Source organism: Lactuca saligna, chromosome 9 (assembly GCF_052625555.1).
Source record: "Lactuca saligna cultivar CGN05327 chromosome 9, ASM5262555v1, whole genome shotgun sequence".
NCBI lineage: Eukaryota > Viridiplantae > Streptophyta > Magnoliopsida > Asterales > Asteraceae > Lactuca > Lactuca saligna.
In genome coordinates this window covers 4,141,896-4,213,984 of record NC_136425.1, presented here as the reverse complement: position 1 = coordinate 4,213,984, position 72,089 = coordinate 4,141,896, and the positions used below count along the sequence as shown (strand labels likewise).

General features: G+C 36.7%; 2 protein-coding genes across 3 annotated transcripts; both read right to left on the bottom strand.

The window, feature by feature from the left end:
• Positions 1-25,886: 25,886 nt before the first annotated feature.
• Positions 25,887-30,114, bottom strand: LOC145014849 (sodium/hydrogen exchanger 3-like). 2 transcript variants are annotated; one of them, XM_078973283.1, is made up of 15 exons: positions 29,997-30,102; positions 29,849-29,918; positions 29,135-29,310; positions 28,931-29,049; positions 28,600-28,697; positions 28,272-28,331; positions 28,055-28,101; positions 27,769-27,963; positions 27,640-27,686; positions 27,484-27,550; positions 27,300-27,400; positions 27,122-27,223; positions 26,843-27,044; positions 26,685-26,768; positions 25,887-26,603 (listed from the first exon to the last, which is right to left on the bottom strand). In XM_078973283.1, exons 3-15 carry the CDS (start codon positions 29,300-29,302, stop codon positions 26,307-26,309), a joined length of 1,587 nt encoding a protein of 528 aa, XP_078829409.1. In that variant the 5' UTR covers positions 29,303-29,310; positions 29,849-29,918; positions 29,997-30,102; the 3' UTR covers positions 25,887-26,306. The 2 variants fall into 2 exon arrangements, with proteins under 2 accessions (XP_078829409.1, XP_078829408.1); XM_078973282.1 differs by having other exon boundaries at positions 29,849-30,114.
• Positions 30,115-43,306: 13,192 nt separating this feature from the next.
• Positions 43,307-51,752, bottom strand: LOC145014180 (uncharacterized). The gene is made up of 3 exons (XM_078972551.1): positions 50,989-51,752; positions 43,646-44,252; positions 43,307-43,558 (listed from the first exon to the last, which is right to left on the bottom strand). Exons 2-3 carry the CDS (start codon positions 44,250-44,252, stop codon positions 43,533-43,535), a joined length of 633 nt encoding a protein of 210 aa, XP_078828677.1. The 5' UTR covers positions 50,989-51,752; the 3' UTR covers positions 43,307-43,532.
• Positions 51,753-72,089: the final 20,337 nt, after the last annotated feature.

The following is a 72,089-nucleotide window of genomic DNA, read 5'->3' as shown; positions in this document are numbered from 1 at the left end:
TACTATGAATTTCGTTTAGATCGATAAGGCTAAAAAGTATTTTATCGTAAATTCATTTTTTACGATTCCCGGTGTCGTGCCAGTTTGGCCGTAAAACTTCGATGAGTCATAACTTTTTTGTTATAACTCGGATTTCAGCGTTTTTTATATGTACATAACCCTTGTGACATATACTATAACTTGGTCAAGATTATTTATTCTAAATTATCTTATATCAAAAATTTCATTTTTGATGCTCATTATCTTTAAATTGACTAGTCCGAATCTGCGAGTGTTACAAGCAGTGCCCGAGGTCGTTGGTCAGATGAGGTTGGATGAGTTGGACGCTAGGATTCCAGAGATCCTACATGATGAGGTTGCTACTATATTCCGGGCACAGTTGTCAGACATGTTTGGGTCTATCAAGACCATTATGGTGAAATATTTTGATGAGCGTTATGTGGCTCTTACTGAGACGACTGCCGCTACAGCCTCCATAGTTGTAGTAACCACTACTAGTGGGACCAGTCGGGATTTTCAGTATCGGGACTTCGATAACACGAAGCCCCCAACTTTTGATGGGATTCAGGACCCGATCATAACCATGAGGTGGCTATCTGATGTGGAGGGATGCTTCTTCACATGCTCATCTCCTGCTTACCAGAAGGTCAGGTGTGGTCTGAATCTGCTAAGGTCCAGAGCCAAGGGCTGGTGGAAGTTCATGACAGGGTCGTATACAGATGATCAAAGAGCTGTGGATACTTAGGAGCAGTTCAGGGAGATGTTTTGCGCTCGCTACATTCTATGGGTTGAGCACGAGTGGCTAGCACAGGTGTTCTTGCAGTTGAGACTTGGTGTGGATTCGGTGACGGAGATCACTCGTTTGCTCATTGAGAGGGTGTGACAACCCAAGTTGCCCCGTTACATTTCTCCGTTACCGTTAACAGAATATTCCACTGTTCAAAAGTTCCGTTAATGAGAAGTCGTCAAGTTTAATAAACATTTCAATTGTGTATGTTTATATGTCGTTAAGTCGTGATAAAAGCAAATAAAAATACATAACACATATTTCCATTTACTTGGAAAATATTAGTTTATTATCACGACCACTAGATCGGGTGCGATCAAAAGCCCCGTTTAACGGCAGTATCGGGTAAAATCCCACTGAGCCCTGACTCAAAACCCTATATAAGGGTGAGTGGAGTCTATTGGAGACTTTTTACACCCTCTCTTTATACTCTCTCTTTAGACCCCTTTTCGCCCCGAAACCGCAACCAAACGCTTCCAAATTGTAAGTCCGCTTACCCTAGCTTATCCTAAACATATTGATTCATGTTTATAGCCCAAAAACCATCCAAGAAGGCATGGAATAAGGAGTTTACAGCCCAAGAACACTCTAGGGCCGTAAACCCCTAAAATGGTGCCAAACATGCCTTTAAACTTGCCCTTAAGCTTGGAAACTAATTAGGGATCTAGCCTAGGAGTGTTTAAACGTCAAAACTCAATGAATTGGGGCATAAAAGTGAGTTTACGGCCCAAGCACATGCTTAGGCCGTAAACCCCTCAAAACCTTGCCTAAATGCTTCCAAAACACTCCCAAACCACACTAGGGCTTAACACATAAATTAAGGGCTTATTCCTTTGGGTTTAGATCACTTAAACACATCAAAATGAAGGATAAAAATGAGTTTACGGCCCAAGTCTATACCAAGGCCGTAAACTCCCCAAACCAAGCCAAAATGTTGGTTTTTGTCCCCCAAATGACCTTAGACATTTAACATAAAATACTAGGAAGGATTTAAGGGCTTAAACACAAGAAATGGAGGGATTAAAAGGAGTTTACGGCCCAAGCATTTGTCTAGGCCGTAAACTCCCCAAAACACATCCAAATGATAGATTTAATCCTCCAAAATAGCATCACACTTCATTAGAAATCACTAGAAAGGCATTAGGGGGCTTTAAACTTCACAAAACTCTAAGGATGAGAGTTTACGGCCGTAAAATCCCTTAGGAGTGGTTCCTTGGCCGTAAACTCATAGAAAATACCCTTAGAAGCCTCAAACCCACTCATGCCTTTGAGGAAAAGTGCTTAGAATAATTCAATGAACAAGTAGAAGCCTTAAAACACCCTAGAACCCATCACCATGAGTTTACGGCCGTAAACTCATGGTGAGAAGTCCCTGGGCCGTAAACTATGTAGTAAGGGGGTATTCTTGGGTAGTAAACTCCATTCCTTAGCCATTCACACCCTTAAACGCTACCCGGGACACCCAAACACTTAGCCAAAGTGTTTTCCGCTCCTGTGAGCGCGTATATTTATTTAATTAGTATTAAATGTGCTAATTACATGTAAACATATGTTATCATATGTTAAATAGGTCATTGTGTGTGTTCAAGTCCTTGCGTGACACCGAACGCCCAAACGACACCTTCGTCGGACCTACTTACACCAGGTGAGTTTATACCCCTGAATGAACCTTTTAATGTTTTTAAATGTTTTATAGGGGGGAATACAAGTTAAACATGCCAGTTATCATGTCTGTCACATGTGATTGATAACCCGCATGCACAAGATTTTACCACTTTACACTGTTTTACCGAGTGGGACACTATAATGATTTTTACTTATTTCATACCTTTTACTTATACTGATTTATCCAAATTCATTCTAAATTGGTTTATGAAAGATCCTCTAAGGTTTTTAAACATATTTTACAAAAGAATAAAATTTGTGAATTTCTCTGTACATAAAGGCTTTTCATTAAAGATTTCCCTTTTAGACGTATACTTTTACTTGTTAAATACTGCTGCTTCACTTATACTTATTTTATACTCCGACTCGGTAACGCTTTCACTTATACTTGTAGTCGCGTAGACCTGATGATGCTTATACTTATTCACGCTCTTACTTAGTGATACGATTCTTCTTCACTTATACTTGATAACGACTTTACTTCACTTATACTTGATAGACGTTCTTACTTCACTTATTGTCGTCTCTGCTTCGTGATACACTTATACTTGGTACACTTATACTTCACGATTCGATTATCCCACCCTATACACTTATACTTCACGACTCGGATGTTCCACTGTACACTTATACTTCACGACTTGGATGTTCCACTGTACACTTATACTTCACAACTCGGATGTTCCACTGTACACTTATACTTCACAACTCGGATGTTCCACTGTACACTTATACTTCCCCGTATGATACCACTTGATACACACTAAAGCGTAGTTAGATGTATGTTTATGCTTGTATAGATGCATATAAATAATGATTGAAGGACTTAGGAAGGCTTGTCCGCCCTATTTCCTTTTCTTCGTTGAGATGTGGTCTGGTGGGATCGGATGTCCATCTGAAGGTCGTTCGATTCATTAGTTATATATTATGTACACGAGCATAGACATACGAGTTTTCTTCAGTCAATTCAGTTAAGAGTCTATACCTCTAGATTATCACTTACATTAGAAACCCACTACCCATTATTTTGAAAGTCATTACCCACTATTTGGGATGCATCTTCGGGACACGGCCTTTTCCGTCGTCTAGTTGGTAACCAGAGTCTCCTGTAGGGAGAGCGGACATTGTGTGTATAGATCTATACGGGATTGACACCCCCGCACCCTGACTGCTAGCTACAGTCCACGGCACACCAAGCCAAGGGGTGACAAATGTCACATTATATAGACGCTTGTAGGGCGTCTGGTACTTTAGTGTCGGTTAGTATGGTTACGAGTATCCTTGGTTACCTTATAATTCATGGCCTTAAGGTAACAGTATTTCATCAGAAATCTACACTGTATGCTGGTAATTCATTTTCAGAGTCACACTGTTATCTCTGTTTGACCTTACAAGATGTATCTTTCATTTGATGCTGTCTGGGGTCTGTACCCATTGTATTCACAGAATCCACTGTATTCACGGTATTCACTGCGTTCACCGTTCTAGACCTTGCTAGACGTATCTTTCATTAGATATTATCTACGGTCTGTATTCACTATTTAGACCCTACTAGTTGTACCCTTCATTTGGTACCTTCTGGGGTCTGTGTCTCCACTTGTTAGACTGAACCAGGCGTGTCGTTTGTTTGATACTTTCCTGGAGTCTATGGTTCTTTGCCTTAGTCAGCAGTCCTCACTGTTGAGGCATATGATATTCCCTGATGTCGTTGCTTTCCTCAATAATCAAATTCAGTATTTTGATAATGATAGCAATTTAGGGAAAACTACTTTTTACCCCACATCACTGACCAGTCTTGGTAGAAGGCTGCTTTTATTAAAGAAAATATAGGATTTTCTGGAAAGGACTCTAATACACTGAAGTCTCTTAAACTATTACTTTCTTAAGTTATTTGAATGAAATGTCACTAAATGCTTATGAACTCACCAGCATTTGTAAAAATGTTGATACTCGCTTTTCAAATAACTTGTATTCTCAGGTTAGCATTAGACAGGTACATCCCCAGAGCTGTTGATGAAGATAGCTTAGTACCACGCTGTATTTATTTTATTACTTGTATTACTTTAAATTGTTGTAATGTAACCTTGTAAAACTATTACTATTAATGCAATGTTTTGTTGTACTTTGATTACTATAATGCATGTGTTGTGATACTTGACATGACGTCATCCACCGCAGAACGTTTCCGCCGTTCCGGTTTTGGGGTGTGACAGAGGGCGATGTTTTGCCCGAAGTTTACTTCTGAGCAGGCTCAGATGACACATTATATGAGCATGCTCAAGACCGACATCCGTCAGTTTGTTGCCATCCAGCGTTGTGATCAATTTTTGGAATTACAGGAAGCCGCTAGGCGGCGTGAGCTGGAGATTGAGTTACAGCTGCGGGAGTAGAGGCAGTCCCCGACACAGTCGCAGCCTGTGCCAAAGTGGTTCAAGATCGCTGATTCTAGGTCTGGGGGCCAGCGTGGCCACACTTGTGGGAAGTTCGGGAAGGGTCATTCGGGAGTTTATAGATCTGGTAGTGCGTGCTGTAAATGCGGAAAGGAGGGTCACTTTGCGAGGGATTATCGCCAGCCAGGCCTAGTTCAGGATATGAGGATCTACTATCATTGCGATTAGGTTGGTCACGTGAAGACCAACTGTCCATTGCTCGCTGCCAAGCCGACGTAGGCTCCAACGGAAGCTACACTGAGGATTACTCACGGGAGTCAGGGTAGAGCAGAGCCTCCGAAGACTCGGGGACATGCCTTTCAACTTACAGTTGAGGAGGCCATGACAGCACCATAAGTGGTTGTTGGTATATTTCTATCCCTGATCTTGTTGATTTTATTTGTTTCATGCTTATATGTTTGTACACATGATTAGGTACATTTTTAGTGAACTCCTTACCTGCTTTGGTATTATTTGACTTGGGGACAAGTCGGTCGTTTGTCTCTTGGTCGTTCAGTAGGGAGTTTAGTTTGCCTATAGGATAGCTAGAGTGTCTGTTGCGAGTTTCTATCGCTAAAGAACACAAGATTTCTGCTTCTTCAGTCTATCGGGGTTGCATTCTGGAGATCGTAGGGGTATCCTTCCAAATAGACTTGATTCCGATTCCCATAGGGGATGTATGTGTGATTGTAGGTATGGACTGGTTGAGTCGCTTCGGTTCCATGATCGACTGCGAGGATCAACGGGTGGTAGTTCAAACTCCAACTAGGGGGTAACTTGTTATCTACGGCGAGGGCACCAGATTGGGTTTAGGTTTTTACTCAATTGCCAGGGTTCGGCAGTTTATTCAGCACGGGTGTGCAGGTTACTTAGCGTATGTGGTGGATACGCCCGTCAGGGATTAGGTTTCGGTTTCGGATGTTCCGGTTGTTAGAGAGTTCGTTGATGTGTTTCCGGAGGAGTTATCCGGAGTACCTCTGGAAAGGCAGGTCGAGTTCAGGATCGACCTAGTGCCAGGTGCAGCCCCTATCGCCAAGGCATCGTATCGATTGGCACCACCCAAGATATATGAGCTATCATATAACCTATAGGAACTGCTGGGAGAGCAGTTCATTTGTCCGAGTAGTTTTCCGTGGGGAGCGCTGATACTCTTCGTCAGGAAGAAGGATGGTTCACACCGGATGTGCATTGACTACCGGGAGTTGAACAAGTTAACGGGGAAGAACCGTTATCCACTCCCAAGGATAGATGATCTTTTCGATCAGTTGCAGGGAGCATCTTGGTTGTCCAAGATAGACTTGAGGTCCGAATACAATCATGTCAGGGTTAGGGAGGAGGACGTGGAGAAGACCGTGTTCCAGACTCGTTATGGGTAGTACGAGTTCATGGTGATGCCGTTTGGGCTCACCAACGTGCCAACAGTGTTTATTAACCTGATGAATCAGGTGTGCAGTTCGATGCTCGACCCCTCGGTCATTGTATTTATAGACGACATCTTGGTGTACTCCAAGACCAGAGAGCAGGACAAAGAGCACCTCCATGAGCTATTGGGAGTTTCGAGACTAGAACGGCTGTATGCCAAGTTCTTAAAGTGCGAGTTTCGGTTATGAGAGGTTTAGTTCCTTGGACACCTCGTTAATCAGGAGGGGATTTTGGTCAACCCGACCAAGATTGAGGCGGTTATGCAGTGGGAGGTTCCGAAATCTCCCTTGGATATTAGGAGCTTTTTGGGATTAGCAGGATACTACTGGAGATTCATACATGATTTTTCCAAGATTATGGTACCCCTCACTCTTCTGACGAGGAAGAGGGTGTTTTCTAGTGGGTCCCTGAGCAGCAGGCTGCATTCGAGACTTTGAGATAGCCATTCTGCGAGGCGCCACTGTTGACACTCCCTGAGGGAGTCGAGGATTTTGTGGTGTTTTGTGATGCATTGATCAGCAGATTGGGAACAATCCTCATGCAGAGGGGACAGTTGATAGCCTATGCTTTGCAGCAGTTGAAGTCGCACGAGATCTGGGAGCGGTGGTATTCGCTCTCAAGAATTGGAGATATTATCTCTATGGGTTCGCTGTACCATACACACGAACCACAAGATTATGAGAAACATCATGGATCAGTCAAACCTGAACATGAGACAGCGCAGGTGGCTGGACATAGTCAAGGATTATGACTACGAGATCCTTTACCATCCTGGTAAAGCGAATGTGGTTGTGAACGCCCTGAGCCACAAGTAGTTGGGTCTTCTGTTCCAGCTGCATGTATGAGGATATCTATGGATTCTCCACTCATGAGCTCTATTAGGGAAGCTTAGGCTGAGGGTATACGACAGGAGAATTGGAATCTTGAGAGGATCAAGGGTGAGGACACCTGATTTGTGCAGGATAGTCGTGAATTGTTAACCCGTTGGGGTCGGGTCTGGGTTCCGATGTCTAGTGGGGTCAGACAGATTGTTTTTGATGAGGCTCATAAGTCTTGTTTCTCTATTCACATGGGGGCCACCAAGATGTACCAGGATTTGCACCTGAATTACTGGTGGTCATGCATGAGAGGGACATCGCATGGTACGTTGAGAGGTTCTTGACCTGTCGGATCGTAAAGGCCGAGCATTAGAGGCCGCATGGCAAGCTGCAGCCTATGGAGATCCCCATGTATAAATGGGAGCATATCACGATGGATTTTATCACAAAGCTACCAAAGACGGAAAGGGGTTCGACGCTATTTGGGTTATCGTGGATCAATTGACCAAGAGCGCCCATTTTCTAGCGATACAGGAGAGTTCGTTGGCCGAGAAGTTGGTCGGCATATATATCCACAAGATTGTTGCTCGTCACGGGGTACCGATCTCTATTGTCTCAAAATGTGATGTTCGATTCACCTCCTGTTTCTGGTAGAAGTGCCACGAGGAATTGGGAACGCGTCTACATTTCAGTATAGCTTATCATCCGCAGACAGACGACCAAAGTGAACAAGCCATACAGACCCTCGAGGATATGTTGAGAGCCTGCGTTATTGATTTTGGTGGGAGTTGGGACTCCTACTTACCGCTTGCAGAGTTCTCCTACAACAGCTTTCATTCCAGTATTGGTGCTCCACCATTTGAGCTGTTGTATGGACGGAGATGTTTGTGACATCCCCAAAATCTCGACCAGAAAAGACCGATTTTCATTTATGCTTTTAAAATAATTTCAGAGTAAATCCTTTTGATTTTAAAGAGTTGCGGAATTTGTTCCCAAAAACAAAACATGATAAAACAATGTTTACCAAAGCATTTCATAAAAAAAATGTATTTTCATTATATAATCAAAACTCGGGGTGTCATGTTCCGATACAGACCAATAAGCATAAACGATAACATTACAAGTCATTCAAAAAATATATACATATACAGACTTATAAACAAAACAACTTGATGGTTCATCCATCTTATGCCCTTGCGCCACTTCCTGTAATACAAATAAAACTGAGTGGGTCAGGCTTGGGAGCCTGGTGAGCATATAGGATTTTCAACCCACAATAAATAATCACATTTAATTTTCACCAACCAAAAATAGCCCAATTACCCATTCCCGTTATTCTCACTTTATGTCCCTAAGACAACTAACAGAAGGGACCAAGTCTAAGAATATTTCATCGGGGCGACAACACATGCTTCGGGGGTACCTCAGCAATATAAGTCAAATAAGGCAACCATGAGGGGGATGGAATACAGCGAATGAACACCCAAGTTCATTAACACCTACAGGTTATGAGCCTGCTAGCGTTCCACCAGACTGTCTAGAAAATTATGTGGTCGTCATCTAAATTCCGCTAGATGACTGGATCAAAACAACATTGAGGCCTCTCATCTGTTTATTACACACCAACTATCTACCCATGTTCTACCCAACATATTAGTAGATAAAACATACATGTTTATACATAGTTTCAAAACCCGTATAGCATGCTCAATCAATACATTTTCCACATAACAGATGAGGCACACACACATAACACTAATTTCATATGGAAATAATCAGATCTGTAAGATAGAAGAAAGTGAATATACATTCACACATATAACAACAAAATATACACATAACACGTATCTCGTATAAAATACTTCATAATTATGCGTTAGAAGAAAGTAACAACACACTCACACATATAAACAACAATATACTTAATACACTCAAACCATACTTGTATTATTATTGTGTTTATGAAAGGTAGTATACACTCACACATATAAACAACAATATATTTAATACACTCAAACCATACTTGTATTATTATCGTGTTTATGAAAGGTAGTATACACTCACTTGATCAGAAGATGATGGAACAACACTACGACTTGCAAAAGTAGTAATCCTCAACAGATCTGGAAGATCTTCACAAAAATCGAACTTCTCGCGAGCAGAGCTTCGGCTCGGGAACCGCACTTCTTGGGATCTTCGAGATCTCGGGACTTGCTTCGGGACTCGGGAATATTACCGGGGCTTTGGGGTACTTCTGGCACGCAAATCGATGCAAAACGGGAGAGAGAAGGGAGAAAAATAGCAAAAGAGTCGGCTGCGCTCGCATCCTATTTATAGGAGGCTAAGGCCTCGCAGTACGCGGGGCGTACTGCTCCGAAACGTAAGCGCATGCATCATCCGAAGTCCTTGAGTGCGAGTGTCGACATACCTTGGGTACGCAGGGCGTACTTCGGATGAGTCCGGTGACTCCTCTTCGGATAAGGCCGGAATTAAAGATTAAATTTAAATACAAATTATTTAATAAACTTCGGAAATTCATATCTTCCTCATACGAACTCCGTTTTCGACATTCTTTATATCCACGCGAAGGTGAGACTATGGTCTACAACTTTCGTTTAGACTCCGTCGGCTAGTTTTGACTTTATTTTTATTATTTATTTTTAATAGGTCGGGACAGAAAATTTCGTTATAAATTCATAACTTCTTCGTTTGACATCCGTTCTCGCCTAACTTTTTATCGCTTTGATACCAACAACGAGATCGTCTATTCTTGTTTAGATCACTAAGGCTAAATATCGCTCTAACGTAAATTTCACTTTTTACGTCATTCAGTGTTGCCGGTTCTATCGCGAAACTTCGACAGGTTATAACTTCTTCGTTATAACTCGGATTTCGGCATTCTTTATATCTTCGGAAACCTCGTTTCAACTACTACAACATTATCCAAAGATATCAAGTTTATTTTACACTTAAATTTTTACGCTTAATTGTTATTCTTAATTAATCAAACCACATAATTAAGCAATTAAGCACAAAACACATAATACTCAAACAATACACTCTTATTATTTCAAAACGGGTTACAAAGGTTAACCTTGACTATTTCATTACTAAAAATGGCAAGCCCGAAAACACAGGCGTTACAATGTCGTACCCCAGTCTGTTAGGGTGAGGTCGGTCACAGGATGGTGGGCCGGACTGAGGTAGTTCTACAGACTACCGAGAAGATTCAGCAGATCAGACAGTGGTTGTAGACCGCTCAGAGTCGGCAGAAGAGTTACGTCGATCGACGTCGATGTGAGTTGGAGTTTCACGTTGGTGACATGGTACTACTGAAGGTCTCACCTTGGAAGGGTGTGATTCATTTCAGGAAGAGGGGGAATTTGGGTCCCTAATACATTGGACCCTTTAGGGTTATTTCCAGGCTTGGCAAGGTGGCATATAGACTGGACCTCCCTGAGGAGCTCAGTCAAATTTACAACACTTTTCACGTCTCGCAATTGCAGAAGTGCATACTAGATGAGGAGGCAGTAGTGTCATTAGATGGCATTCAGGTCGATGAGCGCCTGAATTACGTGGAGAGGCCAGTGGCCGTTCTAGAGAGGAAAGTGAAGCTTCTACGGAACAAGGAGGTACCTTTGGTAAAAGTACAATTGGATCAACAGAGAGGATCAGAGTGGACTTGGGAGCCAGAAGCTGAGATGCGGGAGCATTACCCGGATCTATTTGCTACAGTAGACTTCGTGGACGAAGTCTAGTTCAAGTGGAGGATAATTGTAACATCCCGAATCCCATGTATAAATTTTAAAGATTTTATATTCATAATTATAGACCTACTTGACAAGTTGGCTTCCCCAACTTGTCGTGTAGAGACTGATCAGGCCGCGTAGTTTATGAAACCTACTCGATGAGTTGGAGGACCCCAACTCGACGAGTAGAGGTTGTGCATGAAAACCCTAATTTTTAGGGTTTTCACCCTATTTAAAGGACCTTAAGTCCTTCTTACCAGCTTTTCATGTCCAGAAGCAAACCCTAATCGAGCTAACCCCTATTTTGAGTGTGTATGAGGCTAAAAGTGTATGTTTGGTGCATTTCTTGAAAAGACTTGAAGATTTAGAAGCTTGGAATGAGAAGGGGATTGTAGATCTAGCATCTACATGGTTTTGGCATTCATTTGAAGGTAAAAAGTCATTACCTTGATCATTTTCTTGTTAGATCTCTTCATCCAAAAGTTTAGGGTCATTTCTAGCTTATTCTTGAAGTATTTCTGGTTTTGAGCTTGATTTGAAGCTGTAACTTCAGATCTGGACTCCTCTAGGCCCTCATGGACATAAACCCTCAAGCTTTATGAATCTTTGGCACTTCTCTATGCCCTAAACCTCTTCCTAAGGCTAGTTTTAGTGTTTTACTTCCTTTGAAGCCTTGCATGCACGTAAAGTTGGCAACTTTACATGCTAACTACACCCTAGGAGGTTACATCTACAGTTTGGAGCCTTGGTTTCGCTTAAAAAGTGTTTGAATGAAAAAAGGACTGGAGGAACTCGACAAGTTAGATGAGGGTTTCCTGCTTTCTGGATTCTGCATGAACTCGGCGAGTTAGTGAGATAACTCGACGAGTTGGTTAGGGTTTTTTTCCTGATATATTGGATGTTGCATGGACTTGATGAGTTACTTGGTAACTCGGCAAGTTGACTGGGGTTTTCGTGATTTTCTGAGTGTTGAAGGAACTCGATGAGTCTGTAAGTTGCACTCGACGGGTTGGGTCAACATGGACTGTTGACCTTGTCCGTTGACTTTGACTTTGACCAAGAGTTGACTTCTGAGGGTATTTTGAATTTTTGGAATTGGATCAATGATGGTTGTAAGTGTTGGTGTTTGGACCCGTGTTTCGAGAGTTTGATCTTTTCAGTTTCGTTCGACATCGTGAGGTGAGTTTTCATCACTATACTGACAGGGTCGAAGTCACCAATGTCGACCCTTTTTGGATTGTTATCCCGGTTATTGCATGATGATACGCTTAGTGACCGGTTAGGTCGATATCTTGGTATATAAGATGATGTTATGTTAGTGACCTGTTAGGTCGGTATCCTGGTATATAGGATGATACTATGATTAGTGATATGTTAGATCAGTTTGACTGTTTGTATATGTTATCAATTGATATATATATATATATATATATATATGTATGTATATATGTGCGAGTGTGTGTGCGTGTGTGTGTGTGTGTTGATTGTATGTTGGGGTTTGGTTGAGGTGGACCTGCTTTGTGTTGTAAGCCAACATACCTAGGGCGGCCCAGATAGACTGCAAGCCCAATGGGGCATATTAGTCAGTCTGAAGGCCCGGAGAACAGTCCAAACAGGATGAAGGCCCGGTAGGGTGGACCAGACATGTTGAAAGTTCTGAGAGTGGGCCGGATAGACTGAAGGCCCGGTGAGGTCGGTCCAGTGATACTGTAGACTCTATATGCATATTGTTTGTTATGATATGGTTATGGTTTGTATGACGTTGGTATTTTGGGGGAACTCACTAAACTTCGGGCATACAGTTTTGGATTTTGTTTCAGGTACTTCGGATGATCGCGGGAAGGCGAATGTGTGATCGTGCACTTCCTCACGTTTTATGATTTTGATTTTTGGGATACTCTGAAATGAAATTATTTTGAAAACATTTTGAAATAATTAATGATTTTTTGATGTTGAAATTTTTTAAAAGTTTTATGAAATTTATGGATGTTACAACAGAAGTACATACCCTTAAAATGAAAATAATAATAATAATAATAATAATAATAAATAAATAAATAAATAAAATAAATAAATAAACTCACGATTAAACCACTATACATAAGTTTGCTGGGCTATAATGACAATAACTCATTTTTCTTTTGAATGTATAGATCTAATATATTATTAAATTATTCTTAATTTTAGAAAATCTAATTATATAGATGAGGGTATTTAGATTATTAGGTTAAAATAAGGTTAAATCATATTTTGTCATTTAACTTTTGAATTTATGTTTATTCGGTCACTTAATGTATTTTAAGTTTAAAAAATGTCACTTAACTCATTTTATGTTTTAAAATGTCGTCTAATTTATAAATTTATGCCAAAACGGTCGTAAAACATTTTTTATCACTTAACTTTTAGATTTGTGTTCATTTTGTCACATTTTTTCTTTAACTTTTTTTTTATAATGGCCAGCTAATTCATTTTAAATTTTAAAAGGTCACCGAACTTATAAATTTATGCCAAAAAATGGTCATGAAATATTTTTTGGTCACTTAATTTTTAGATTTGTGCTCGTTTGGTCATTTTTCTATTTTAAAAGTTTTTTTTTATAATTTGTTTGTATAACTTTATTTTAAAACTTTAGTAACTAAATAAGTACAATTTCTAAATTTTGTTATGTTTGATATAAATCTATATTTATGTGGTAATATAATTATACAAGTATTGAGTGTTTTGCTATGACATTTTTATTTTCGTTTGAAACATGTTTTTTGCTCATTGTTATGATTTTTTTGACCGAACACACAACTATTAAATGTTTTGTTAACTTTTAGTTATTAGTTGTTAATGTAACACTTTTAAAATTGGTTATATTTGATATAAATCTATATTTATATGGTAAAATAACTATAAATTAATATAAAATTGTCGCCTTACATCATGCCTTGAAAAACGTCATGACTCTTAAAGCTTGAGTTTTGTCTTGCCGCCACGACACGCCTTATGTCTTTTAGAACCTTGACAATTATACCCTCTTTTAACTATTGTATGTTATAACCACAAATCTTACGCACACAAATCCGTAGATACCCAATGTCCAACGAGCCTATTCTATAAATATATTTTCAAGGGTAATTATGGAAATTGATTTCAAAAGCTTAGTAGCGTTTTGTTAAACGCTACATGAAGTAGCTTTTAGATTTGGAATGTTTTATTTAAACTAAAAGTTAAACACCCGTACTACCAAACGAAACTTAAGTGATAGGAACCTATATTTTGTATTTTAAACCACAAAATCAAATGTATAAAAGTATAGAACTATAGATATTGTATAATTCATAGAGGAGGGTGTAACAAATTAGATTGGAATCAACCGATTACTTCACCCTTTCTTTGTAATTGAAACAATATAAAAATTACCTGTAATAGCCTCTTGTTTGTTAGGTGAATATGATATTAAATAAAGTTTCTTTTCCCGGTTCAAAAAAAAGATATTGGGTAAATTACATGGATGGTGCCTGTGGTTTGGGGTAACCTGCGCGCCTAGTCCCTGAGCAAGATTTTTAACTCGGGTGATCCCTAATGTTAAAATTCGTAACCCGCCTAGTCCCTCATTTAACATTCCGTCTGTTTTGTGGTTAGAAACCCCCCACGTGAAAAGCACGTTGGGGGTATTTTTGTCTTTTCATATCACCCAGTCTTTAAATATGGTTTATTCGTCTTCCTCCCTCATTTCTTTCTCAATCGTAGTGTTCTCCTCCCACCTTTCTTCTCACAGCCGATTAAAAATGGTGAAATGCAATTGTGGTGCGATAGGCGTTATACGAACTTCAACTAAGAAAAGAAACCCAGGTAGGGCATTTTATGCTTGCCCGTTAGAGGTATGATCTTGTATTGTTTTGGGGGATTTTCTATTTTAACCCTAGTATGTATATCTGCTAATCGAAGCCATTGACAGTACAGAGACCAAGGTCTGGCTTTATTAAGTGGGTAGATGATGAAAAGCATGGTGATGAGGCGGAGATAAAAAATGAGGGGCTTGAAGTCTGAATTCAAGAACTTGAGGTCCAAAATCGGAATATGAAAACATTGTTAATAATCAGTTGGGTTTTGTTTTTTGGGATAATTGTTTACGAGTTGTAGTGTTAGGTTTAAGATCAATTGATGTAGTTGTTTTTGTTTATAATGCTTTGTAATGAATGTTATTTGTATCAATGGTACCCTTTTATCAATGCATTGTAATGAATCTTATTGGTATACCCTTTTATCAATGAAAATGATATTTTGTTGAACTTCATTGTATTTTACAATTTGTGAGGTATACTGGGACCATCTGTGTAAAACTACAATGTTAAAAGCAATCACAAGATTACATTGTTTTTCAAAAAATGAGCAAAATAGGTGACCAAAATAAAAGCAATGCCGAAAGCAATCAAAAGATTACATTGTTTGTCAAAGGCAAAGTACATTGCTAAAACTAGATTACTATAATTACAACATTGTTTTTCAATAGCAATCAACACAATCATGACAACATATAACCTAGTTCAAATTAAGACTATGTTTGTCAACATCAACCAAAACAATACATAAGCACCTAAAAACCACATGTATGGGACACCTTTCCCTTTTTTGCTAACAACTGCCTTCACTTTTGCACTTCCATCCTTCACTTTTGCACTTACAGCACCACCAACCTTCACTTTTGCAATTCCATCCTTCACTTTTGCACTTCTAGCACCACCAACATTCCTTAAAGTTTGTGATCCACCAGCCTTCACTTTAGCACTTCCAGCACCACCAGCCTTCTGTCCCTTGCAAGTCCTTGCATCATGACCAATTTTGTTACATTTAGAACATGTCACTGACTTTTGTGCTCTTGACAATTGGTTACCTTTCACCAAATCCTCAACCTCCATGGCAGATCTCCTTCTTTTTTTCTTTGGTCTTCCAATGGGCACATGGTGTTTTGAAGGGAGTAATGTTGTAGGGCATGTAGACTTCTCCCACATGTTCCTTCCATTGATTGGTTGAATTGTAAAAGAGTACATATTCTTCCATGTTTCTAACCAATATGTTCGATTCACCCAATGTTCTGGTATCTTATCAATCTCTTTGTTCTTCAACATCTCCCACATAGTTGCTATTGCATGTGCACATGGTATCCCTATTAGTTCCCACCTTCTACATGAACATGTCTGTTGGCCCATATCTACCACTAACTATTCCATAAGATTTTTACTTACTTGATATTTCCCATTACCACAGAAAACATACCTTAATTGTGTAGCCTCTTTCTTCAATTTTCCAACCCATATGGTAGCTGTGGGAGTCAAGGGGTCTGTAGCTTTATCAATTTCCTTTTGAACAGTTACAACTTTCTTCATTAAGTACTCTCTAATGTACTCCAAACATTTAATGATTGGTACATCACGACCTTCAACAATCTTGCTATTCAGAGATTCACACATATTGTTAAGCATAGCATCTGTATGAGCTCTACCTGATAAATCAATAATAATGCATCAGTCTTTGTTACAAACTAATGATCTAACATTAAAATCTACCTGTAAAGTGTGAACGAGACCAATGTTGAGGAGGAATGTTTTTAAACCACTCATACGCATCATTATTAAGTTTTCTTACTTCATCCATTTATCGTTGAAACTGTTGAACAGTAGATGCTTTTGCACAATCCCATAGTAGGTCTTTGAATTGCTTTCCCCTCCAACTAGCTTTCATGTTTTCATGGATATGATGAAGAAAATAACGATGCTCAGCGCATGGAAACAACTTTGCTATAGCAGGTAACACTCCCTATACATGGAAAATATGTATTAAAAGTATACCATATATAATGTATTAAATGTAAATGTAAACAACTTCGAATTAATACCTTTTGCCTGTCTGTCATAAATGTAAAATTCGAGTTGGTTCCTAAACCCAAATCATCCCCTAGACAAGTTAGAAACCAAGTCCATGAGTTGGTACTCTCAGATTCCACAACAACATAAGCCAATGGATATGTTCCATTGTTACCATCAATTCCCTAAATAAGTAGATATTTCACAATTAACCTAAAATACAACTTTTTATAATATAACTCAATGGATATAAATGTAGTTCATATGAAAAAAGGTTACCACAGCTGAAAGTATTTGTCATGGGTATGGACCCTTCATAAAAGCACCATCGAGACCAAGAAAGTCTCTTATTCCAGCAGCAAATCCCTTTTTTAAAGGACCAAGACAGATGTAAATGCGCTTGAAAGTTCTAGTTTCTGCATTTTGATTTGGTTCATTCTCTACATCAATCTTTACAGTCGTGTCTAGGTTATGTTTGTGAAGTTCTAGAACATAATCTCTCAATAAAGCATACTGACCAACATAATCCCCTCGCACCTGATTGAGAGCTTCAGTTCTAGCCCTAAACACCTTCATCTTGGAAAGTCCCACTTGGTAATCACGTTGTAGTTGTTCTTGTAAAGCATGAATTGGAATAGTTGGGTTAGATTCCACCTGACTTGCAATTTGTTTGGCGAAAAACTTATAAGTACAAGCTTTAACATTCCGCGTTTGGAGACACCGTTGTTCTTTGTTGTAAGATTTGACCATCCAGTTTATGTAACGTTTCCATTTACTAGCATAGAGGCTCCACGGGCACTTTTCTTCATCTTCATTGTTGACTTCTTGTTGACCTTCCCCACTATTGTCTAAGTTTCCCAGTTTTGGTATTGTCCCCCTACACACAACTCTTACCCTATTCTTGTCATTTTTTTCAAATTCAAGTTCCCTTCTTGTCTCAATAGCATGGAGTTTAACTCTTTCTTTAAACTCTTGGGCTGTATTAAAGGTTTGAAGGATATAAAATGGTTCAGCAACATTTGCTTCATCATTCTCGTGAGCTCTTTGGATAGCTTTGATGGCCTTCTTTCGTTGAGCAACTGGTCCTTCATCCGAAGATGAGCCTGACATAAGAACCTCGTTATTTAGTACTTCATTAAGCTCCCAAACTTCATTCTCTTCTTCTACCACATTGCCATTCTTACCTCCAACCCACTCTGCATTCATATCAATGTTATCATTGAAATCATTCATGTCAACTTCTACATCATCTAAGATATTGTCATTGTCAACATAAAAGTCTATGTCATCGGACTCACTAGATTCATAACCACTATCATCCCCAAATTTGTCCCCGCTTCCAAATTCATCTTCATTTATGTCCTCAAATTTGTCCCCACTTTCAAATTCAGCACATCGATCTTCTCCATCCTTGTTACCATCCTCAAATTCAACTTCATTTGTGTGGTCAATTTTGTCCCCAATTTCAAAATCAGCACATGGATTTTCTTCCTTGTTATTATCCCCATTATCAATTACAGTTAACTCCATATTGTCATTTCCAGTGAGGTCCACTACATTAGCCTCTTTAGAAGCATCCCCAACAACATTTTTTTCACTAGTATCATACCAATCTAAGAAAAGCCTACGAGAACATGTTGGAGGTTCAATAATTTCATTTATTTGAATTTTTGATTGATTTGGGGACATTGTGTACGTATGTAATTGGGTTTTTCCATGCTCAATATAGTTTTCAATCAACTTATGCTTGGAAATGAAGGTACCCAGATGTCTCACATCCTGATCACTACCCAGAGCAAATAACCCGAAATCTAAATCTGACAAAGGTCGTTTAAATTGATAGTACAAAGGTATACCTTCATCAACATAGCCTAACTGTTCCATCATTTCATCAATGTCATGCACTGAGAAAGTATCCATGTCGAGTAAGTCCACATACGTTTGTTTTCCTTTGATGTACTTTCTTCTAGGAAATTTGGTGAACTCTCCACCATGGTACAAGCTAATGGAAAAGATTGTCGGATGCCCCCCCCCCCCCCCCCCCCCCCCCCCCCCCCGTGAAATAACCCACTTCATCTTAGGTTTCAACAAAATCAAAGTTATAGAAGATTGAGAGTGAAAGAATACTTACAGTAACGACGTCCAACATCGATTTCCTCCATACTTGCACGTATATACCACAACACCATTGTGTTTCAGAGACGAAGATATCACGATTAGGGTTTTCTTATCTTGACTGTGAAATTTTTGTCTGGGTTTTCTCAACGGAAAGATGGAGTACTGAGAAAATGATCACCTCTTCGTATACAACATGGTGGTAACTGAATAATATTAAAAAGACAAAAATGTCCTGCGTGCCTTGCACGTGGGGTGTTTTACCGGAGCAACTAGACGGAATGTTAAATGAGGACCAGGCGGGTTACGAATTTTAACATTAGGGATCACCCGACTTAAAAATCTTGTTCAGGGACTAGGCGCACAAGTTACCCCAAACCACAGGGACCATCCGTGTAATTTACCCAAAGATATTGTATAATTATTATCGACGATATATAAACACGCGAAAACTTATGCCCAATATATTTACACGTTTATAATCAAAACAAATACCTCAATAATGATTGATCTTTTTTATTTTTATATTTGAAATATTATCATGTGTTGTATATAAAAGCAACCATAATTTTAATAAAGTTAAACAATAACCGATTATATTATTATACGAACATAAAAAATGAATACTAAAATTTGTAATGAAATATATTATGTATTGTTTTTTATAATATAAAAAAAATTAAATATATTTTATAAATTTTCAGTTATTAATTATCTTTTCTTTAAAACGTTTTTTTTTTTTTTTTTTTTTTTTTTTTCATATTTGAAATTTCTCAAGATTATAATTTTAAGAAATTATCTTTGATAACTATTTCGCTTTATATAAAAGGAACCATAATTTTATTAAAGTTAAATAATAATTGTTTATATTATTATACGAACATAAAGAATGAATATTAAAATTTGTAATGAAATATACTATGTATGTATTGCTTTTATAATATAAAATCAATTTTAGAATATATATTATAAATTTTCAGTTTTTATTAAATTTTATTTTTATTAATTATTTTTTTAGTTATTAATTATATTTTCTTTAAAACGTTTTTTTTTTCATATTTGAAATTTTTCAGGATTATAATTTTATGCGATTATGTTTGATATATATATATATATATATATATATATATATATATATATATATATATATATATATATATATATATATATATATATATATATATATATATATATATATAGGTTCACGTTCACTTGAATTAACCAAAAAAAAATTAAAAAAATATCCCGTTTTTTTTTTTAATATGTAAAATATTCTAATAGAATATTACACTGTACATATTCTAAAAAATAATTTTAAAATACAAAATAAATGAAAAATCTAAAAAGTCTTTTTTTAAATATTATTTTCGGAACTTGAATTAACTAAAAAAATAATAAATAATAAAAAAAATCCAGTTTTTTTTTTTTTTTTTTTAAATACGTGAAATATTCTAATAGAATATTACACTGTACGTATTCTAAAAAATAATTTTAAAATGCAAAATAAATGAAAAAATAAAAAATTCTTTTTTTAAATATTATTTTCGAAACTTGATCTAACTAAAAAAAATGCATCTCACGGTATTACAAAATTAGACCGTGTCACATGAACTTAACCCTATATATATATATATATATATATATATATATATATATATATATATATATATATATATATATATATATATATATATATATATATATATATATATATTGTTGAATTCAACATGAAACTATTTCCAACCTTAGAACAAATAAACCAATTTTTTTCTTAACTTTTAGAACAATTTTTTCATCAAAAAAAAAATCTAAAAATATAGATATTTATAATTTTTTATCCTCCATCCATTGATATAAAATTTGATTAAAAAAATTGATCTTTTCAAATTCACACTCTGAATTTGTTCAGATTCACATTGTCAATCTGTGCAGATTCACACTGTGAATCGGAACAAATTCAGAGTGTGAATCTGAACAAATCAATTTTTTTATCAAATTTTGTATCAATGTATGGATATACAGTGAATTTGTGCAAATTCATGCAGCGAATTTATACAAAATTAATGATTTTTAGTCCAGATTCACAATAATAACAAAAAAGTTATAAAAAAACGGAAAGAAGATAAAAGTTATGAATTTTTATATTTTTAGAATTTTTTTTAGATAAATAATAGACAAAATTACACAAATGGTCCTAGTGTTGACTCAATTGGCCAACTTTGGTCCTTATAACAACTTTTGTGCGTAGATGGTCCCTGTAGTTTCAAAATCTTGCAAAGATAGTCTTTTTGACTAATGGTGTTAACTTTTTAAGTCTCGTATGAAATGACCAATTTGCCCTTCATGGCATAAAAACCATTTATGTAATTTGTTCCGGCCACAGGAACCATTTATGTTATTTTGTCTATTATTTATTATTTTTTATTTAATTTATTTATATTTCTATGATTTAGAAAAAAAATTTGATGTTTTGTTCGAATATATTCCTGATGTTTTTATACAAAAAAATTTTGCTTGTATTTTTTGATACTTTTTTCGTATAATTTTTTCTAACTTTTTTGACGTTTTATTCGAATATATTTACTAATATTTCTTTTGACTTTTTTCTTGAATAATTTCTTCAATTTTTTTGATGTTTTGTTAAAATATATTTTTTAATGATTTTTTTCATTTTATTTCTTTTTTTTTATATTTGCTAAAGATTTCATGGTCACGATAGTTATAATTCGTAACTTAATTAATTTACAATAATATTTTTCTATTTTTTTTGTTCTTTTAATATATATAATGGTATATAATAGTTATTTTTTATTCAAATATATAACTATATAACGCATATAAGGCTGTATAATTATTATTGTTGTAAAGCTTTTTATAAATATTTTTTTAATATATAAAAAACTTTGTTAAATATAAACATGATTTAATATAGATAGGCTAATCGTAACATGGACGCTCTAGTTAAGACTACGATACGGTAACTTATGTGTACCCAATTTATATTAATCATATTCATGTTTAACAAAAAATTGTATATTTTTTTTTATTAAAAATGTTTATAAAAAGATTTACAAAAATAATAATTATACAACCTCATATGTGTTATATAGTTATATATTTGAATTATAAAATATTAATACTTATAAAACCTTATCTATATTAAAGAACAAAGAAAGGAAAAAATGATTTTAAGTGAATTAAGTTAGGAGTTATCATTACAGTGACCATGAAATCTTTAATAAATACAAAGAAATTAAAGAACAAAGAAAGGAAAAAATGATTTTAAGTGAATTAAGTTAGGAGTTATCATTACAATGACCATGAAATCTTTAATAAATACAAAGAAACAAAATGTAGAAAAAAACATTAAAAAATATATTCCAACAAACAATAAAAAAATTAGAAGAAATTTGTAACATTCTAATGACGATGTATTTTCAATCTTAACCCTAAATATGAAGATAAATTGCATTTTAGCCCTTATGGATGGAAAGTGTTGCAAAATGGCCCATTATGTCATTTTTGTAATTTTGGGGATGAACTCACGTACGCTGAGAGTACGTGCCTGATCCACAAACCCTAATTTTTAGGGTTTGGACCCTATATAAACATCATTAACTCTCCAATGCTCACTCCTTCACCAGCCTCCAACCCTCATTTCATCAATTGCAACCCTAATCTTTTGTGTGTGTTCCTTTGAGCTTGAAAGTATGTGTTTGTGGTGCTTTTGAAGCAAGGAGAAGAGAGAAGCACCAACTTGGAAGATTAAGACCACATAGATCCAGGATCACCTCACCTCCAAGATTTATTTTGGGGTATAAAGTTTTGAACTTGATGATCATATCACTCGATCTTACTTATGCTAAAATCTATGCTTATTAGCCCCATATTCTTGGTTCTTTTAGGTATGAGCTACCCTATACCCAATGAGTTTTCCTTCTTGATTCTTTTGGTTCTTTTGGGTATGAGCTACCTAAGACCCTACTCCCACGTACGCCACGCTTACATGGGCACCTCCGCGACTAAACCAACGAGCCAGTACGCCCACCACACTCACAGAGTACGCCCAGCGTACTCGGCCAGGGACTAATTTGCAAGGATTTTTAAAATGAAAGTTAAAAGGAAAATACACGAAATGAAAATGTTACATTGGGACTCTTACCTTCCCTTAACTGAGTTTTCGTTCAACAACAGCTACTACTCTAATATCGGTGTGCCGCCTTTCGAGCTCCTCTATGGTAGGAAGTGTCACACCCCAGTATGTTGGGGAGAGGTTAGTCAAAGAGTCATGGGAATGGTTGAGGTAGTTCTTTAGACGACATATCTCATCCAACAGATCGGACAGAGACTTTAGACAGCTTAGAGTTGGCAGAAGAGTTATGCCAACAAGCGGCGATCTGAGTTGGAGTTCCATGTCAGGGATATAGTCTTACTGAAGTTATCACTCTGGAAGGGCATGATATGCTTCAGGAAGAGGGGCAAGTTGGGGCCCTGATATATTGGGCCATTTCGGGGTGATATCCATGGTTGGTAAGGTAGCGTACATATTAGATTTTCCTGAAGAACTTAGCCAAATCCACAACACCTTCTATATGTCTCAGCTTAGGAAGTGTGTGGCTGATGATACAACGGTGGTTCCGTTGGACGATGTTCAAGTTGATGATCACCTGACTTACATTAAGAGGCCAATAACGATCTTGGATCGAAAGACAAAGGCTTTGTGCAACAAGGCGGTGACTTTAGTTAAGGTTCAGTGGCGGCATCGGAAGGGTTCTGAATAGACTTGAGAACCCGAGTCTAAGATGCGGGAGCATTACCTAGAGTTGTTCACAACAACGAAATTTGAGGACGAAGTCCAGTTCAAGTGGGGGAGAATCGTAACACTTTGATGATCAGGTGTTTTCAATCTTAATCCTAAGTATGAAGATTAATTGCATTTTAGCCCTTATGCACGAAAAATGTTGCAAAATGGCCCATAGTGGCATTTTTGTAATTTTGGGGAACCTGATCCACAAACCCTAATTTTTAGGGTTTTGACCCAATATGAACATCATTAACTATCCAATGCTTACTCCTTCACCAGCCTCTAACCAACATTTCATCCATTGCAACCCTAATCTCTTCTGTGTGTTCCTTTAAGCTTGAAAGTGTGTGTTTGTGGTGCTTTTGAAGCAAGGAGAAGAGAGAAACACCAACTTGGAAGATCAAGACCACATAGATCGAGGACTACCTTACCTCCAAGCTTTATTTTGAGCTATAAAGTTCTAAACTTGATGATCATATCACTAGATCTTGTTTATGTTAAAAGTTGATAGTTATTACCCCCATATTTTTGGTTCTTTTGGGTATGAGCTACCCTAGACACAAAGAGTTGTCCTTCTGGAATTTTTAGGTTAGTTTACGTGATAAAAATGTGATATTTGACCTTCCTTTCACCCCATGCAAGTGTTGAGGTATCATAATGGGTTAAGAAGTTAGGGTTTTAACTCTTGGGAATTTTATAGCCATGCAACAACATAAAGTTGGAAACTTTATGGTGACGGACAATAGTTTAGGGTTAGATCTAAGAAATGGATGAAAAAAACTTAAAAGAATATGCTCTTAATAGAACGATTAATGGAAGGCCTCGTATGTTGGGCGTATAGATTGGTACGTTGAGCGTACAAGGTCAACCTTATGATTCTGGTCAAAGGCTGAGTATGCCCCACGCTCAGGCTGGGTACGCCCAACATACTCAGCTATGTTGACCAAAGTTTGAATTTTGACTTTTTTTACTTTGACCAATGTTTACCTAAAGGTATTTTAGGTAATTTGAGTGGTATTTGAGATTGGTCATTATTTGGCGTTTAGGTGACCAATTAAACTATCATTTGGAGCTATGTTTTGTCAAAGATCTTTTCATACTAAGAGGTGAGTTATCCTCACTGTAATTGCGAGTCGAAGGCACCAAAGCAGACCTAGTGGTTGATAACTTGTTTCATACTTTTTGTTGATATATTGAGCGTGCGATAGACCTGTATGACTAAGATAGCTACTAATAGGTGTTAGACTGGTAGACCTATAGGGCTATATGTGATTATTGGTTGTATGATTATCTATTTGTTGAGTATGCTTTTTGTCTATTATATATCGACATCTTATGCGGGTTGGGACTACTACTTTGTGTTGTCAGTTAATAGACAGGGGCATTTTAACCCGGAGGTTGTGAGCCAGGGTAATCCAACCAGGAGGTTGTGGACCCAGTATATGGTATGCAGGACAATCCAACCGAAAGGTTGTGGGCCATGGTCATCCAACCGAGAGGTTGTGGACCCATCATTCTAAATCTATGTATATTATATGTTGTGTGATGGTACTTTGAGGATCTCACTAAACTTTGGCTTACAGTTTCAGTTTATTGTTTCAGGTACTTCAGATGATTGTGAGAAAGCGAAGTCCTAATCGTGTACATCTTTCTATTTTCATGATATTGATTTTTGGGACACTCTGATATGACTTTACTTTTGAAACAATGGTCTTTTTGTAAACAATTATGGATATTGGTTGTTTTTTTTTTTTTTTTAATTTTAAATTTCTATGATTTTTGGAGTGTTATGCAATTATTCAAACAAAAAGTCAAAAGAAATATTAATAAATGTATTTGAAATAAATGTCAAAAAATTAGAAAAAATTATACGAACAAAATATCAAAAAATATAAGCAAAAAAAATATAAAAAAACATTAAATAATATATTCAAACAAAACATCAAAAAAATCTAAATCATAGTAATATAAATAGATTAAATAATAATAATAATAATAATAATAATAATAATAATAATAAATGACACTACATAAATGGTTCATAACATTGTTAGTCAAAAGGACTGTCTTTGTAAGATTTTAAAACCAGAGAGACCATCTATTTACACAATTGACGATTTGTCATAAGGACCATAGTTGGTCAATTGTGTCAACCACAAGTACCATTTATGTAATTTTGTTTAAATAATAAGATCTAAAACTTAAAAAAATAATGGTTCATTGATGAACTTTTGCTTTCTACATTTCAGGAAATTATACTTTTTCACAAAGCCTCCGTTTGACACTTTTTTATGTATAAGAAGTCGAAACTCGATACCTTCCATGTTCTAGCTGAAATTCCGATTTACATCTCTTATGTTAGGTTGTTAGCATGTTAGCACTTAGCAGTTAGACGATCGATAAAGAACCCCAAAGCAATACATCTATCTACCCTTTTTTTTTACTCTATAATGCTTTTTAACCCCTTAAAAGTATATAATTATAATACAACCGAAAAGACGTGTGTGTGTGTGTGTGTGTATATATATATATATATATATATATATATATATATATATATATATATATATATATGTGTGTGTGTGTGTGTGTGTGTACCAAAAGTATAAGAAGCAATCCAATTATGTACATCAACATAGTCCAGAGTCCATAGTGGTAGCCTGCATCAATGGATGACACCCATGTCACGGGTCCCGGTGGCTTGGGACACAAAGCCTCGACCCCCAAAAACAGGGCGCATAAACGCATCATCAAACTTTCTCCAATACTGATGAACCATGTTTGGAGGAGTATCTGGTAGCCTCTTTTCATTTCCGCTTTCTTCATGGTCAGGGTCAGGGTCAGGGTCATGCCCATCCCCATTTTGTAGAAGCGGCATACTACTTGATGAGTTTGGAGTAGATGGGTCTGTTTCATCTGGTAACAACCATCTTATAATCGGCTTTGTCAGCAATCCAAATACCTACACTTTGATCACTTGCTTAAAATAAATGTTTCTCACCAAATTACTAGTATTATTTACATGATGATTTTCAATGCTTACCACTGTACTGAAAAGAACAACAGTAATGGTGCTGGTGATCAGCAGCGCATTTGCAGGCTGAATAGTTTGCCCAGATCCAGTAAACTGCTGACATCAAATGTAGTTTGATTAGTATACAAAAAATTCCATGCTTAATTGATTTTTTTTTTTTTTTTTACCTTCTTATAAGCAAGTGCTACGGATACAGCACCTCGCATGAGACCAGCCCACCAAACGGTAACTTGCTGTTTAATCTTGATCTTTTCGTTCCTATTTTTTCGAATAAAGTTGGAGAATAATGACAGAGGGAACACAAAAGCTGCCCTTCCAACCATAATCAACCCAACCAGTATACCACTTGCACTAAATGATTTTCCAGGGCTGTATCAATTAAGACTTTGGTTTCAATTCAAAATGTTCATTGGATAGGATAACCAAATAAAGCTAGTGGTAGTTACCTATCCTCTATGAACCTCCATTTTTCAATATCTAACGAGTCCATTCCAACATACAGGAAGATAAACACCTCAGATATATACGACATTGTGGCAAAAGTATGCCTGCAGTCGACATTAGGTGAGTGAGCAAATTTAATAGAGTTTGGATTTGGATATGATTATGGTTACACACACTTACTTTGTGGTTACTTGTGAACTCAAAGTGATGTTATGCCATGCGTAGTGTGACATTACAATCCCACAAAAGAATACTGTAAGGATTCCGCTTAATTCAAACATCTGGAGATACATATATACAAATTAAGTTACTGTTTGAGATTTGACCAGGTGTCGTGAAAATGGAAAATATGGAATATGCTTACCTCAGCTGTAATGTATGAGAGGTAAGCCATGAGCATCATGAGAGCTATTTCACGATCAGTTGAATGCCTGGAAGTATTTTGAGACAACACTCATCAAAACTAGGATTTTGATTACTTAAAGAAAGCTGGAAACAAGAGATGGATTTGAGCATATGCCTTCCAAAGTATAATGTTCTGATGATGAATGAACATAGCAGCCCAACCTACAAAAGCAATGAAAAACTATCACATAAAGGTGAACTTAAAAAAAAAATAGCTATCAACATATAGATTAAAGAAGCTTACAAAAATTCCCAACAACGTGCTTAATACAAACAATGTCAAGAAACTGTAAGCAAATGTAAGGGCTTCAGTAGCATTAAAGTTGTTTAGGTCAAAACTGGTGATGGCATTGAAAAGTACCACAGATGTGGCATCATTCACCACACCCTCCCCAAACACTAGACTGTACAACAGTGGTGTTTCTTCTTGATTAAGCACCTGTTGACATGATATTGTTATATTTTTAGTATGTCATTCCTTTGAAGCTCATAATTTTTTTTTTTTTTTTTTTTTTTTAAAATGCATGTACCTGTAAGGCGCACACAGAATCTGTTGCAGAAAATATGGCTCCAAGTGCTACTCACAACAACACATAAAAAAATAGAGGAATTTTAGTAGAGACAAACATACATCTGTGGCTCAGCTTTATATCTTTATATGGAATCTATTCATCAATATAGCAATTTGGAATACCTAAAGCAACTATCCACATTAGTTTCATAACATGAGAAAAAGAGAATAAATACCAAGATAGTCCTTGATCTCGAGGTAACCAATGTCCAGTTTAGGGAACAAGAGTGTTGCACCTGAATTTTAAAAAAAAAAAAAAAAAAATCGTAATTCAAATTGAATATTTTGATGATCTTCATCATGGAGATAATAATCTAAGAGAGTATCATAAATACACTCCAAAGTCCAAAGAGACTTTCATACATTTTCCAATGATTTGAGCAAGCAGTTTGATAATTATTCTGATAATAGAGCTCAAAGCTATATGTGCTCTAAACTTATTAGAGCATACAAAACCAATCATTAACAAAAACAGAAGTTTAAAGCTATATATACAGAACATACCGTATGATATAATGGCAAAGGATATCAAAGTACCAATAGCTCCAAATAATGTAATGGTCATGAAATTGCGGAAAAACTGTTTCTTTTTCACCTGAAACCTGGTAATAATATTGCAGTGAAACCAAAAGTCTAAGTTACCCCCGACTACAGTCATATGTACTTTAAGAACTAAATGGACAAACAAACTTAGGCCTTGTTTAATAGTTGTTGATTGAGTACTAATCAAGGCCTGATTAAGTTAAGAGGCATATCATAGGCTATATTGTGGCATCAAACAGTTTGAATCTGACATATCCATTTAAATTTAAAAGTAGGAAGAATAGATACATACCCAGCATTGAAGATTATTGGTGGAAGGAGATATATAAAGAAAAACTCTTCCTGAAATTCCAATATGCGAGAGTTTTTACCACCAGAAGTTAGCAAAATAATGCATCCTGTGGCTAGACCCTGTGTCACAAGAAAATAATAGAAAATAAATCAAAAGCAAAAGGTAGTTTGTGCCTTGTGGTTGAAGCACGGATGACAGACTCACAATCAAAAGGGCTGTGACTGACTGATTGATCCACCGGGTTTTTTCAAGAAGATGACCGACCACTATGCAAGCACATAAAAGGGTTGCAAATAAGGCTATGCTGCGTACATACTCGTCCTCTGGATCCGATGTTGATAAACCTGAACTTGACCCCACATGGATACCCATATTACAACCTACCAAACAAAAACAAAATCCAAATTTCTCAACCATCTTTATCAACAAAACAAGATTGTTACCAAGAATCTTCATACATGATCAAGGAAATACTCCTTCACAATTGTGCTTTTGGTTTCAAATTAGTTATCAAACCCACAAACTATGTTGTCTACGTGTAATTTCTCCATGACGCTAAACAATTCATATCGACCCTCCAAACCCTAAAAATCGTCAACCAGATCTAAAAATGCGACATGCATCAATGTACCAACGGTTGCTGGGAGACGATTCCAATATAATAATCATGAAATTAGAAGTACAACTACAAACAATTAGATAATTACACACCTAAATTATAACAATGCTACTAATTAAAGTTTCAGGATGCTAAGCAGTCATCAACTCACGCTACACCTATTTGGCTTCAACTTTTTTATTTTTTTTTGCATTGTACTTGTTAAAGCCAAAAACTTGAACAAAATTCATTGAATTTTCACGCCATTACTTTACTAGAAACATGAAAATGAGCAAACAAGAGGAACAAAGACTTCGTACCTCAAAATCCGCAACCGATCGTAGAAAAATTCTTCAACTAAAAACAGAGTTAACAGACTTTTTCGTCAACCTAAGGTTTATAAAACTTCTTTTAATATAAATCGTTCAAGAAAATATGAACTTGAAGAAGAATTAGGGTTTTCTTAACGAGCAAGAGTGCAAGACGCGATGGAACAAGGCAACGAATCGTGGAAAGGCAGGCTTTTAAATACCGCGAAAGTGAAGAAGATGCTACTGCCGTGTTGCGTTAATATGGAATTTTGAGGGTTAGGTGTACATTGCAAAACTAGTCAAGATACTGGGTATTAAAAAGTCTACTAAAAGAAATATTAAATAGTAGATATAAATATATTTTTAACATTTTGAAAAAGAGAAACATATATTTTAAATTTAGAAGATAAATCTAGGGGTGTTTGTATTGGTTTTAAAGTGATTTTTGATTTTATCTTTTACAAAAAGTTCAAAAAGATGTTTGGGTAAAATGAAAATGACTTTTTAATCAACTTTTGCTATAGTGTAAATTCCAGCTTTTTGAAAAGTCACGAAATCGTGATTTTTCCTGACTTTTCACCAGCTAAAACATTAAATTACATTTATAACCCCATCTAAAAGTTAAAGCATGTCATTTTTAGTCCTTTTTAGTCATTTTACATGTAAAAGTTAAACCAAACATTTTAATTTTTTATTTTTTCTTTCAAAAGCTAATACAAACACATTTTAAAAAATAACTTTTAATAAAAATTCTTTTACAAAAATGACGTTTGCCTCACAAAAGCTAAGCCAAACCCCCTCCTAGATATTTAAAAATAGGGGCTGATTTTTTCACTCAAGAATTTTATTGGTCCACTGAAAAAAAAAATGTTTACCCCTCTATATAATTAATAATTAATGATTAATAAACAATAAAAAGAAAGATCGTTGGTTTCCTTTTTATACCATGCCATTCTTCCATGGAAGATTTTCTTCTATAGAATCACAAAAAGAAACAGCCGCAACAAAGGATTCAATCAATCCTGCAAGTTCAAATATTCACCATACTAGAAACTTACAATTGCTAAGTGTTTCTTTTAAAATGTTTATCACATTAGAAACTTACCATTGCAAAATAACCATAAAATTGATTTCCGTCTACATGCACAACATTGAAAAGAAAGCAACATTGATAGGTAATAAATCAATTAAGAAAAACAATTAAATGCTAAAAAGGAACTTCAAATAATCAAAGAACACCCTAGGTAATCAAATGATCTTCAGATGAACACACAAACACACATATATTGTTCAGTAATTGCCGATGAACACACAACAGAATTGCAGAGACACATTGGCGAGGATTCTTGGTCATGATGGATCTTCAGTTGGAGCAAACCGATATGATATGCAAATGAACACACATATACACTAACTGATTGGATCATAGACGATAACAAACACATCCACCATCGATTTTGGATGAATGGGTGGAAGGGATCGTCAATTTTTTGAGCATACCAACGAGAATTCTAGGTCACCGAGTGGTGATGGAGTGGGAGGATGATGCAACATAGATGTATATAAGTTCACTCCATTTGAAAGTAAGAGGAAGAAACTGCTGAAGAGTGACGAAGTAGCACCGACTGAATAAACATCGGTGAAGGAGAAATGAGAAAATGGTGTCTCCATTGTTTGTCATTTGGAATTTAGGATATTTCTATCTTCATTATTTTTTAATTAAATAAAAGGGTATAAATGTCATATAAGTTTTTGAGTAAATTGCACAAATGGTCCTATGGTTTAGGGTAATTTGAACATTTGGTCCTTAATTTATTTTTTTAACTTGGAAGGTCTTTAATGTTTGTTTTTGTTACGCGTTTGGTCCCTGTTTTACCTAAAAAAAACATATTTTGTCATTGATTTTTTAATTTATTTAAATAAACTCACTCCAACCCAAACTCACCTCCCTCATCTTATCTTACCTACCCCACTATTTTTTCTCTATTTAAATAATAATCTCTTTAGGTAAGACAAAGATCAAGCATGTAACAAAAACAAATTGTAGGGACTTTCCGAATTAAAAAATAAGTTAGAGACCAAGCGCGTAAATTACCTCAAACCATAGGGACCAATCGTGTAATTTACTCTAACTTTTTCTTCCGTGGACGAAGTAAATTTCTATGTGGCAAAATCATGACCGTTAAAATATCATCATCAAGATAATATTTCGAAATTTGTAGAGATGTTAAAAATTATTTCCATCTAAAAAAATCTAAAAGTGTTGGTTCAGAATCATGTTTTTATAAGAAGTGTAATGATGTTATGGGATGTACAGTTAACACTATAACACAAACATTAAATAAATAGAAATTCAAAACATTAGACAGATAAAACTAAAAACATATTACATTAATAACAACCTAAATAATTAGTTGTTATTTTTATATTTTACTTGGATTTTGTCTTTTCAACGCAAACAACATCTCGAGTCTTCACGTTCAAGGCCATCTATTGACATTTTCAAAACATGCTGTAACACCGTAAAAATTTGAACAATTTTTCACTTTTTGAAAAAAACATGAAATATAGTTTGCATTCATAAATAAAAACATTGTATCAGTACAAAACCCCAAGATCAAAATGTTTAAACTCCAATGTGCGTGTGTACGAGTCATGTTGACGCCTTCCTGCGATTATCGCTAGTACCTGAAACACATCACATATAACACTGTAAGCATAAATGCTTAGTGAGTTCCCCCAAAATACCACATATAGCACATATAGGACCTTCCGATCCAAGTGTCTCATGGGATTTCCATCCCAGACTCTGTTGACCTTCCGGTCCGTATCATCTTGACCTTTCGGCCCACATCATGCTCATATCACATAACATATCACATACAACTTACATCCCATATACATCATACACATAAGACCCTTCGGTCACATATAATTACCCCATCGGGTAAGGCATAGTGAGAAGACTCACCTCAGACGTCTCGTAAATCTATGACTCGGTAGAAGTATTGCCTAGCCTCCGCCTATTCACACAAAGTAAATACCCTCATAAACATAACACTCGAGGCTAGACTCGACCCTTTATTGTCACCCTCAGAAGGGTAAAAGACTATTTTACCCCCTCTTGACCCAAGGACCCCATTGTTGACCAAACCCTAAAAGTCAACAAAAGTCAACGGTCAACTTTGACCCAACTCGCCGGGTGCACTCCGATGACTCGGCGAGTACACACACATGTCCACTAACCCTCTGTCCCGCTTGGTATGTCGAGTCCTATCCTATGCTCGACGAGTCACACCTGGTGTGAATCGTGGGGCTACCCCGACTCAACTCGTCGAGTCTCAAGAACAACTCGGCGAGTACCGCCTTGAACTCCAGTCTTTTAACCCCCTTCTAACTCACTGAGTTATCCCCCAACTCGGCAAGTCTACTCACTGAGTGATCTGTGTGGACCTTAACCCTACTCGCCGAGTCTCAAGAACAACTCGGCGAGTTCATGCCATGCACAGACTCTATTGACCTCCTGTGGTCAGATCTGTGCCCCTAATCCATAGATCTGGCCTTCCCAAGCATAAATGTTACGTAAAGTTTGAATCTTGATGCTTATAACTCAACCAATAGGCATCAAATGGTGATTTTGTCCCAAATACCTTAACCCAAGGTCATGACCTCCATTGTTCTTCATAAAGCTTGAAGAATAAGGCTCTCTGGACCTCTATGGGTCCAGGTACAAAGCCTCATCTCCAGAAGGGGCTATTTGGACCTCAAATCAACTTAGTCAAGGGTATAAGAAACCCTAAAACCACATATCCTTCCCAAAACAGAAGAAGAGTCGAAATAATACCTCAAATGAATGATCTTAGCTTTTAGTCCTTAGAATAGCAACCTCCTTTGCTTTCCCTTGGCTAGAACCTCCTTCTTCTTACTAAATGACACCACAAAGATCAACAATGGTCACTCATTGCTTCTCAAACGACCTGAAACTCTCTCTGGGGGGTAGTAGCCAAAATGGACGGCCATAAGGGCCTTTAAATAGGTCCCAAGCCCTGGAAATTAGGGCTTCACCAAACAGCGTGGACTCGCTGAGTCCACGAATGGACTCGCCGAGTCCGGACATGAATTAGAATGAACATCCGTGTCCCTACTCGGCGAGTCTTGGTGCCAACTCGCCGAGTTCCTCCACAAACTCCAAAAATTAAATGAACAAATAATATACTTGTGAATCCGGATGTTACACATGCACATCATGCACCACCTGTTGCTTCTGAAGTATTTTTTTTTGTTGCTCGCGTCTTGAATCCAACTTTTTTTTTCTAGTGCAAGACGTTAATCAAATATTTCTCATAAAAACCCCTAGCTGTTCGATGTGGTTTCTTTTATCTTATTCTTTGAAGATGATGCAGCTCATTTTCCTTATTATATATGACGTTTTTCGTTGTTTCAGTTTGGTTTTCATGATTTGATTTGTCCTACAAAGTACCCTTATATATATATATATATATATATATATATATATATATATATATATATATATATATATATAGTTTTTAAATGTTTTTGCCATAAGAAATGTTATCGATTGAATACTCTCATATATATATATACACACACACACACACACACACACCTTAATAAGTATTTAGCCACAAATGTTGAATTTTAAGAGGTACAAGTCTTAATGCAATATTTATAATCATTTTAGGCATTGAAACAAATACTAAACTTGTCCGATCTACAAAATACTAAATTCTATCCTATAAATTGAGCAACATTCGTCACAATTTCTGCCAATTGAATTGGTCAAGAGGGAATACCATAAAAAATCGACCCCGATTGAATCGGCCAACATGGAATACACTATAAAGTCACCTTCATCCACCCATATTTGTCACAATAGATAACTAGGAGGCTTGATTGTGTTGCCAATGAAAGATCCAAGAGTATTGGAAAGATCATATTTCTTCTCCATATGGGATTCTAACAACTCATCACCACCATCACTGTTTTTCGTCACCCTCTCCCTTCTCCATCTCTAAAAAAACCATAAACCTATCGACCAATACACACTAATCTTGGTAACCATCATTTCTCACCCTGAAACACACACTCAAAACCTTAGATCCACTGCCTCGCCCCTCTTTGAACCGGTCAAAGTAGATCCCCGCTCTGCCCTCAACTAATCATATATACCTTACCCACTTCCATGAACGCCCATACACACAGACACATAAGCACCCTCCTACCTCCACATATTTGACTTTCAAACTATGACTTCAGGAAATCAAAGGTTTAATTTTTTTCAAGATTCATTTAATGGAACACAAAATTTCTACTAAACTGTTAATGGTTCTGAATTACGTAATCTAGCTTATGTGCTCTGATTTTTCAGTGTATTACAATGACAAGTATTCAAGAAGAAGCATTAAAAGCTCAATTTTTTGTTTAATGGATCTTCATCGCCTTAAAAAAATTGACGGTTAATAGTTCTATACATAGAAAAAACAAGCAGTTTTTTTTATTGTATATGGTGGTATAGTTTATTTCATCACAACATCGAGTTTTTCTTTCTTTGAGTCTGTTGGTTTCTATATATTTCCTGACCATCATCATCCTTTTTCTGTACATTCGATTGAACATAATCAAGAATTAGGACCAAACAGACTCAAGCAAGGCAAAACTTGATTCAAAAACCATTTACTCACTAAATATCTGTTTCATGTCCTATTCTAATCTAAATGTTTTGTATTTATTTGTTCTGTGTACTAATTCTAATTTTATTGAGTTTTTAGATTTTGTAGGTTCTTCAAATTTTACGCTTGATGGTGAAGTTTTTTTTTTCTTCAAGTTATGTTGAGCGTATATAGCTTACCTCCATCTCTTCCTCTAAAAATGTGAAATCTACAAGTTCGTTGCATATTAGTTTCTTCTCCCTCTTAATTTCACAAAATATTCAATAGATTATTTATTTTCAGTGTTCAAACCATGGTTTTACTTTGTTAATCTTTTTTTCTCTTTTAAAAAACTGAAAAAAAATGTTTGTATAAATGGTTTATTTGAAATAAAAAGTGTAATTTGTTGCTTTATTTTTGTGAAGTTGATTGTAGAACAACCAAAGCTCAATGGACCTCCACCAATGAAATTATTTTACTCATCAAGCGAAGGAAGTTAGATTTGATATTTAATTTCACTAACTATTTTTGGATCTTTTATGCTTCTTAGATGATATGTTGAATGGCATACAAAAAATGTGGATAAACTACCCTATCCTGGTAAGCTTTTAAGATTTTTCTATCATTAAGCTTAAGACTTTGACCAGTTTACGAACCTTTTGATTGCAATACAGCAAGCCTCTCAACATAGTTACTTGAAACAAGTTTAATTTAGTTTATATAAGCCTTCAAAAATTTAAGTTTATTTCTCGTGTTCATTCTTCAGGCTAAAGAGGGAACATTGTCACAACCATTTGAATTATTTACAGTTTGTGGAACTGTGACATCCCTATTTTCGTGGCCAGAAAAGTCTAATTTGTTTATGCTTTGTTTTGAAAATCATAGTAACATTTTAAAGAAAAGTATTGTAGAATTTGTTCCCAAAAGATAAATATGATAAAGATTTATCAAAGCATTTCCAAAGAAATGTATTTCATTATATTAAAACCTCAGGATGTCATGTTCGATACAGATCAAAAGCTTAAACAGAACACCATAGGCCTTACAACATTTATTTATATCTATTGGCCTATAATCCGTAATCCCTCATCAAGTCATCCAACTATGCTCTTGTGTCACTACCTGTAATACAATGAACTGAGTGGGTAAGGCTTGAGAGTCTGGTGATCACATAGGGTTTTCAGCCCACAATAAATAAGTTTATTAATTTCATCAAGCCAAACAACCCGATTACCCATTCCCGTTATCCTCACTTTACGTCCCTAAAACATCTATCATAAGGGACCTATCATATGGATTTTCATCGATATGGATGATGGGTTTTGGCCATAAGAACATCCTATGTGCTCATACAAACCCTAATGCTTGGATCTAGGTTTCTCTATTGTACATGCAATTCATCTAAGACTTTAAACCCTAGATCTAGCATATGATAATCAATATTAACATAACAATAGGTTTATGTAACGCCTGTGTTTCTGGGCTTGCCATTTTTAGCAATGTAATAGTCTAGGTTAACCTTTGTAACCCGTTTTGAAATACTAGAACTGTATTATTTGAGTATTATGTGTTTTGTGTTTAATTGCTTAATTATGTGGTTTGATTAATTAAGAATAAAAATAAGCGTCACAATTTAAGTGTAAAATAAACTTGATATCTTTAGATAATGTTGTAGTAGTTGAAACAAGGTTTCCGAAGATATAAAGAATGCCGAAATCTGAGTTATAACGAGGAAGTTATGACCTGTCGAAGTTTCGCGACAGAACCGGCACCGCTAAATAACGTAAAAAGTGAAATTTACGTTAGAGCGATATTTAGCCTTAGTGATCTAAACGAGAATCGAAGATCTCGTTGTTAGTATCAAAGCGATAAAAAGTTAGGCGAGAACGGACGTCAAACGAAGAAGTTATGAATTTATAACGAAATTTTCTGTCCCGGCCTATTAAAAATAAATAATAAAAATAAAGTCAAAATTAGTCGACGGAGTCTAAACAAAAGTTGTAGAGCGTAGTCTCAACTTCGCGTGGATATAAAGAACGTCGAAAACGGAGTTCGTATGAAGGAGATATGAATTTTCGAAGTTTATTAAATAATTAATAATTAAATTTAATTATTAAATCCGGCCTTATCCGAAGGCGAGTCACCGGACTCATCCGGAGTACGCCCCGCGTACAGCAAGAAATGTTGACACTTCGGATGACGCATGCAGTGACGACTTCGGAGCCTTGTACGCCCCGCGTACAGGCGTACTCCCCGCGTACGAGGAGGTTCCAACCTCCTATAAATAGGATGCGAGGGGTCCGGGCATAGTTGCTCATTTCTCCTCCGTTTCGTGCCGAAGCTCTGCGTTTTTACCCCTTAAGCCACCCCGAAGCCCCGGTAATATTCCCGAGTCCCGAAGCAAGTCCCGAGATCCCGAAGATCCCGAGAAATGCGGTTTCTGAGCCGAAGCACTGCCCGCGAGAAGTTCGATTTTTGTAGAGATCTTCCAAATCTGCTGAGGATTACTACTTTTTGCAAGTCGTAGTGTTGTCCGATCATCTTCTGATCAAGTGAGTGTATACTACCTTTCATAAACGCAATAATAATACAAGTATGGTTTGAGTGTATTAAGTATATTGTTGTTTATACGTGTGAGTGCGTTGTTACTTTCTCCTAACGTATAATTATGAAGTATTTTATACGAGATACGTGTTATGTGTATATTTTGTTGTTATGTGTGTGAATGTATATTCACTTTCTTCTATCTTACAGATCTGATTATTTCTATATGAAATACGTGTTACGTGTGTGTGCCTCATCTGTTATATGGAAAATGTATTGATCAAGCATGCTATACAGGTTTCGAAAATATGTATAAAAATGTATGTTTTTATCTACTAATATGTTGGGTAGAACATGGGTAGATAGTTGGTGTGTAATAAACAGATGAGAGGCCTCGTTGTTGTTTTGATCCAGTCATCTAGCGGAATTTAGATGACGACCACGGACTTTTCTAGACAGTCCAGTGGAACGCTAGCAGACTCATAACCTGTAGGTGTTAATGAACTTGGGTGTTCATTCGCTGTATTTCATCCCCCTCATGGTTGCCTTATTTGACTTATATTGCTGAGGAACCCCCGCAACATGTGTTGTCACCTCGATGAAAATATTCTTAGATTAGGTCCCTTGTGTTAGTTATTTTAGGGACATAAAGTGAGAATAACGGGAATGGGTAACTGGGTTATTGTTGGTTGATAATAATTAATTTAATTATTTATTGTGGGTTGAAAAACCTATATGCTCACCAGGCTCCCAAGCCTGACCCACTCAGTTTTATTTGTATTACAGGAAGTGGCGTAAGGGCGTAAGATGGATGAACCATCAAATTGTTTTGTTTACTAGTCTGTATATGTAAATATTTGTTGAATGACTTGTAATGTTATCGTTTATGCTTATTGGTCTATATCGGAACATGACACCCCGAGTTTTGATTATATAATGAAAAATACATTTCTTTTATGAAATGCTTTGGTAAACATTGTTTTATCATGTTTTGTTTTTGGGAACCAATTCCGCAACTCTTTCAAATCAAAAGGATTTACTCTGAATTTATTTTAAAAGCATAAATGAAAATCGGTCTTTTCTGACCGTGATTTTGGGGATGTCACAGTTTAAGATATTACCTTGATTGTTATGTAGCAATAACAATCTCAAATCCTCCTTGTAATGACTTTAGAAAGCTTAGAGTCACAAATATCACTCCTCTAATGGTTCACAAACACCAAGAGCAAGAGGATGAAGAATAAGGAGAAGGGGAGGCTGCCCAAAACGTGTGGAAACCCTAAGGAATAAGTTCACCACGTTTTTTAGTCTCAAGGGTCCTTTAAATAGTGAGGCTATTAGGGTTATCTAACAAGGAAACCCTAATTTGGATGCTTAGGCCGTAAGCAACCCATGGACTCCCTCCTTAAAGGCCTAGGACGATTTCTAATGGGTTTCCCCATAGAATTCGTCCACCCTCTAATATGGAGTCCGTTAGCCCAATATTTAACTATCACACAATTGATAGTTCTAGTCCCTTAAGTTTAATAAATGTATTTTAGCCACAAACTTAATTCTTATTAATTCTTGACTAATATTAATTAAACAATATGATTTCTCCTTTAATATATTATTCTCATAATATATTTATAAATCATAATTAATCCTTTCTCTCCATAATTCATCCTATCAAGTTGCTTTGGTGAAGGCAACCCAAAAGGACCATACACTATCGGTTCAAGTACATACCAAAATAATTATGAACTTAGACACTAATCCAATAGTCTCCCACTTGGATAAGTCCAATAACTATTATGCGCATGACTTCAGATCCTGATATGCAATTGTAGCTTTCCAAAGCTACTGTCAACTCTGATCTTATCAGATACGCGTGTCATTTATATAAAGGATTATATATTCCTCCATTCTAGATATCGTATAGATATAAGACATAAATTCTAATCATTTTCTCTATACTATTTCCCGACTTCCGATTTATGACGACTGACAACAGACTACAATTGATCATATCAAATTAGTCCCGGCTCGGCTAAGCGCTTAGGTGCCATCACTAAATCATCGAGGGGCCCAAAGATATCGCTTTTATCCTACTTTGGATAAAAGGAACGGATAAACTTTGACTCAATGCTCGCTTGCACTCACTTACCGAATTACGCACAACAATATGTTTTATAACACCAAGTTACTGGTGCGTTTACATATTATCAATGTGCAACCGACTCGCAAGATACAACTCACACATCTCGGTTTCAAGAATATAATATGTTATCGTCTCACCAATCACTCGTGATACATTCATGAAGTGATCCAAGTGAGCGTGGGTTTAATCCAATGCTTAAATCATATTCATAAGCACTCATGAACGTTGCAACAAACATTTTCTTATGTCTAATACTCTTTAGACAATCCGCACACCAATTCACGACAGTCTTCATTCATACCTACTTCCAACATATGAATGACTGTGGTCCGTTCGAATAATTTGACTGTTCTGAACCAATTTAATTATTCAGGAAGTCAAAACATGCAAAGTGAAACACAAGAATGATACTAATCCCATATGGACCCAAACTCTGGGTATAAATAAAACATTTTATTTAATCACCATATTGATTACTCATTATTTGTTGTTTCGGGTAATCAACTTCTTACTAGAATTATTACTACACTTGTCCATTGCTCTTAGCATGCACACAATGCTAACCTACGGTCCTTACTTTGTGGAATAGATCAATTGAGCACATTTCCAATCATACTCATTTCACAACTCCCAATCCTTAACACAAGTGTAAGAATATCAAATTCTTGCCACTTATAGAATATGTTAGATTCTAACATTTTATGCAATGATCCTTTTGTAATGTCACTGTACTAAGGTCACAATGACTATTGCCAATGAATTACAAAGCTCTCTATCGGAAATTGTTACAAGACAATTCCATAGATGTGATGTCTCTCACTCAAAGTACATTCCTTTGATCATCCTTTTGCATAAAAGTTTCTAATCTAGACATAGATTCTCAATATCCAACTCCCAATATGGAAACCTTTCCATACTTACCATATGACAACTCATTCTTAATAGAATATTATCTATTCATAATAATGTCGATATGCTCCATCCAATATCATACTTCCAACTACTCACAAACGACCAATCCTTAGCAAGCTTTGGATCGTCCTTTGATAGTTGTTTGATTATCTTAGTTAAAACCGATTCTTGTCCTTTTTCCCTCTAAATGCGCTAGACATTTGGAAAATTTTAGAATGGTCAAATATTATAGCACTTGCAATCAATCCTATATCTGAAGCATATGGGTCACGATGCATAATGTCTTACATAAAGATTTGATACTTTATCAATCTTCTGTCATAATATTTTATGTGTTATGTTCTTATAATTCAAACTATGAGAGGAAAGCCGTAATCATAATCGAAATTTAAGAACACACTATGTATCCTTGACTAAGTTTATTAACATTCCACAACCTAAGCCTTTAGTTTTTGAAATGAAGCATAATATTCTCTCCCATAATTATAGCAAAACAACTATTCAATCCTTACAACTTTGCAAAGTATAACTCTTGTTTTCTATAATTAATATTGCTAACATGCAATACTTGTCTTAATAATCATACAAGTATAACATTTATGCTCCCACTATCATGATGATTATAATAGCATAACACTTATGCTCCCACTAGCTTTGACATGTATTCAGAAAACAACTTAACTTCCAGAAAAACAATATCTATTGAATTTCTTAAGTTCATATTTCTAATACCTAATACTTCGATAATCTTTTATCAAGCTTCTTAGTCTTATACACATTTGCCTTAGATAGCTCATATATGTGTCTAAACAATTCATACTAATTGTCAAATCTCACAATTCGAATCATGGAAAGGGATACCGTGACCATATTCGAATTCGAGAATACAATTTCACAATCACTATTTTCTTAAAATCTCTCTTAGTGAAAGCATTTCCTCACAGTCATTTTCATGAAGGAGGGGATCTTATGACACTTAGATTTCAACGGTGTATGTGTTTCTATCCATGCGAATTTGTCAAAACCAAAGTTTGCGACAAATCCAAACTCATATGGACCGAACACTCAGAATTTTGATTTCTTGCCTTATGGTAACACGAGTGCCCACCATGTCTTCCAAGTAGTTAAGCAGCTCACCCTTTCCTATCAATGTACTTTTCATTGATCAAGGTGCTTGCCTTTTATGCATTCAAATGAGAACTCATAGAACTCATATGCATAATTAACTCAATCGGAATGGCACAGAAACAAAATAGCGTCAACACGATAGGTTGTAGACCTCAACTCGTGTGCTAGTGATGATCAATAAGGTTTATTATTGGTTAGTTATTTAACCTTTTTAAGACCATTAAGACTCCCACTAACTCCTTGACATATAAGATTCTCTTGTCAATAAACATTTATTAACAAACAAATATTCAATAGTTAGTGTAGTTTTTTTTTATCAAGACACTTCACAAAATTGGTCATAGTTGGTCTTTGTCCAAGACATCACAACTTTCCAATTCCAAATGTGCAAGAATAAAAAAAACTTTTCCAAATTCCACATTTGATGAGTGTTATAAACCTTCTTTAGACTTATCACTCAATGTCACAATCTTAACTCTAAGACTTGTTTTGGAACGAAGTATGATTGACTTCTTGATTTAACCATTTCTTCAATTCTTGATTCCTCTTCTCAGACATACAATTGTACTAAGACTTACTTAGAGGATTAATTGAGACATGGTTCTTAATCATTAATAATTATCATAAAAACATAATAAAAGGTACTCTCCCTTCTTTTTAGAATAAAGAAACTTTTATCTTTCTGCCTACTTGATTCTTCTTATTCGTTCTGCTATTGATTTAATCTCTTTCAAATCAACTCGAAATTATACTTAATCTTATAAGTATAATTATATCCACTAAACCTTTAGTAAATCATGACGAATATCTTTGTCACTCTTGTGGTGGACTTGATCAACACACAACCTTATGTACTTGATCTCCTAGTCTTTCACTTGACACTTTGTCAACAAATTAGTCTATGAAACTTCTCATTCATCATGAAATACTTGTTGTATGATTCCAAGTTTCTATTCAATTGAAACTTGGGCGATGAGAAACTTTCCCTATTTGGTAAATTCTTGACTTTTTCACAAATAACATAATTAAGAATCACATCCATTCGTTGTAGAAATATGCAAACATCAATTTTTCATAACGATTTCATTGCAAGGAAATAAATAAATACGTCAAACAAAAAATTATTTTATTTATAAAAGCAGCGGAAAACATTTGTTCTTACAACGCAAAATCAACTGAAAAACTATGTAATCAAATATTCCTAACAACTCTATCATAACTTTCTAAGCTCAAAATCTAATCTTCGAATCCATGTGATTGAGATCCATCTCTTCGTGATCAGACTCATCTTGCTTTTCAATCAAGCTTCCTCTCTTTTCACTGATCCTGCAAAACATTCAAATGCAATCTTATCACATTATGTATTAAGAATCAATGAATAGGAACTTAATGGAGTTAGATAGTGGATTTTACCTGAAGCACATCCATACTCTTTGACTCTCCCATATTCTGGATTCTTCAGGCTCTTAGGGCAGACTTGTATCCAACGCCCTTTCACTTGGCAACAAACGCAGTTCGGTTCTCCTAGAACGTCCTCGAAAGCATGGTTTGTTGACTTTCCCAACAAATATGCTCCATTGCTTTGCCAAATCATTTCAGATTTAGCAGCAATAAGCATGTAAGTTAGGTCAATGAGGTTTGCGTCATGATGCATCATATAATACTTTCTTTTGAACTCATTATATGATTCAGGGAGTGACTGCAGAACCCAGTCCACAGCCAACTTACCAGGGAATGATGCACCCAACATAATCAACCTATCGATGTGTGATTTCATTCCTAGAACGTGGGCACACACGGGCTTACCATCTTCATGTTTCATTGCCAATAGGGCTTTAGTGACATTGAACCTTTCAATTCTGCGATCTTGTGGGTTAGGAAGAACAACGGGAGGAGGAGGAGGAAGTGAAACCAAACTAGTCCACCTTGATTCTTCACTTGAACAGCGGAATAGCTTATTTTTAGCAGGAACACCTTTTTCTTGAAATTTAGGAAGACCATGATTTTCATACTTTGACATCTACAAAACGGGAGAAAACAAATTCAAGTTAGTTGGTTTATTGAGCCCTTAGTAAATCACCCAAATGATATACTAAGGCTAGGACCCAACACAATATTCCACAACTCGGGAGAGGGATGCCGTAACCCAAATTGTAGAACATTTGAAGGTAAGTGAATGACGATTCACTAATTTTCCACCATGAGAAACGAAAAAACAGATTAAGTTTTAAATGTATTGAAAACTCCTAGATCCTTTGAGATTCATTGAACTTTTCAATGGCATGTTTAAATCTCGATATGCCCCTCTAGTTTGTGACTGGGATGCCGAGGATCACAAAGCAGGTGTGAATAACCATGCAATCCTACATGGTGCCCCCACATGTTACATATAAAGTTTTCATGATGATTTGTTTTATCGAAAATTCTTTGGGTTTAGAACTCGGTTTCAACTTTATGATATTTTGGGATTCCTAGAAGGTGTTTGACGATTTGCCTGCCTTTTTCTTTATGGTTCTTTACAGAGATTGCTTAAGATGGTGGATGGTTTGAACTTTAAGGACTTTGTGATAATCTTGTCAGCTTTTAATCCTAAAGCAAGCATGCCTTAGAAGATTAAACGCAAGCTTTAATCACAATCATATATTTAGGGATCTTGTAATTCTTACATTGATTGAAACTAAGAAACAATATGCCCGAGTCCTTTGTTTTTAGACTTAATTTCCATCTGATCTAAAGATTTATACATGTACTATCATCTTTTCAATAGTCAAAGAAACTTTAAAAGTTTTATAATTTTCCATTACTTGAAGTTTTAGTGAAATCTTTTTATATGATCCAACACTTGTAAACACATCATCTTACAGGATTTTCAAAGTATACAACTCAGATTATAATCACAAGGTGACTTTCAATGACATAATGGAGGTTTTGCGGGATTTGAATGGATCATTCATGTGAGATAAGCAAAGAGAGGCATGCTTCGTATTCCATTCGATTGTTTTTATAAGAAGTATTCTCACCCCCAACAAGTTTTTATAATTCCATTTCAATTTTTCAGGAAGTTTTAATCAAATCCATGCAGGAAGCTAGATATAATAAAGATTTTTATCTGCTAGACTTCTGTATGACGAGATGCCATGAGAGAAATCATCTATTGTGTGTACGTGGCGGTTTAAATCTAAACTGTTTGACTATATTTGTGATTAATATTCAGTTTTAATGATTAGAAAACATTGTAGAAGAATTTTCAATGATATCATATATCTATAAAATTGATGTAACTATTAAATTTATATTTACTATATTTTATATGTTTTTATGAATATTATAATTGGAAAATTGAGTTTTGTTGAAAAATTTACCATACCGAATTTGCGTTGGGACCTATTGCTACAAGACAAACAACTACAAAATTGTTGTTGAACAAACACCTACGAAATTCGCTACAGAACAGACGACTACAAAATTTGCTACGGAACAGACGACTAAGGAATTCGCTATGGAACAAACGGCTATGGAATTCGCTACGGAACAGACGACTACGGAATTCGCTACGGAACAGACGGCTACGGAACACGCTACGGAACAGATGGCTATGAAATTTATTACAAAACAGACGGTTATAGAATTTGCTACGGATAAGACGGCTACAGATTTTGCTATAGAACAATAGCTATGGAATTTGCTATGGAACTCTAATTGCAACGAAATAGATGTCATAGAAACTGTCATAACAAAATTGTTACGGAATTATAATTTTGTAGCTAAATATTTTGCTACAAGAAATATAACTACGGAGTCTAATTGATAAATTGCACAGCGAATTCCGTAATTATTCAGCTTTATCTACGAAATTTTAGATTTTTGCTATCGAATTTCTCCGTAGCTGATTTTAACCTGAATGAACATGGATCGTGTTCATACAGTAGGCCGGATGAGTTTTAAGATTTAAAATCAGGTTTTTACCTCATTTACCCACAAACACTTCCCAAAACAACCTCTCTCTCCCACGAAACCCCGATGCTCGGTTTTTCTTCAAAATCCCTTGATTCTTCACCAATTTTGGCTTAAATCTTCAAAGATGTTTGATTTTCATCTTCTACACTTCATCTCGTACATCTCACACACCATTTTCTTGCACTTTCATGGTGGATTTGAGTGTTTTGACAAACCCTAGGTCCGAAAATTACTAAGATTTTTGTTGTTTTTGTACTTAAATCTTCATGTAGGCAAGCTTAGGGAGGTTGAAGAGCAATTTCTCACCAACAACAATGCATTTACACCAACGATTCGGTACAATCTTTCCGATTCTTCACTTGTGGGTTTTGTGTTTTTAAGTTCAAATTGCATGCATTTGTTGTCATATTGGACTTGACAATCACTTGGAAATCATTCAAAAACTGAGCTTCCCGCGAATTTTTGTTTGCCAAACTCGTGTTGGTTGGACCCGTCAACAGTTGACTTTTTTTTGACCGGTTGACTTTTTGCCCCAAAATTTTGTACATGGAAGGCGAGCAATCTAAACGACCTAGGCACACTAAATTGTCGACCCGTCGTCGTAGGACTCCATCACCACCACCACCACCTCCACCAGATTCGGCACATGGTGTGTAGTTTGTCTTGGCCTAATTTAAGTTGTCAAACTTGAGGCCTTTCTTTAGCGCACTTATACTATTCAAAAAATTGCGCATGTGCCATCTCTCCATGAGTTGCACATCTATAACCAAGTCCACACTTTGTTCCGGAACATTGGTTGGTAAGGGTCGTTGCAGGTCCATGAGCTCAACTATAAAGTTCCAACAACCTAGTTCTTGTCCTTATTCTATTTGGACCACGTTGTCCTAAATTTCCGGCTCATGAACCATGATTATGCCCTGTCCCTAGGCCAAATCAATGCCATTGTTGGGGCCCCCACAGAAAACACTTTTGGCCCCAATGACCCGATTCCAAGATACATTGATATTACGTGGTGGATTGACCTTACACATCAATATCCCTATGTCTCAAGTTATGCTAAATCCTCATCTATCATTCATCCTGTAATGAAAGTGGCTCATTGGATTATTGCTTCGCTTGTCGTCCCTAGAGAAGAGCGAAGCACCATTAGCGCTCTTGAACTAAAAATACTTTATGCTATGGCCCACCCGGATGATAACCTCATTCTTCACTATGGCTTATTCCTTTGCTACAAGCTCGCCCGCCTCAACACATCATGATCCGAAAAAATCTATTGTGGTGGTATTGTCAGTTTTTTTGCCAAAAGTGCTCCGGTCCGGACCCCATATCACGAAAATCACCAACCTCTGCCCGGTGAGCCCTACCTCACCACAACAGTACTCGAGTTTATGAGAATGTTTCGGATGGAGAACGGAAATCATAATTGGACCGTGGGCCAAAACCACGACCCAAGGCTCATCATCACACCAAAAAACGGAACATCCTTGCCTCAAGCGTCCTACCAACTTCACCTATTGGAAAATCACGCCCTAATTTTTCCCCGTCTCCTCTTCCGGTGAGGAAGATGAGGATGGTGAAGAAAGTGATGATGATGATGAGGGTGGCGACGCGACACCACAAAATTCTCCTCCCATGGGTGGTGCCAACTCATCCCATGGTAATACACTCCCGTCATACCACCAACAATACATGGATCAATTCTATTCGATTCAAACCCACCTTGACTCCTACCATCAAGACCCCACGAGCCTAACCCAAAGTTTTTCCTCCTTCACCACTCAATATGCTCAGGATGAAGAGCGTAAGCGTAAGCACGAGGAGGAGGTTTTTGGGCTTGGAACCGAAACTCCGGGTATCCTCCTCCTCCTCCTCCTCCTCAGTAATAGGTTGTTCCACCCTCTCCAAGCATCGCGGGGGGGGGGGGGGGGCGATGCTTATGTTTAAGCTTAGGGAGGGGTAGCGTTGTACATTAGGATATATCCATGCATTTTCATGTTCATATTCATGCATATTAAAAAAAAAAAACAAAAAAATTAGCCTTATTTTCATTTTTTCTTGCATTCTGCATTTTAAAACCTATAAAACCCAGAAATATTTTTCCTCTTTGTTCTAGTTTAAAGTTTTTGCATTCTATTTCCATGCATGTGAATTTTTTTTTTTTATATATCTAACTGTTTGGATTGGGGAAATGTTAATGAGCTTTAGGGTAAGGCCCATGTAAGGGTTTTGGCCCAATTTGGAAATTTAGGCCATAGTGGGCTTTGGATGGTTGTTGGTTTGTGGGCCTTTATGATTGGGAGTTTAGGTCTTAGTGTTGGTCCAATCTAGGAGAGGGGTAAAATGGTCTTTTAACCTCATAGATGGATTATTTGGTTTTGGTTTTGGTTTGGAAGCCAATTTTTAATTAGGTGTTATTTGTTTGATAACACGTGGATTTTAGCGGATCAGTAGTTAGGGATTTATTTAAGGGTTCAACTGTCAAGGTGAGTCTCCTCACTGCTCTATGGGTCGAAGGCACCAATGTTCGCCCATTTGGTTTGAGTATTGTAGGAAGACCAGGGGGTGGCCCTTGGCAATCTGTATGCAAGACAAGAGTCTGAACTTTGGCAGCTAATTAGTTAAGTAGTTGTAGATTGTATGCTAGTTGTCTTTGTGATGCTTGCATGGAAGACCAGGAGGTGGGTCCTCACACTTTTCTATAAGACCCATAGTTTTGGCCTCCGGCCTAGCAGGGAAGACCACGATACGGCTCGTGGCATAATGGCAAGACTATGATTTGCACATATCACTTTCTATTGATTGTTGGATATGCATGATATGTATGGCTCGTATGATATGTATGGTATGTAGTATTTGGGGAACTCACTAAGCTTTGTGCTTACAGTTTGTGGTTTATGGTTTCAGGTACTTCTGGTTTAAAGGGGAAGGGACCGACTTAATCGCATACACCAGTATTTTTCCGCAATTCGTGATTTTAAGATTTTACTCTGATAACTGTTTTACTCTAGAATACTTTTAAATGTTTGAATAAAAGATAAATGAATGTTTGATGATATATTAAAAATGAAAATTTTGTTGGATTAGTGTCTAAGTCTGTAACTGTATTTGGTATGTACTTGACCCGGTTATGCATGGTCCTTTTGGGTTGCCTTCACTAAAGCAACTTGACAAGGTTATTTAAGAAAGTGAGAGGATATTATGGTTTATTAATATATTATAAGAATAATATATTAAAAGAGAAATCATGTTTATTTAATTAGTATTGGTCATAAATTAATTAGGAATTAATTTGGTAACTAAAAGAGATTAATTAAATAAAGAGGCATAAACTATCAAATGTATGATAGTTGAGTTTTAGGCTGGGAAACCTAATGGACTAAGGGGGAAACGAAATTATGATGGGGATCCATCATATTTTCATCCAAGGGCCCTAATCTAGAAGGTTCTATGGGCTGCTTGGTGACTAAGTTGTCCATTAGGGTTTAGACTGAAACCCTAGCAGCCTACACTATAAATAGAGAGCCTTGGATGCACTTTTCGGATGCTTGACTCCAAAAGAAACCCTAGGGCCTATTTTTAGTGTTCTTCCTCCTCTCTCTTAATATCCTTCTTGCTTGTGGGGTTTATGAACCATTAGAGGAGTTACAATTGTGACTCTAAGCTCAAGATCAATAAGATTCAAAGGATTCCAAGCAATTTGAAAGAGGTAAACACTTAGATCTGTTCTTATAATGTAAATTTCGAATTATACATGTTAGATCTACTGTTGCAAGTCTTGGATTCATTGCATGTACAATAGAGAAACCTAGATTCAAGCATTAGGGTTTGTATAAGCACATAGGATTGTTCTTATGCCTAGAACCCATCAAATTTTACCTTATCATTTTTGATATGTTTTACATGTATTTAATAAAAATTTATTATATAGTATTTAATCACATATGATTAACATGGAAAAAGATTTGTTTTTACGTTTTGATTCATTAATTGTTCTAGTGTATATAATCACATGTGATTAACAGGCCCAAAATTGTTCTCAAATATTGTATAATCACATGTGATTGTATGTATTTAATCACATGTTTTATATGAACAATATTTGATTTTGGCCATTTCGATTTATTCTTTCATACATATATGTATCCTTTTGTCAATATCCTTGGTATTTATTTCGATCTACTTAATTAAGCCATAATCCATATAATACACCAATATTATTTGATATTGGCTCATGTTGTAAATTCTATATAAATATGATGCATGTGTTTTTGTATAAAATTCATTTCTTGTACTTGTACAATATTTTCTTCCATATTATCAATCTTTTTTTTATGAAAAAAGTTATGATAGTTTCTTAATTTTGCATAATTATAAAATATACAAGAAATAAATTTCATAAATTTAAGAGTAACAGATATTCATATTACATAAAACTATTTAACAAATATTTAGAAAAAAAACTTAAAACAATTAATCAATTTGATATATTTAAATAAGTAATATCATAAATAAACGTAGATTAAATGAATCTTTTTGGAGATCCTTCTCTCATTTTCAATGATACAAAAATATGGTGTAATTAAATATTTAATACCATTAAATAAACAAATAGTTTCATTTTAGATGTAAACACCGATCCACTTGAAATAAGGAGGGTTTAATTGGATATAACTTTCAACTTATTAAAACAAGTACTTAACCCATTAACATTATCCCAAAACTTCTCCATTATTTATTAGTCCAAATAAAATTTAACCTAATTGGTAATATTGAAAAGTCAAAATAAAGAATTGTCTCACCTCTTAGCACACACACGCAATAGGAACGCACGTTCCAAAACAGGCGACATATTACTTTTTCGACAACATCTTCTTCTCTGATAACCCCCTCCTTCGACGAAGCTTTCTTCTCCGACAAAGCTAGATATTCAACTCTTCTGCTTCGAGTTTCAACAATGGAACTGTCATTGCCAGTTATCTAGAAACCCTAACAACCATCGGTTTCGACATCCCCAGCTCCATAATTTCACTACAGCGCAAAACTGAATCTCTACTCCCTTTGCTCTTTGTTCCCACCTTCGCTACATATTTCTATCACTTTGACGACATGTATAGTGACACAGATTAACGACATTGCTTTTCATTCAACAAATTGACGGTCTAATACTTGTAATCAAAAGTTGTTGGAAACCTTGGAGTGAATTCATTTCATCGCCTATGCGAAATATGTTAAAATTAGATCTAAACTCGGAGATGGCAGACTCAAAGGTGGCAACGGTGGGCGGTGAAACCAGATCTGGTGGCCTTCTACTTAAGACCCGGTGAATCCACATCTGGTAGTTGGTGAAACGAGAGGTGGTGACAAGTAACTTAGAGAAACAAGAAGAGACGAAGGTAGTCAGGGTGGTGGTTTCCAACTTGGGGACGAGTGTATACGGTCTGGCGGTTATGAGAAATCACCGGTGGTCAGTGATTCTCGTGGATATCAGGGGGTGGAGGTCTTTTGGTTCTCCGGCATGAAAAGAAGATGAGAGATACAGATCTGATGGAGTGAGTGGGGTGGAATGGGATCGGTGGGGTATGGTGTTTTTTTATTTAATTAATAAATTATAAATAAATAAGCAGACCTAAAATAGTTGTCAAATGTTTTCAAACCTAAATATATTCTCATTTGAATATATATATATCTTTATCTTTACTACTTATAAAAGAAATCTAACTATTTCTATAAATAGATTGAATATAATAATATTATTTTTTTAAGACGTACAAACGATTAAGCTAATATTACAAACAACCATTAATAAAATAATATTAAATTTTAAATTTGTTTTGATTCCTTATATTTCTCAGCAAAATCCTAATTTCATGGTCATTCAAAATTTAAAACCTTTTCATCCTAATACGCTTCAACAAATATCCTTTAAATGTTGCATTTGCAGCTGATTAAAATATCTCATAGCAGACGTGTGTTTGTTCTCTCCACCTTATAAACTCTGCTATAAATCCCACTGCCATGAAGTATTTCCCTTATAAACCCTAATCGTTTTTCTCCCTCTCTTAGACGAAGACAATGTGTTTTTTTTAAGAAAAAAAGTTTGAAAATATTCCAATTTCTCAAAAAAATTTACCCCAAATGCGAAACTGGGTAAAATTTTCCATTTTGCGAAGACTACAGGGATGCGAAATGAAAATTCTGCACTTTTGTCTTTTTATGACCCCATTTTGCGAAGTTGGACCACTTATATTATTTCTTGAAAAGATCAGGTGCCAAATGCGAAACTCTAAGCTTTCTTCCCCAATTCGCATTTATACATTAAAAACTTCGCATTTTCATTCAAATTCTTCGCATCTTGCATCCATCCGTCTTTGAGTTCATTCGCATTTCATCGCATTAACTGAGAAATTAATCAGTTGTCTCATATTCGCATTTCAGTTGTTTGAGAAACCCAGATACGAACCCAAATGCGAAACCCACTGATTTCAAATGCGAACCAACCAAAAATCATCAACCACGTACTTGTGTCACCAAATGCGAACTGAATATCACCATTAAATTCTCCTCGCATTCCATAGATGCGAACACAATCCAGATCTCCGACTCCAAGCTTGCGAAATCAAAATCAATTAACCTCAAACAAATCATGAACTTCTTATGCGAACTGTTTTGACCCACAAAACCAAATGCGAACTCAATTGATGTCATATGCGAACTGATTTCTTAGATGCGAACACAATTGATTTCATATGCGAATCCACATCCATCGATATGAAACCAATACCAGTTACAAGCAATTAGTAGCAACAACCATCGATCCTCTAATTTTCAATTACTCAGCCTTCGCTTTTCATACAACCCGTCGACCCTGAAAAATCGATAAACACCAAATGTCTCATTTTTAGATCGATTTTCTGATTAAATGTCATATTTGAAGAATGATCGATTTTCTGATTAAATGACCCCATTTTGCGAAGTTGGACCACTTATATTATTTCTTGAAAAGATCAGGTGCCAAATGCGAAACTCTAAGCTTTCTTCCCCAATTCGCATTTATACATTAAAAACTTCGCATTTTCATTCAAATTCTTCGCATCTTGCATCCATCCGTCTTTGAGTTCATTCGCATTTCATCGCATTAACTGAGAAATTAATCAATTGTCTCATATTCGCATTTCAGTTGTTTGAAAAACCCAGATACGAAGCCAAATGCGAAACCCACTAATTTCAAATGCGAACCAACCAAAAATCATCAACCACGTACTTGTGTCACCAAATGCGAACTGAATATCACCATTAAATTCTCCTCGCATTCTATAGATGCGAACACAATCCAGATCTCCGACTCCAAGCTTGCGAAATCAAAATCAATTAACCTCAAACAAATCGTGAACTTCTTATGCGAACTGTTTTGACCCACAAAACCAAATGCGAACTCAATTGATGTCATATGCGAACTGATTTCATAGATGCGAACACAATTGATTTCATATGCGAATCCACATCCATCGATATGAAACCAATACCAGTTACAAGCAATTAGTAGCAACCATCGATCCTCTAATGAGGAAACAGTTTCCTATTCGATTGTGCTTTGCAATGACAATCAATAAAGCTCAGGGACAAACAATTCCATATGTAAGTATCTATCTTCCAGAACCAGTATTCTCGCATGGACAACTTTATGTTGCATTGTCCAGAGGGGTTTCACGTTGCAATACAAAAGTATTAGTAAAGCCTAACGAAAATTCAAAAGGTGATGGGGTTTATACAGCAAATGTGGTGTATAAAGAAGTATTGCACGATTAATATTTTGTGTCGTCTTGACTGGTTGCTTTTTATTGGTTATTTGATGCATGATGTAACAAATAACACCATAGTTTGATTATATTGTCTTCAACATGTACTTTTTTTTAACATAACAATTTTGTAATGGAAACATATCACCGAAAGAACTCACGTGCCCCGCCGCTTTGCGCGGGTAGACGGCTAGTATATATATATATATATATATATATATATATATATATATATATATATATATATATATATATATATATATATATATATATATATATATATATATATATAACAAAAAACCAAGGAACCAATCGTGAGCGTCGAAATTTAAAGCAATCAACAACTAAAGAAATGGATGTACACTTGTACATTGGATGCATATACACTGTATTATACACCATAAAACACACCTCTTTTTTTGTTTAAATTATTTTTAAGCCCCGTTTATATAAAAATAAAAAAAAAAAAAACCCGAATACACCATTGTTCAATATTTTTCGTCTTCTTTCCATAGAAATCTATGTCGGTATATAAAAAAAACGAACTTTTTTCGAAAAAAATCATTTTATTTTGTTGTTTTTTTAATGTTTAAGTTTATTTTTATCCAAAAAAAACTAATTATACCATAAATTTCAATTTTTAGTCGTCTATTAATTAATATTAACATCAATTACAAAAAAAATAATAAGATAAAAATAAAAAACATCGATCAGTTCAGATTTACAGTGTGAATATCAATTGTAAATATATCAATTTTAATATTCACAATGTGAATCTGACTTAATATTAATCACATTATGAATCTATATTGAAATTTCTTTTTTTGTCTTCTCATCAATATGAATCCATGTTTAAAGAGTACCAAAAAATATGAATTTTGTTATATTTATTAAGTTTTTCGATAGAAAATAGGTTTTACTTTAAAAAAATCAATAAAGTGAGGTTTTTTGAAAAAAAAATCATTTTTTGTATATTAATATAGATCTCTATGGAAATAGAACGAAAAATCATGAATAATGGTATATTCATTTTTTTCGATAGAAAACGTGGTCTAAAAAAAATTAAACGAAAAAAATAAAGTTAGTTTTGTTATAATCAGGTACATCTGCGTCAATTGTAAAAGTTTACAATTTTTCCTTTTGTCGTTGATCAATTTAAAATTCCGACATTTTAGATTGGTTCATTGATTAATAATTGTTCTCTATTGAACTTTTATCCGTGTGTGTGTATGATGTGTGTGTATGTCTATATATATATATATATATATATATATATATATATATATATATATATATATATATATATATATATATATATATATATATATGATCAAATGAGAACACTTAAAATGTTGAAAACACGAGAACAAATATATTCATTTGTGATTACATTTATTCATTTGTGGAGAAATAATAAATTTTCAACATTAATATGCTTTTTCTCATCAATTGAAATTAAAGACAAAATTTATCATTTCTTCATAAACGAAGACATAGAATCACAAATGAATATACTTTGTTCTTGCGTTTTCAACTTTTTTGGTGTTCTCATTTGATCCTACTTTGATATATATATATATATATATATATATATATATATATGTATATATATGTATATATATATATATATATATATATATATATATATATATATATATATATGGTTAAGTTCAAGTGATAACACTATTTAATGTGAGAACGTGAGAACACCACTTTATGTTACTATTCTACTATGAATTTAATATGTATAATATTGTAGTAATTATAATATGAATATAGTCAATTTTATATTACTATTCTACTATAATATATATATATATATATATATATATATATATATATATATATATATATATATATATATATAATAATTTAGTAAAATCTAATGTGAATGTTAAATATCTTATTGTTCATATATTCGGTGATAAATAATATCATATCGTTGTATATACAAAATTAATAGTAGAATCACATTAAATAGTGTTCTTATTTGAACTTATATATATATATATATATATATATATATATATATATATATATATATATATATATATATATATATATATATATATATATATATATATATATATACTCTTGTGATGGAAACAAAGTGATTGATGTAGTAAATGATGTACGAATAGTCTGTGGTTAAAAACATGGGATGCATAAAATTTTTGCCACTTCTTTGTGATTGAGCTCCCACGTAAGTGGCAGTAGTAGGACAGGTTCCACGTGGGCTCTTAGATGATAATGTTTACCTTTTAGACACATATAATCACATACCATTTAACTATCAAGTCGCTAATTTTTTGTTAATAGTTGGTAAATAGTATCTATAATCAACTTTAAACTTAATTACTACAGAGTTTTTAATTAGACAAATAATATATAAAGATTGAGTTGTTAAAAATCCAAATAACTGGTTTATATATATATATATATATATATATATATATATATATATATATATATATATATATATATATATATATATATATATAAACCGTATGTTCTTTATGTATTTGGCTTATATATAAAGATTGAGTAACTAAAAAGTACATGAACCTAGTTTATAAAAAGTATCGCATTGCAACTTTGTTTATTTTCTTAAACACGTGTTTCTCAATAAAAATTAGTTTTGATAACTAATACCTTGTGTTCTTTATGCGTTTGGCTTAGATATAAAATTTGAGTCTCTAAAAAGGTCCAGAAACCTAGTTTAAAAATTGATAAAGTATCGTATTGCAACTTTATTTATTTTCTTAAACAGGGTGTTTTTTTTAATAAAAATAAGTTTTGATAATTAATACCGATAATTGATCAATATTTCCAGGTTTGCATAAGTTACTCTCGAGTTTTAGTTTTCTACTGAAAATCTCTTTTACTTTTGTATTTTGACATCCTTTTTCAGATCAATTTTCGAGCTCGGATGCATCATTATGAATTACATATCTAAGTAAAATTAAGATTAACTGTAGAAATGGTCTTGGGACTATCAAGAGTTTGCACTCAATGCTCGAATTCGATATTTGCTCACATTAAGGCCCAAGGGAATGGCTCGGCATTGATGGCGGCATAAGGGTGGCAAACTCCGCATGCACCACCCCTCCCCCATGATGGCATTTCGAGCTCCTCAATATTAAAAGACATTTGAATGCTGATGAGAGATGAGAGAGAGTGTGAGTGTAAATAGCTATTTTTTTTTTTTTTTTTTTTCAATTTCGACTTACCCCATCACAATGGTATGTTATGTATGTTGTGTGGCAAATGTATGTGGTAATGAAATGGTTGCCAAAAAGCTGATGTGGCATAATAACAAAACATGGCATCACTCCTCAAGTCTAATGTGAAATGATTTAAATGTTTATTTATATAGATAAGGAATTAAGGCCTACGTACTACCGCCCCAATGGTCTACCGCCTCTCTTCCATAGGGTTCTAATCTCATTAGTATTACCTCTAAAAGTTTCATCTGTAGTATGTATCGCAGCCACTCGTTTCCTCTAAAGTTTTGAAAACAAGAATGCAAAACAAAATAATCAAAATAACTCTTTGATTAATTGGAAAATCACTCAAAACCAATGTTTTTACAATCTGTTCTCATAATCATAAACTCGATTATGGACACGTATATATAGCCTAACATACCAACTTGTATTAGACTAGAAAACTTATGACCAACCTGCCATAAACTAATCTTTCCATAAATTAGATTGCTTGGACCCCAAGACTTAGGATTCCAACAATCACCCCCGAATCTCTAAGTCCTTCTAGAGAATTCTTCAACCCGATCTGTATTTAAAAAATGGATTCGTCACTATCGTCACATTCCGAAAAATCACCGTCTTGTTATTTTTGGAGTCGTTCCGGACATTCAGAAGCAAAGTGACCCGGTTTGTCACACCGAAAACAAATCATCTTAGATCGATCCTTTTCCCTATTTTTCTGATTCTTGCCACAACAACAATTACAATTTTTGCAATCAGAATTAGAATTGGACAGTTTATTGGGCCGATTGCTTTGAGAAACCCTATTATTCCCTTTGGGCCCGCCTGACCCATGTGACCCTCCAGACCCGGATCCACTCGACCCATTAGTCCCGTTAAACTCATTCGCTTTATTAGACCCATTCGATCCTTTCCAGTTTCCCTTCGTTCCCAATGAGTTACCCCACCAGTCGACGACCCACCTCCATCTCCGGTCGATTTTTCGGCAAATAGAACCCTCGATTGTCCTTCTCCAGCATCGACTTCCCTTATTCTTTCTTCATATGCCTTCAATCGACCCACTACGTCTTCAAACCCTACCGATTTTAAATCTAGTACCTATTCAAGATATGCAACGATGTGAATGAAGTTTCTGGGTAATGATTTGAGGAATTTCTTCACCAATTTTGATTCCTCAATCGTTTCTCCTAATGCCGACGATGTAGACGCGATTCCGGACAGCTTTCCGGCAAAGCTATCGATTGTTTCTGACTCGAGCATCTTCAGGCGATCGAATTCCGACATCAAGGTTTGTAATCTCGCTTCTTTGACTCTATCTGCGCTCACATTACGTGCTCTAATCGCATCCCACAATTCCTTGGCCGAATCCTGATCTCCAATCTGCATTATGAGGTTTTCTGGTAGGGCTTGATATAGCAAACCCATGGCAAGGCAGTCCTTTTCTTCATTGACATCGGTTCCTGGATCAATCACAGTCCAAGCTTTGTGGATGCGTAAGACAACCTTCATACGCATTGCCCACACGGTGTAGTTAGTGGATGTGAGCATCGGACACGAAACTGAGGTTGTCCCAACCTCCTTCACTCTCACCGGAGCTTCTCCTTCTCCCCATGTATCTGTCATGTTGACCTGACTCGTCAACAGGTACAAATCGATCTCACAACTTCTCAACCTAAGCTCTGATACCAATTAAAGTTTTGAAAACAAGAATGCAAAACAAAATAACCAAAATAACTCTTTGATTAATTGGAAAATCACTCAAAACCAATGTTTTTACAATCTGTTCTCATAATCATAAACTCGATTATGGACACGTATATACAGCCTAACATACCAACTTGTATTAGACTAGGAAACTTATGACCAACTTGCCATAAACTAATCTTGCCATAAATTAGATTGCTTGGACCCCAAGACTTAGGATTCCAACATCCTCCGCTACTGCCACCCCATTCTCATTTCTAATGCATGAAGAAATGCAAAAATGTTTGCAATATGTACGATGACAATGTGAATTGTTAGAAAGGGAAAATGACTTATAAAGATAAGATATTTTTCATTTTGTATACATTTAGTCATTGGATTTTTGTGTACATATTTGATTATTTAACTTGTTTTTTATACACATTCAATATTTATAATCGGTTACTTCAAGTTAAGCAAAAAAAGACGAACTAGGGTAATATAATTTTCAGTTTGTACATATTTAATCCTTAATGTTTTGTACACATTCAATTTCTTCAAATTTTGCTTACGATATCCTACATGGAATAATTGATAATTAGGTGTTCTAATACATGATTCGTCTCTCACTTATATCAGGACCGTAATTCACGAATCGATCAAATAATGTTAGTGTCCTAGTTTTCTCTAAGCAGAAGATGTCTTCAGTTTTGGTTTCATCTATCTTCATAGCAGACAACAAGATTCTTTGTGATTGTTCCTCCCAACTCGAATTTGCATTCCAATATAAAGAACACTCTGACAAAAAGTTTAGAGTCATCTCTGATTCATGTGTGGTTCTTTGTGTATGACCTCTTCACCTATGTGATCCTAAAAGGATTCATAGATCCCAAACACCAAGTCACACCTTCCTTTTATTACCCAGAAAAACGTCAACCAACACCCATAATGTTCATAGGAGATAGCCCTTAAAACATAAAGAATACACAACGATGGTTTTTCTGATTAGCAATGGCAAGGACATTGTTGGTGGCAAAGTATGGTAGCAAAAGGTTGCCAACGATGGAAGGCAACCATGTGTGACCTCTTTTAGTTTTTTTTTCTCAAACTTAGTAGCCTTTATCTTGATTTTTTTGAACGATTTTAGACTTCAATAGTTTTTAAGTTAGTCTTTTTCAATTTGTTTGGTTTAATCTTTGAATTCGAATTACATATTTGTTGACAAAGGTTAGTTAGTCTTTTTCAATCTGGTGTGTAAGTCTAATAGGTGGTTGAGACAGAACCTACAGTTTCAGCCCACAGGATGTTCAAGATGTTCCAGTGAACAGGGTCTATCAAATAAAAAGGCAAAATTTTAGTCCAAATCTAATTAGGTTAAACAAATGTAGCCTTGTGGAGGAAGTCGGACATTGCCAATCACTCAACACTCCTCCTTAAGCATGAGCGGGAAATCAAAAAATTCCAAGGAGAAATAAACGTTTCCCTTTCTATTTCATAGATTTCAGTTCATGCATGGGCAACAGTTAATGATAATGATGGCTAGTGATGTTAATCGTCTACAATCAATTATCAAGCAACAGTCTCGTTCTCAGCCTTTTGTTTTAAATCAAATGGACGATGAAGCAAATAAGAAGCTTGCCTTTGATTTCTTATAGCCTTACTTATTCTTCTCCAAGAAAAATCACTTAATCAGAACTTCAGAAGCATATATTCCACACTTCCTGATTCCTGAAACTAGAAGCACTCAAGTAATAAGCATATCTTGAATCCCTTATATCCTCGAATATCATAAGCAAATATGAGATGCATATCCTGATATCCTCGAAGATCATAATCATATCTTGATATCAAAGTATTTTAATTTCTAATTGCTTATTTATATTTCTGAAGTAATATCAACGTGTTTTGCAATTTCTGATTTAGAATGTTGAACAAATCAGATGCTCAATAAGTTAGAAGTTCTTTTACATGTTTCAGAATTTTTGAAGGTAGATTCTTTTTCTAATTTGTGTTTTTTTTCTTTATTGTTCATTATTTCCAATAAAATTTTCATTTTTCAGTTTTATAGAGGATACTAGGTGTTTTTATAGGTTTATAGTGGACATAAGAGCAATCCTTGATTTTTGATAGAGGACACGATAACAATATTGTTTCCAATAAACTTTTGATTTTTGATATTTACAGGTTTATAGAGGATGATAGCATTCTTTTGGATAAATTATTTATAAAGTTGTTACTGTGGAATTTATACAATTATTTACAAGTTTATAGGGCCAATTTTTTATTCAATTGTATAGGGCCTCAGAAATCTCCCGGACGACCATGAAAACCTAACAGACATGGAAAACACTTTGGGGGGGGAGAGAGAGAGAGAGAAAACTCAAGCCTCTCTACCATCTATTAGAAAATGAAGGCCCATATAAATTTTGATAATTATAATGTATCGATATCACGTATGTCTCTAGGATCATGTCGTAAATACTCATTATGACTATAAAATTTATTAGCATTACAAATGAGTATTGTGATGCTTTTCTAATAGATGATCCCATAAGAATTAAGAAATCATTGTCATCGAAGATTCTTTGTAGTTGTCGTTATGAGCATATTGTAATTTATATATGATATTATGCCATATATATATATATATATATATATATATATATATATATATATATATATATATATATATATATATATATATATATAACATCCAAAAATCCAGGTAATTTTACTTTATTTTTAATTATTGAATTTTGGCAAAAGACCCTCCCCTCGTACACTGGACGTATGCGCTTGTACGCTTAGCGTACGAGGGAGCGCATCATCGAGCATCAGAGCCTCGTATGTGAGGCATACGAGGAGGTATACAGGGCGTACGTGGCCTGGATTGAAAACCCTAAGTTTGTGGTCTTGTGTCCTATTTAAACCCTCTTATAACCTTTTCACTTGTATCAGCCTCCATTACCTCTCAATGTCCCTAGAAACCCTAATTGCCTTTCAAAGTGAGTTTGAGCTTGGAGTGTCAAAAGGAAGCCATTTTTGGGTGTGTTTGCGAAGAGAAGAGTTCGTGGTGCAACCCTTGGACGTGGTAAAGCTTCTAGATCCAGTGTCTTTTTCATCTTAGGAAGCTTCTGGATGTATAAAGTTCATACCTTGCTCATCTATTGTTTAGATCCCCTCTTGAGCTTGTTTAGGTCTTTATGGACCCTTTTGGAAGGTCTCGATGAGCAAGATGAGCAAGACCGTTTGAGATGATAAAGCTTGTAGATCTAGATGTTTAGTGGCCTCTTTTAGCTTAAAGGTGCAAACTTTAAGGTGTTTATGACCTCCATCCAAGCATTACGTCATTTATTATGATCTTTTGGGATTTTGGGCTTCATTAAGCCATGCATACACATAAAGTTGGCAACTTTACGTGATTATTTACTTCAAGGGTGTCAGATTTAGGTATTGGAGCAAGTTTATTAACTAAATAAGCACTTAATGCAAAGTTGTCAAAGTCAAAGGAGTACGTTGGGCATACAAGCTCGTACACGCAGCGTATAGGCCCTTAAGCATGTATGCCTAGCGTACAAGCTGAATACACACCGCGTACTCAGCAGAGGGTTGCGAAATTTTGGGCCTTCGGTGGTGGGCTCCATTTTTGGACTCTAAGAGAGTTGGGTTGTATTGTGGGCCTTAGCCTGGTTAGGCTAGATGGACCTATCTCCTTTGTGGGCTTATAGTCTCATGGGTTGGGCCTCTTGGTCCCGAGGCCATTTATTGTAATTGGGCCACATATGGTTGGGCCCATTAAAAGGGATAATGCTTTTGGGCCCTATTTAAAGAGTCTAGACTTAGGGATTTTGGGCCTTGGTTAGGTTTGTACCATAATCTTAATTAGGGTATTCTGTATACTTTTATAGTGTGAGATTTTTGGATTGGTAGTTGAGTGGTTATTATTTTCACCAGACCAAGGTGAGTTTCTTCCCGGTATTACAGGCCGATGGCACCAAGGCTGGCCATTATCTGTTTATGCCATATGTTAGTTGTAATATATTACATGTGCGATCAGGTTGATATACACCTTAGGGCGTGACCCAATATGATATGTTGGGATAAAATACACCCTAGGGCGGGGCCCAATATGATATGTTAGGTTGAAATATATCCCAGTTCGGGGCCTACTGTGACATGTTGGGTTGAAATATACCCCAGGGCACCCATACTTGTGATTGGGTTAGAATGAACCCTAGGGTGGGGTCCCATTGGTTTGTCTAGTATATGTTATTTTGGGAAAAACTCGTTAAGCGATAGCTTATAGACTATATTGTGATTTCAAGTGCTTCCAGTTCTAAAGGGAAGGACATGATGTGACGTTTGGTTCCTAGTATGTATTTAACTTATAAATTATTCAATTTCATGGAGCAACTCGACCAGCTGGAGGCCCCAAACTCATCGAGTAGAGATGTTTTAGACCATACGTTTGGGTGAACAACTCGACGAGTTGGGAGGTATCATCTCGACGAGTTGGCGGGGTGAAATGAAACCCTAATTCCAAGGTTTTGCACCACATTTAAACACCTTAAACCTTTCATGCTGGCCTCATTTCTAGCCTCCACCTTCCTAACCCTAAATCTTGAAACCCTAAGGCATTTATGAGAGTTTGTGAGCTATTTTTGATGGAGTTTTGTGTGCTTGAAGCTTGTGGAAGAAAGAGAAGCTTGGAGGAACAAGAAGGAGCTTATGGATACAAAATCCTTGCCTTGTCCATGACACTTTTTTGGTATAAAGCTTGAACCTTGCCTTGTAGTTGTGTAGATCTCCTTTTTGGGTTATTTTGCTTGGCTTTGTCCAAATATCATGGTCCTTGGGAGTTGGACGTCCGAAATGAGTTGACACTTCATATCTAAGGTCTTGAGGGGTTTTCATGGCATAAAGGTGCCAACTTTATGGCCATGGAAGTCCCATGCAACCTTTGGACCATCATTTTGTCCTTTTGGAGCTTCTAATGGCCATGCATGTAGAGAAGGTTGGAACTTTACGTGATCTTTCAGTCCCTAGAGTCCAGATCTATGACCTCATGGTCTATCTTGTAGTTTTGGTGGCTTTTGGATGAAGACTTTGGCATTTGTGGGTTAGGGTTTGAGCTTAATCTCATTAGGAGGGGTGTTAATGGGTAAAGTTGGAAACTTTACCCTCCTAGAGGCATTTCCAGTCTAGATTTGGAGTATAGGGTGTAGATATGAAGAATAATGGCTTAATGCATTAAGAAGGGTTAACAGACTGAAGAACTCGAAGAGTTCATAAAGGAACTTGACGTGTTGATTAGAAGTGTCCCGATTTTGTTGTAAAGGACGAACTCGGTGAGTTGGTGGAAAACTCGATGAGTCGACCCGTGATATCGCGATTCTATGAGTTAGGGAAACTCGCCGAGTTGGACTGCAATATCATGATTCTGTGATTCATGAAAACTCAGCGAGTTGAAGGGAAACTCAACGAGTTGAGTCAACTCGAAGCGTTAACTTTGACTTTGACTTGGACCAAAGCTGACCCTTAAGGGGATTATGAGTATGAAAGGGTATTTAAGTAAATCTTTATGTGTAGGTGTAACATCCCAATTTTCAAGACCATTTTTTTATATAACGATTTAGAAAACATTTATAAGAAAACATCATCGTGTCACATCATTTCATAAAACCATAATCACATGTTTCAAACCATATCATAAAAGTAGTAATAATGTTAGAGTAGAATCCCAAGAATCTCATAATGCAGAAATCATGTGTGTGTGATGCACGGCTACCGTGTCGGCTCCTTCCCTTTCAATGAAGAGGTACTAGAAAACAAAAGTAAAAACTGTAAGCACAAATCTTAGTGAGCTCCCCCATCATACCACATACCATACAATACACATACTACATAACATAACTGGGTACTAATTACCCCTTTAGTCCTTTCGACCGATACTTTTCCTAGCATATCCGGGGTGCTGGCCTCCCCTTCGGTCCAGTTGACCGGTACCTCGCCTAGCATATCAGGGTGCTGGCCTCCCCTTCGGTCTTGTCGACCGGTAACCTGGCCTAGCATATTTGGGTGTTGGCCTACCCCTTCGGTCCTTTCGACCAATACTGGGGACTATTTTGACCCCTACTCTACCACATAGCATCCTAGTGCATAAACATACAAGTTGTATACTGCCTAACTTATTTGGGCGCTAGCATACCGCTTCGGCCCTATCGACCTGTACAGGGGTCTATCCTACCCCTTATATCACATATCACATAACATTATAGCATACCAACACATAATCAAAAAATATACCAGATAATTATCACAAAGACATTATCTCTACTATAACCCTTACTAGTGGTCGGCCTTGGTGCCTTCGACCCACTTCTACTGGAAGGTAACTCACCTCAATGTCGTGCAGAAACTGAACTGTCCTCGATGCTGGGATCAACTCCTCTCAAACTCCTACATATAACAACCTTCCTTAATTACCATTTCATCCTCTTACCCTTTTCTAGGGTCAACTTAGGTCAAAGTCAAAGTCAACACCTTGGTTAAAGTCTACTTTTGGTAAAAATCAACATATGGTGGACTCAACTTGCCGAGTTGGTCCACCAACTCGGCAAGGTCCATAATCCTCAAAGTGTTGGGACTTCGATCCTACTCGTCGAGTCTTTCAAGAACTCGTCGAGCTCTCCTTCATACAGAATCAGGACTTTCCATTTGAACTCGCCGAGTCCTTCCTTGGACTCATCGAGTTCATCTTCATCTTAGTTAGGATAGTTGCTCTTAACTCTCTGAGTTCATCCTTAAACTCGCCGAGTTTCGTGATCTTCAAGTCCATAAACGAGCCTAACTTGCTGAGTCATCTCCAAAACTCAACTAGTTGCTCAATATCATAAAAGATTAAGGAAACTATGACCCACTCGCCGAGTCGTATGAGCATCTTATTGAGTCCTTCAGTGTCTAAATCCATACAGCCAATTTTAGTCGGGCTTAATGCATCTAAAACATAAATCTGACCTCCTAGGGTCGATATTACATGTAAAGTTACAAACTTTACATGCATGCAAGGTGTCATGAGCCAAAAACATCATTTCCAAGTCTAAAATGAAGTCTAAGCAAAAGGGAAGGGCTAAAGCATAATAAATTCGTAAACTTTATGGCTAAAGGAGCTAAAAGGGATCGGGATCTGAAGTTACAACTTCAAATCACACCCCATACTCCAAAAAGGTTCACAAAATTACTAAAAGATGGAGAGATCTAGCAATAGGGAAGTCAAGGAAGCATCTTTATTCCTTAAAGGGACCGGAAATAGATCTTGAACCCTAAATCTACTGCTTCCTTGAACCTTGTAGATCCTTCTTCTTCTTCCTCTGGCTTCAAGATCACACAAACACTCTAAAAATGACTCACACACTCAACAAAGCTCAAGGGTCACGAGTTAGGGTTTTCTGGACTAACGGAGACGATGGGGCTGAATGGGAGGTTGGTTAATGTGTTTAAATTGGGTGTAAACCCTAAAATTTTGGGTTTCATCCATAGAGGTCTACTCGTTGAGTCGGGGCTTCCCACTCGTCGAGTAGATTTTCCCACCCGCATCCAAGTTTTGCCTCTACTCGACGTTGGGGCCTCAAACTCATCGATTCCCATAGTAAAAGTGCAACAATTCATATTTAAAAATATGTGCCAGGAACCGGGCATTAAAAATCTCCGCCGCTTATTTTAGAATTCGTCCTCGAAGTCTGCTGTTGCATCTGGAAAAATATCGGGGTAGTGCTCCCTCATTTCGTCCTCCGGCTCCTAAGTCTATTCTGAGCCCTTGCGGTGTTGCAATTGCACCTTCACCAACTCGACCCTCTTGTTCCTTAGATCCTTCAAATTCCTATCAAGGATAGTTGTTGGTCACTAGATGTAGTTTAGGCTGTCATCCACCTGAATATCCTCTAGAGGCGCCACTGTAGAATCGCTATCAGGCACTTCCGTAGCTAGGAGACGTAAAAGGTACTCTGAATTTGGCTAAGCTCGGTAGGAAGATGTACCTGGGCCCCAACTTGCCCCACTTCCTGAACCTAATGACACCTTTCCAAGCTGACACCTTCAGGAGGACCATATCGCCGACCTGGAACTCCAGGTCCGAACGATGCTTGTCGGCATAACTTTTCTACCAACTCTAAGTAGTCTGAAGCCTACTCCAGACCTTCTGGATCCTCTCTGTCATCTTGATTACCACTTTGGCACTCCCCATGACCCTCTTCCTAACCTCACCCCAACATAGCTGGGTCCTGCACTTCCTTCTGTATAACATCTCGAAAGGAGGACAATCAATACTCGCGTGGTAACTATTATAGTAGGAAAACTCTGCCAAGGGAAGGTAGGTATCCCAGCTACCACCAAAGTCTAAAACGCATGCCCGCGACATATCCTCCAAAGTCTGGATGGTTCACTCGCTCTGACCGTCTGTATGTGGGTGAAAAGCGGTGCTAAAGTGCAGACGAGTACCCAACTCATCGTGAAACTTCTTCCGGAATCTGGAAGTGAACCACATGTCTTTGTCAGAAATCAAGGAGACTGGAACTCCGTGTTGAGCTACTACCTCTAGGATGTAGATGTTGGTCAGCTTCTAAGCCGAAATGATCTCCTGGATCGGAATGAAATAGGCGCTTTTGGTCAATCGATCCATGATAACCCAAATTGAATCCACTACCTGTGCGGTCCTAGGAAGGTTCGTGATTAAATCCATAGTAATATCTTCCCATTTACACAGAGGGATATCCAACGGCTGTGTTTTTCCGTGAGGCCTCTGGTGCTCGGCCTTGACCTTCGTGAAGGCCAGGCATCTTTCAACGTACCAGAATACATCTTGCTTCATGCAGGGCCACCAATAATCAGGACGAAGATCACTGTACTTCTTCATCACCCCGGGATGGAAAGAAAACCTAGATTTGCATGCGTCATCCATCAAAACCTACCATACTCCTCCCCACTACGGGACCCAAACCCTTTAATGCAGGGTCAGCAACCTGGAGCTGTCATAGTCGAACGAGGCCACCTGGCCTATGATTTGCTCGCACTTCTAGTGCTCCTCCTTCATAGCCTCAACCTGCGCCTCTTGGATCTGCTCTAAAATTGGAGTCATCTTCAAATATATATCTCTGATCGGGGATACCTTGCAACTAAGCGCATCGGACACAATGATGGCCTTCCGATGGTGGTAGAGGATCTCGCAATCGTAATCCTTCACCACATCTAGCCACCGATGCTGCCTCATGTTCATATTTGGTTGATCCATGAGATACCTCAAACTCTTGTGGTCCATGTAAATGGTACATCGGACCCCATAGAGGTAGTTTCGCCAAATATTGAGGGCGAAGACAGCCGCCCCCAACTCTAAATCATGCATCGGGTAGTTCTCCTCGTGAGGCTTCAACTGCCTCGAGGCGTAGGCGATAACATTCCCCCTTTGCATCAATACGACACCCAAACCTGAAATGGACACATCGCAGTTCACTACAAAATCCTCTATGCCCTCTGGTATGGATAGCATCGGCGCCTCTCATAGTCTCTGTGTCAATGTCTCAAACGATGCCTGCTGCTCAGGCTCCCATTGAAAAACCACGGCTTTCTTCGTCAACCGGGTCAAGGGTACGACTATCTTGGAGATGTTCTGAATGAATCTTTGGTAATAGCCTGCCAATCCCAGGAAACTCTGAATCTCAGATGGAGACTTTGGAACCTCTCATGTCATCATGGCCTCCATTTTGGTCGGGTCAACCAAAATACTGTTCTGGTTGACAAGGTGCCCAAGAAATTGCACCTCGCGTAACCAGAACTCACCCTTGGAGAAGTTGAAATACAAGCTCTCCCTCCTCAAGGTATCCAAAATCTCTCGTAAGTGCTTTTCATGCTGCTCCTTCCTCTTGAAGTAAACCAAGATATCATCAATGAAAACTATCACATACCGATCTAGCATCGGTCTACATACATAGTTCATGAGGTCCATGAATGCGGCAGGGGCATTGGTGAGCCTGAAGGGAATCACCACGAGCTCGTTGTGGCCATAGTGAGTCCGGAAAGCAGTCTTCTGTACATCCTCATCTTTGACCCTCATCTGATGGTACCATGAGCGTAAATCTATCTTGTAAAACCAAGATGCCCCCTGTAGCTGGTCGAAAAGATCATCAATCCTCGGGAGAGGGTAACGATTCTTCACTATTATCTTTTTTTAGCTCCAGTAATCTATACACATCCGGTGTGACCTGTTCTTCTTCTTCACAAACAGGATCGGGGCTCTCTAAGGTGAACTGATCGACCTAATGATTCCCTTGTCTAACAACTCCTGCAGTTGTGTAGACAACTCCTACATCTAAGGAGGAGCCAACCGATATGGTGCCTTGGCTATCGGAGCCGCACTAGGGACTAGTTCAATCCTGAACTCTAATTGCCTCTCTGGTGGTATCCAACGCAGCTCCACTGTGAATATGTCTGCGTACTCTCGTACCATTGGTACGTCACTCACAGTGGCCTTACCCGCCTCCCGGGTATCCATAACGTAGGCGACATACCATGTACAACCCTGCTGAAGGTAGCACCGAGCCCTCGCTGCGCGCATAAAGCTGATCCATGTTGTGGCCTCTTGCCCTGAATTACCAGCTCTCCCCCACTTGGGATCCTAACCAGTACCAACTGCTACCTACAGTCAATCACTGCCCCATTAGAGCTTAACTAGTCCATGCCTATAATAACCTTGTTCCCACGCAATGGAATGGGAACCAAGTCTACTAGGTAGCGCTCCTCATACAGCCTCAAAACACAATCTCTGAAAACCTCTGATGCTCGTACTAATCGAACTTCAGCAATATCGACCTCTAGAGGGCAATCCAACATGCCCGAAGACTCAGGGAACCTCTTGTTAAGTGCAAGAGAGACAAAAGATCGGGTAGCCCCTTAATCGAATAACACCAAGACTGGCATACCGTTCACATTGAACGATCCCATCACCACATAGGGTGCGACACACGTCTCCTCGGCGGTCAACTAGAAGGCTCGGCTCCTCACCACTGGAGCATCTATCTTGCCCTGTCGGGCATCCGTAATCTGCAGGGTCACTGGAGCTAGCGTCACCACTTGCGTTTCTGCTATCAATCTCGGGCAGTTGTCATTTTTATCGCCATTATGATTGCAATGAAAGCAAATCGGGTCTAATTTCTGAAAGGTGGGGGTAGGGGCAGTACAATCTCGACCTAAGTCCCCGGTCTTCTCGCACTTATAACAGCCCGACCCCCCAGTTCGGCAAACTCCTTCATGTGACCTGCTACATTTCCCACAGTGGCTCCAACCTTGCTGGACCTTCGACCTAGATTCGAGTCCCTTTGGTTTCTTCCCTAAAACCCAGTACTTGCTCAGTCTCCGCCTTCCTCTTCCTGATCTGCTCTATGTCAATCTCCCTCTCCCTCTCCCTCTCAATCATGTCATCCAATGTTGGACATACTAAGTAGCTGATATGTTTCAGAATGTCAGCTCCCAACATGTCATGGTAGCAGGTCTTCCACATACTAAGGCACCAATAAGGCCCTCTCCCTGAACTTGGCAGTAATCTCTGCCACCGACTCAATCGTCTACCTCATATCCATAAATTCCCTGGCCAGCTGCTGGAGCTCCACAGTCGGTGCAAACTCAGCCCTAAACATAGTCACAAAGTCAGACCAGGTCATAGCCTCAATGGTTGAGGCTCCCAAATAATCACCGACCACCTCCCACCAATCTCGAGCTTGGTCTCTCAAACAACCTGTCGCATACCGGACCTTCGATCCCTCTGGGCAGAAGCTCGTCAACTGAGTAGACTCAATGTCTAGAATCCACATCCTGGCGATGATGGGGGTCCTTCACCCTATAGAGGTATGGCACACCACATCCCTTAAAGTCCTTGAAGCAGAGTGTGCATGCCCCTGTCTGGCCAGACGCCATGTCGCTCCTGAACGCCCTGAGGTGATCCTTTATCAGCTCTATAATCCCTTCCTTGATTGACCCAAAAATAACCAGGGTTGACTCAAGGATGCCTCTCGTGATCTCAGACACGATGAACTCGCGTAGTCCCTCATCAGCTGGCTCGGAACCCGAATCCGAACTTGATCTTGACCCTGATCCCCATCCTCCTGCTCCGTGATGCGTAATCACCACCATCTTGAAACAAAATACATAAGTGTCAGGGTCATACATAATCTTGAGAGGTCTCACACACTCTACAAGTTCCCTGGTTCTATCCTGGCCCTTCTTGATTCGAGTACGGATCCTCTACTTTCGGTAGTATGGGTCCATACTACCTTCCACATCTATCCGTACTTTCCTCAAGGATTGTTTCTACTTCACCAAGTCCCTTCTACTACTACTGCACTTTGTGCTAATATCATCCTAGGCTTACCCATCGTCATTGTCTCATGTTCAACTCTTTCTGATCGAAGATGTGGTGCGGGCTTTTATGATCAGTGAAGATTGTGCACTTGGTTCCGTTGAGATAATGTCTCCATATTTTTAATGCGAAGACCACTGCTCCCAAATCTAGGTCGTGAGTTGTGTAATTGACTTCATGTGCCTTCAGCTGTCTCGAGGCATAAGCAATAACCTTTCCTCGTTGCATAAGCACACAACTTAAGCCCTAGTTGGATGCATCGCAGTAGACAACAAAAGTCCTCCGTCCCTTCGGGCAGAGACAGGATAGGTGCGCTGCATAGGGCTCGCTTTAATGTTTGGAATGCAGTGTCTTGATTTTCACTCCAACAAAAGGGTACACCTTTCAGAGTCAGAGTGGTTAAGGGTTTGGCAATCTGTAGAAATTCTGGATAAACCTGTGATAATAGCCAGTGAGGCCCAAGAATTGACGAATTTCTATGGGCGTCTTCGGTGCTAACCAGTTCTCTATCGCTTTGGTTTTGGACGGGTCCACATGTATGCCTTCCTGACTTACCATGTGACCCAGGAAGTTTACTTTTCGAATCCATAATTCACACTTGGTGAACTTAGCATATAGCCTCTCTGCCCGTAGAGTTTCCAACACTAATATCAAATGATGTTTGTGATCTCCCTCGCTTCTGTAATAGAAAAGTATATCATCGATGAACACGATAACAAACTTTTCCAGGAAAGGATGGAACAACCGATTCATCAGGTCCATGAATATTGTCGGTGCGTTGGTTAGACCGA

Bases quoted from the DNA above. Each gene is read 5' to 3' on its own strand.
- LOC145014180 (XM_078972551.1), bottom strand. From the start codon at position 44,252: ATGTCAAAGTATGAAAATCATGGTCTTCCTAAATTTCAAGAAAAAGGT. The intron at 43,559-43,645 runs GTAAAATCCACT...AATGTTTTGCAG, and splicing joins AGAGTATGGATGTGCTTCAG to GATCAGTGAAAAGAGAGGAA.
- LOC145014849 (XM_078973282.1), bottom strand. From the start codon at position 29,302: ATGGGTATCCATGTGGGGTCAAGTTCAGGTTTATCAACATCGGATCCA. The intron at 28,698-28,930 runs GTATGTATCTAT...TATTATTACCAG, and splicing joins CCAATAATCTTCAATGCTGG to GTTTCAGGTGAAAAAGAAAC. The intron at 27,401-27,483 runs GTAAGCATATTC...ATGTATCTCCAG, and splicing joins TCTCATACATTACAGCTGAG to ATGTTTGAATTAAGCGGAAT.